Source organism: Beta vulgaris, chromosome 6 (genome assembly GCF_026745355.1).
Source record: "Beta vulgaris subsp. vulgaris cultivar EL10 chromosome 6, EL10.2, whole genome shotgun sequence".
In the NCBI taxonomy this organism is placed as follows: domain Eukaryota; kingdom Viridiplantae; phylum Streptophyta; class Magnoliopsida; order Caryophyllales; family Amaranthaceae; genus Beta; species Beta vulgaris.
In genome coordinates this window covers 64,784,196-64,854,933 of record NC_079207.1, presented here as the reverse complement: position 1 = coordinate 64,854,933, position 70,738 = coordinate 64,784,196, and the positions used below count along the sequence as shown (strand labels likewise).

The 70,738-nt window shown below is 38.3% G+C and overlaps 7 protein-coding genes across 10 annotated transcripts in view; 4 read left to right on the top strand and 3 right to left on the bottom strand.

Annotated features, from left to right (window-relative positions):
- LOC104897467 (inactive leucine-rich repeat receptor-like protein kinase CORYNE) overlaps positions 1–580 on the bottom strand; it is a 2,452-nt gene extending 1,872 nt beyond the window's left edge. Inside the window, exon 1 of the mRNA XM_010684347.4 lies at positions 1–580. This exon is cut by the window's left edge and continues 595 nt beyond it. Coding sequence (XP_010682649.2) covers positions 1–250 — 250 coding nt within the window. The 5' untranslated portion in view covers positions 251–580.
- An 8,227-nt stretch (positions 581–8,807) lies between these two features.
- Positions 8,808–11,194, top strand: LOC104897463 (glutamate receptor 2.6). Its single transcript, XM_010684346.4, has 4 exons — positions 8,808–9,450; positions 9,677–9,980; positions 10,088–10,491; positions 10,585–11,194. Exons 1-4 carry the CDS (start codon positions 9,037–9,039, stop codon positions 10,903–10,905), a joined length of 1,443 nt encoding a protein of 480 aa, XP_010682648.2. The 5' UTR covers positions 8,808–9,036; the 3' UTR covers positions 10,906–11,194.
- Positions 11,195–20,274: 9,080 nt separating this feature from the next.
- On the top strand, positions 20,275–24,266 carry LOC104897462 (cysteine-rich receptor-like protein kinase 7). 2 transcript variants are annotated; one of them, XM_010684345.3, is made up of 8 exons: positions 20,275–21,142; positions 21,244–21,336; positions 21,492–21,554; positions 21,644–21,867; positions 21,974–22,100; positions 22,207–22,266; positions 22,366–22,555; positions 22,647–24,266. In XM_010684345.3, the coding sequence occupies exons 1-8, from the start codon at positions 20,353–20,355 to the stop codon at positions 23,047–23,049; spliced, it is 1,950 nt and encodes a 649-aa protein (XP_010682647.2). In that variant the 5' UTR covers positions 20,275–20,352; the 3' UTR covers positions 23,050–24,266. The 2 variants fall into 2 exon arrangements, with proteins under 2 accessions (XP_010682647.2, XP_057251421.1); XM_057395438.1 differs by lacking the exon at positions 22,647–24,266 and having other exon boundaries at positions 22,366–22,559.
- A 13,910-nt stretch (positions 24,267–38,176) lies between these two features.
- LOC104897461 (glutamate receptor 2.6) lies at positions 38,177–40,624 on the top strand. Of its 2 annotated transcripts, XM_048646456.2 has the most exons (5): positions 38,177–38,611; positions 38,651–38,946; positions 39,176–39,479; positions 39,589–39,992; positions 40,077–40,624. In XM_048646456.2, exons 1-5 carry the CDS (start codon positions 38,491–38,493, stop codon positions 40,398–40,400), a joined length of 1,449 nt encoding a protein of 482 aa, XP_048502413.1. In that variant the 5' UTR covers positions 38,177–38,490; the 3' UTR covers positions 40,401–40,624. The 2 variants fall into 2 exon arrangements, with proteins under 2 accessions (XP_048502413.1, XP_010682646.2); XM_010684344.4 differs by having other exon boundaries at positions 38,177–38,946.
- A 2,591-nt stretch (positions 40,625–43,215) lies between these two features.
- Positions 43,216–46,006, top strand: LOC104897682 (probable leucine-rich repeat receptor-like protein kinase At2g28990). The gene is made up of 8 exons (XM_010684618.2): positions 43,216–44,005; positions 44,105–44,197; positions 44,398–44,460; positions 44,550–44,773; positions 44,874–45,000; positions 45,107–45,166; positions 45,259–45,448; positions 45,541–46,006. Exons 1-8 carry the CDS (start codon positions 43,216–43,218, stop codon positions 45,938–45,940), a joined length of 1,947 nt encoding a protein of 648 aa, XP_010682920.1. The 3' UTR covers positions 45,941–46,006.
- A 269-nt stretch (positions 46,007–46,275) lies between these two features.
- Positions 46,276–67,552, bottom strand: LOC104897460 (ADP-ribosylation factor GTPase-activating protein AGD3). Its single transcript, XM_010684343.4, has 19 exons — positions 66,873–67,552; positions 65,415–65,491; positions 63,182–63,282; positions 62,810–62,880; positions 60,320–60,382; positions 58,032–58,076; positions 57,230–57,295; positions 57,075–57,122; positions 56,895–56,990; positions 56,280–56,321; positions 52,763–52,978; positions 52,507–52,638; positions 52,182–52,406; positions 51,985–52,071; positions 51,561–51,896; positions 49,030–49,175; positions 48,851–48,944; positions 48,144–48,634; positions 46,276–46,760 (listed from the first exon to the last, which is right to left on the bottom strand). The coding sequence occupies exons 1-19, from the start codon at positions 66,915–66,917 to the stop codon at positions 46,646–46,648; spliced, it is 2,496 nt and encodes an 831-aa protein (XP_010682645.1). The 5' UTR covers positions 66,918–67,552; the 3' UTR covers positions 46,276–46,645.
- Positions 67,553–70,478: 2,926 nt separating this feature from the next.
- The window catches only part of LOC104897459 (hypothetical protein), a 3,622-nt gene continuing 3,362 nt past the window's right edge, over positions 70,479–70,738 (bottom strand). For both annotated transcript variants that reach the window (XM_010684342.4, XM_010684341.4), the window contains one exon: positions 70,479–70,738. This exon is cut by the window's right edge and continues 370 nt beyond it. The gene's annotated coding sequence lies outside the window, so the exon portion shown is untranslated.

Below are 70,738 nucleotides of genomic sequence, written 5' to 3'. Positions count from 1 at the left end.
TGAGGATAGGAGGTCTATTAATGTAATGGACAAAACATCTTATAATAGCAGCAACAAGAATAGCAGCAATAAAGCCAGTAATTATACCAGAAAAAATACTAAGTGCAACCCTTTTCACCTCAATCTTTAATTCAGGAGAAGTAGCAGGAGGTGGTGATTCTGACTCCATTAAAATATGTTTAATCATGAATCCATTACAGGGTAGGAGTGAAATCAAGAGCAGTAAAGGAAGATAATTGAATTTTTCCATGACAAAATTGGAAAACCCTAGAACATAAAAATTGACTGAGGGAACAAAGAGAGATATGTAAAATGGAAAGAGCTCGAAAAACCTGACAGATGAAAGTGCAGAATCCGCAGAGAAGACGAGTGTAGAAACTTCAAATGAAATTGGAGAGAGAATACTCTTACAGTTATTTTCGAGCGTGTTAGAGAGCGACTAAGTGTAGTAATATAGACGATTAAGCGTAGTAATATAGACGACTAAGTGCAGTAATGTAGATGAAATCTGGAAAGGCCTCACAGGCTTACATAGAGTAAAAGTTGTGACTATACAACTTGGAGAAGAAGAGAGAATGAGAATCTGAAAAAGGAGCACATGTATTTGGTAATCCAAATGACAATTATGACATGGCAAGCATGGTAATTTCAATTTTCAAATCCATCATAGTAATACTTTTTGTTTTTTTTTTAAATTTCAGAAAGTATCTAAAAGATATTTTTTTTCATCTTTTATATATGTTATATTTTGACATTTTATATTATTTATAATTTTAATTTAATTATCGTTTGTGATTTATACATGAAGTACATGTTTTTTTTTTTTTTTTTAGAATTTTCATGATAATACTCTTTTGTATTTATTTGTTGTATACGGTTGTTTATTGGAGTCTTAACACTATTGACAATTAGAGACAATTTTCTAAATATATAATAAAAATGTAATCACGTGGGGTCTTAGACCTCGTTACTTTGGAATGAGAGAAACGAAACTGATCTGAAGTGACCTGAAATTGAATTATTGAGAGTAACTGAACTGAACCGAAAATAAGTCCAAAAGTGTTTCGTCTCAATAAATTACTTTATTAATATTCAATAATTATAATTTTTACTAATATATAATGAATATGTTTAAGGCCAAAAAAAATTGATCGACAAACGTTCATAATCAAAACATGCATAATTGAAAAGTATTTAACACGTTTGGCTTTGTTTTCTTAAAAACCAACTTGTAACAATATAACAAAAATAGTGTTTCGTCTTAGGGAAACTATAGTAGCAACATATTGTAAAATTAAAAAGTACTTAATATAAATAGAGAAAATACAAATATTTTTACAAGCTAAAATTTCGGGGTATAATGCACGCTTTCGAAATTTCCCAAGGTCCAAGTTTCAAATGCCACAGGATGCCTCATAGGGGCATGAGAGGTTGTTGAAAAGGAGTCATGTGACTTGGAACGAATATGTGGATGCCTTTATGTACATTTCGAGACAATTTTGGGTTTCACAAGAAATGAACAAATGGGGGTGTTCTGAGGCTTTTCAAGGCAACACAAATGGTGCCAAGCACCCGCGAAACGTTACAACTCACGTCGACTTTCCTAGGAACGTTTCGGGAGAAAATACGACTAGGCTTAGAAAAGTCCAAACATGTCCCAAAAACAGCAAAAATTGAAGGTTATAATACACGCTTTCGGACTTTCCCGACGCCCGAGCTACGGACGCCATGTGATGCCTCCTAGGGACATGGGAGAGCATTGGAAAGGAATCATGTGGCTCAGAACGAATATATGGATGCCTTTACGTTCATTTTGAGGCAATTTTGGGTTTCACAAGAAATGAACAAATTGAGTGCCGGATGCATTTACCTTCATTTCGAGACAATTTTGGGTTTCACAATAAATGAACAAAAGGGGTGTTCAAAGGCTTTTCGAGGTAATGCAAATTGTCCAAACCACGAGCGCAACGTTTCAAGTCACGTTGGCACTCCTAGGAATGTTTTGGGAGAATATATGACCAGGCCCGAAGAAGTCTAAAAATGACCCAAAAATAGCCAAAATTAAAAGTTATAATACACGCTTTGGGACTTCCCTGAGGCCCGAGCATCGAACGCCACAAGATGACTCTTAGGGTCATGGGAGGTCATTGGAAATGAGTTAGTGGCTTGGAATGAATATTTGGATACCTTTACGTTCATTACGAGGCGGTTTTAGGTTTCACGAGAAATGAACAAATGGACTGTTTGAATGCTTTTCGAGTCAACACTAATGGTCCCAAGTGCCCGCGCAACCTTACAAGTCGCGTCGGCTTTTCTATGAACGTTTTGGGAGGAAACATGGCCAGACTCGGAGAAGTCTGAAAATGTCCCAAAAACAACAAAAAATGAAGGTTATAATACACTCGTTCGAACTTTCCATGGGTCCGACCTCCGAACGCTACAGGATGTCTCCTAAAGACATGAGAGGTTATTGGAAATGATTTCTCTGCCTTGGAGCGAATATGTGGATCTCTTTACGTTCATTTCAGTTTTGGGTTTCACGAGAAATTAACAAACGGGGTATTCAGAAGCTTTTCAAAGCAGCACAAATGGTTTCAAGCACCCGTGCAACGTTACTAGTCACATTGGATTTCTTACGAATGTTTCAGGAGAAAATATGACCAGGCTAGGAGAAGTGCAAAATTGTCGCAAAAAGATCCAAAATTAAAGGTTATAATACAAACTTTCAGACTTTTCCACAGACCGAGCTCCGAACGCCACGTGATGCCTTCTAGGGACATGGAAGGTCATTTGAAAAGAGTCATGTGCTTGGATAACGAATATGTGGATGCCTTTACGTTCATTTCGATGCAATTTTGGGTTTCACGAGAAATGAACAAGTAGGGTGTTCAGAGGCTTTTCGAGGCAATGCAAATTGTGCAAGCACCCGCGCAACGTTACAAGTCACGTCGGCACTCGTAGGATTATTTCGGAGTAAAATATGACCAGGCCCGGAGCGAGAAGTTAAAAAATGTCTCAAAAACAGCCAAAATGGAAGATTATACACGCTGTTGGACTTTTTTGGGGGCCGAACTTCGAATACCACGGGATGTCTCCAAGGGGAATGGGAGGTCATTGGAAAGGAGTCACTGGCTTGGAACGAATATGTGGATGCCTTTACGTTCATTTCGAGGCAATTTTGGATTTCACGAGAAATCAACAAATGAGGTGTTCAAAGGATTTTCGAGGCAATGCAAATTGTGCCAAGCACCCGCGCAATGTTACTAGTCACTTCGACAATCCTAGGAATGTTTCGGAGAAAATATGACCAGGCCCGGAGAAGTCAATAATTGTCCCAAAAACAGCCAAAATTGAAGGCTATAACACACGCTTTCGGACTTTCCCGGGGTCCGAGCTCCGAACGCCATGGGATGCCTTCTATGGGCATGGCAGGTCATTGGAAAGGAGTCATGTGGTTTGGAACGAATATGTGGATGCCTTTACGTTCATTTCACTGCAATTTTGGGTTTCACAAGAAATGAACAAATGGTGTGTTAAGAGGCTTTTCGAGGTAATGCAAATTGTGCCAAGCACCAACGCAACGTTTAAGTCACGTCGGCGCTCCTAGGAATATTTCGGGGAAAAATATGACCAGACCCGATAAGTTCAAAAATGTCGCAAAAACAACCAAAATTGAAGGTTATAATACACGTTTTAGAATATTCCAGGCCCCGGCTCTAAACGCCACAGGACGCCTCCTCCGGACATGGAAGTTCATTCAACAGGAGTCATGTGGCTTGAAACGAATATGTGGAGGCCTTAATGTTCATTTCTAGCCAATTTAGAGTTTTACGAGAACTAAACAAATGGGGTGTTTAGAGGCTTTTCGAGATAACTGAAATGGTGCCAAGCATCTGCGCAATGTTATAAGTCACGTCGGCTTTCCTAGGAACGTTTCGGGAGAAAATATGACAAGGCCCGGGGATGTCCAAAAATGTTTCAAAAACAGCCAAAATTGAAGGTTATAATATCGGCCTTTCTCGAGGTCCGAGCTCTAAACGCCACAGGACGCCTCCTACGGACATGGAAGGTCATTCCACAGGAGTCATGTGGCTTGGAACGAATATGTGGAGGCCTTAATGTTCATTTCTAGCCAATTTAGAGTTTCACGAGAACTAAACAAATGGGGGTGTCTAGAGGCTTTACGAGACAACACAAATGGCGCCAAGAACCCGCGTAAGGTTACAAGTCACGCCGGCTTTCCTAGGAACGTTTTAAGAAAAAATATGGCCAGATTCGAAATAGTCCAAAAATGTCCCAAAAACAGCTCAAATTGAAGTTATAAATACACGCTTTTGGACTTTCCCGAGGTACGAGCTCCGAACGCCACGACATGACTCTTACGAGAATGGGATGTCATTGGAAAGGACTCATGGGGTTTGGAAAGAATATGTGGATGCGTTTACGTTGATTTTGAGGCAATTTTGGGGTTCACGAGAAATTAACAAATGGGGTGGTAAAAATCTTTTGGAGGCAACACTAATGGTGCCAAGCACCTGCGCAATATTACAAGTCACGTCGGGTTTCCTAAGAACGTTTCAGGAGAAAATATTACCATTCGCGGAGAAGTCCAAAAATGTCCCAAAAAGAGGAAAAATTGAAGGTTATTATACACACTTTCGGATTTTCCCGGGGTTCGTGATTCGAAAGCCACGGGATGCCTCCTAGGGCCATGGGAGTTCGTTGGAAATGAGTCATCTAGCTTGGAACAAATATGTGGATGCCTTTACGTTCATTTCGATGTAATTTTGGGTTTCACGAGAAATGAACAAATGGGGTGTTCAGAGGCTTTTCGATGCAACACAAATGGTTCCAAGCACCTGCGCAACGTTACATGGCACGTCGACTTTCCTAAGAATGTTTGGGTAAAAAATATGACCAGGCCTGGACAAGTCCAAACATGTCCCAAAAACAGCCAAAATTAAAGGTTATAATATACGCTTTCGGCCTTTCCTTGGGTTCGAGCTCCCAACTCCACATGATGCCTCCTAGGGCCATGGGAGGTCATTGGAAAGAACTCATGTGACTTGGAACGAATATGTGAATGTCTTTACGTTCATTTCGAGGCAATTTTGGGTTTTACGAGAAACAAGCAAATGGGGTGTTAGAGACTTTTCGAGGCAATGCAAATTGTGCGAAGCACCCGTGCAATGTTACAAGTCAAGTCGGCACTCCTAGGAATGTTTCGGAAGAAAATATAGCCAGGCCCATAGAAATCAAAAAATGGCCCAAAAACAGTCAAAATTGAAGGTACACGCTTTCAGACTTTCCCGGGGCCCAACTTTGAACAACACGGGATGCCTCCTAAGGGAATAAGAGGTCATTGGAAAGGAGTCATGTCGCTTATGTGGATGCCTTTATGTTCATTTCGAGGCAATTTTAGGTTTCACGAGAAATGAACAAATACGTTGTTCAGAGGCTTTTTGAGGCAATGCAAATGGTTCTAAGAACTCGCGCCACGTTACAAGTCACATCGGTTTTCCTAAGAACGTTGGGGTGGAAATATGACCAAGCCTGAGAAGTCCAAAAATGTTCTAAAAACATACAAATTAAAGGTCATAATACACGCTTTCGGACTTTTCTTGGGCTCGAGCTCCGAATGCCACGGGATGCCTCCTAGGGACATTGGAGGTCATTGGAAAGGAGTCATGTGGCTTGGAACGTATATATGGATGCCTTTACGTTCATTTCGAGGCAATTTTGGGTTTCACTAGACATGAACAAATTGGGTGTTTAGAGGCTTTTCGGTGCAACACAAATGGTTCCAAGCACCTGCGCAACGTTACATGGCACGTCGACTTTCCTAGGAATGTTTTGGTAGAAAATATGACCAGTCCCGGAGAATTCCAAAAATGTCCCAAAAAAAGCCAAAATTGAAGGTTATAATACACACTTTCGTAATTTCCCCGGGACCGAGATCGGGACGACACAGGGTGCCTTATAGGTACATCGCATGTCATTGGATCGAAGTCCAATGGTTTGGAAATAATATATGGATGCATTTTACGTTCCTTTTGAGGCTATTTTGGATTTCACGAGAAATGAAAAAATACAGTGGTCAGAGGCTTTTCGAGACAATGCAAATGGTGCAAAGTATCCGCGACAAGTCACGTCGGCTTTCTTAGGAACATTTCAGTAGAAAATATGACCAGCCCAGATAAGTCCAAAAATGTCCCAAAAACAGCCAAAATTGAAGGTCGGACTTTCCCGAGGACCGAGCTCTGAAATCCACAAGATGCCTCCTAGGGACATGCGAGATCATTGGAAAGGAGTCATGTGGTTTGGAACGAATTTATGGATGCCTTTACGTTCATTTTGAGGCAATTTTGGGTTTCAGGAGACATGAACAAATGGGGTGTTCAGAGGCTTTTCGATGCAACACAAATTATTCCAAGCACCTGCGCAACATTACATGGCACGTCGGCTTTCCTAGGAATGTTTTGGGATATAATATGATTAGGCTTAGAGAAGTCCAAAAATGTCCCAAAAACAGCCAAAATTGTAGGTTATAATACAATACACGCTTTCGTAATTTCACGGGGACCGAGATCCGGACGGCACGGGGTGCCTTTTAGGGACATGGGATGTCATTGGATAGGAGTCCAATGGTTTGGAACGAATATATGGATGCATTTACGTTCATTTTGAGTCAATTTTGGGTTTCACGAAGAATGAAAAAATGCGGTATTCAGAGCCTTTTCGAGGCAATGCAAATTTTGCCAAGTACCCGCTCAACATTATTAGTCATGTCGGCTAACCTAGGAACATTTCGGGAGAAAATATGACCAAACCCGGATTAGACCAAAAATGTCACAAAAACAGCCAAAATTGAAGGTTATAATAGACGCTTTCGGACTTTCCCGGGGGCCCGAGCTCCGAAATCGACGAGATACCTCATAGGGATCTAGGAGTTCATTGAAAAGGAGTCATGTGACTTAGAACGAATATGTGGATGCCTTTACGTTCATTTCGAGCCAATTTTGGGTTTCACGAGTAATGAACAAATAGGGTGTTCATAGGATTTTCAAGGCAATGAAAATTGTTCCAAGCACCCGCGCAATGTTATAACTCACGTCGGCAATCCTAAGAACTTTTCGGGAGAAAATATGACCAGGCCTGGAGAAAGAAAAAAATGTCCCAAAAACAGCAAAAATTGAAGGTTATAAATACACGCTTCTGCACTTTCCCAGGGCTCGAGCTCCGAACGCCACGAGATCCCTCTTAGGGGCATAAGAGGTCATTGAAAATGATTCATGTGGCTTGGATGGAATATGTGAATGCATTTACGTTCATTTCGAGGTAGTTTTAGGTTTCGCGAGAAATGAACAAACAGGGTGTTTATTGGTTTTTCGAGGTAACACAAATGGTGCCAAGCACCAATGCAACTTTACAAGTCATGTCGTTTTTCGTTGGAACGTTTCGGGAGAAAATATGGCAAGGCTCGGAGGAGTCCAAAAATATCCTAAAAACAGCCAAAATTGAAGGTATACACGCTTTCGAAATTTCCCGGAGCCCGACCTCCGAAAGCCACAGGGTACCTCCTAGGGACATAGGAGGACATTGAAAAGGATTCATGTACCTTGAAATGAATATATGGATGCATTTACGTTCATTTCGAGGCAATTTTGGGTTTCACGAGAAATGGACAAATGGGGTGTCTAAAGGCTTTTCGAGGCAACACAAATGGTGTCAAGAACTCGCGTAAGGTTACAAGTAACGTCGACTTTCCTATGAACGTTTCAGGAAAAAAAAAAATGACCAGACCCGAAATACTCCAAAAATGTCCCAAAAAAAACCAAAATTGAAGTTATAAATACACGTTTTTGGACTTTCCCGGGGTCCGAGCTCAGAACGCCACAACATGCCTCTTACGGGAATGGAAGTCATTGGAAATGACTCATGAGGTTTGGAAAGAATATGTAGATGCATTTACGTTCATTTCGAGTCAATTTTGGATTTCACGAGAAATTAACAAATGGAGTGTTCAGAAACTTTTTGAAGCAATGTCAATTGTTCCAAGCACCCATGCAACGTTACAAGTCACTTCTGCACTTCTAAAAAATATTTCGGGAGAAAAAATGATCAGATTTGAAGAAGTCAATAATACCTCAAAAACAACCAAAATTAAAAGCGTTTTGAATTTAATGGAATGATCCACATCCATTAATAAATTCTTTTCCGCCCGAAAAAGCTAACTACTTCTATAATACTAGCTTCACTGCTAAGGCCATATATTTTTATTGTTTCTGACCACGAGTTGTTTATTGAGCAAAACCTAAGCTATAGTTGGATGATAACTATTTCTATGTTATTATATGTCATTCAATTCTCTATTCATTTTTAATACTTTTGTTGGGATATGACTTGATTTTATTTGTTTGTGAAGGGTTGACTAATTCTAACGTGTACGCAATTAGGAGTTTTAAGATAAACTTATCAAAATCAAGGGAATCAACTTTGTATCCATATATAATGTCTATGTAACCATGTAAACTATGAAAACTGAGTATAATTGTCTTTTTGGTCGTTGGATAACTGACTAGTACTATATTAATAAGGTGGTTAGATCAGTTCAAAGTCAATAATGAAATACAAGTCAGCTGTTTTTCCTCAGTTACTGCTCACTCCTTTCCTATATGTTTTTCCTACTTCGATATTTTTTCTATTACAAAAAGATCTTAAATAAGAAGAATAAATAGGGACGAAGGGAGTAACTATTTTCTAGGCTTGATTTTGACCATGTGTATTCGCGAGTAACTATTTCTCTTTTTCTTTTTATGAGGGAATAGCCTTCAATTGTATACTTTATTATCATAAGCAGGAATTATTTCGAAGAAATTACAATAGTATGACCAAGAATATAAGTAAACAATTTATGCATCTATAAATTCTGATCTGTATAGTAAAGCTGAAGTTATTCCTGGTTAGGATCATAGAACAGTTCAACTATCCTTCAAAAATTAGGCCAAAATAAAATTAAGGAAAAAAGGGAGAATCATGAGATCAGCTTCATCCAAAGGATTCTACCTGATACTAATCCTACTTGTTTTAAATGTGTTCATAGCAACTGGTCAGAATACGGGTGAGGCACCGCCACCCGGAAACCAAACAAGTACAGGTGCACCAGCACCAGCACCAGGAAACCAAACAACATCTTCACCAACAACACCAGTAACGCGAGACAGGCTAAGGATTGCAGTTCCAGTGAGTACCTATAAAGAGTTTGTGAGCATCACCATAGATCCCCTCACCAGGGAACGCCACATTGGTGGTTTTTCGATTGAAGTCTTCCGTGCTGTGATTAATACAGCAGTAAGCGACCCCCCTGAATACATTTTTATGCCTTTTGCTCAATCAAATGGATCCTTTAATGGAAGCTTTGATGCCATGCTTGAAGCAGTCTCTAATCAGGTTCGTTAATTAACTGTAATTATCTTCATGAAAACTCTTCTTTATGACATACTATAGTACTACTATGATGCACATGGCCATACCAAAACTAAATTAGTTACTCCTATATGTAAGAGTATTTCTGCATATGCTTATGTATATATGTATGTATGTATGTATTTGATTTGATACAGCTCTGATTTAGTATATGCATCCTGTTTGTATGCGTACAAATTGCAATAAGCAGGAATATGATGGGGCAGTGGGAGATACGACCATCAGATATGATAGGTCGCAATGGGTTGATTTTACACTACCTTACTCAGACACAGGAATAACAATGATGATTTCTACAAACCAGAAATCCAACAAAAGGACTGCAATCAAATTGATGCCTCTGATCAAGGGGTTAGTGTCCGGTGCACTTGCCTTCTGCTTCATTAGCGCCCTCATCTTTTGGTTTGTCGAATACAGAAATGACAAAAGTAGACAGTCATTAGGTACCAACAATCTACCAGGACAACGTGCAAATAATGATGACTATTGGCGGAGTAAGTACTCTGGCTCTCAACCATGATCTCATCTCCATTTTTACTGTCAGTTTAATTGAACGATCAGATTGTAACTTTTGTTTTTTTCTTCTTGTTGGGTGATGTAGGAGAAACACTGAAGGCAATAATACATACGAGGCTTGTGATTGTAATGTGTTTTCTAGTATTGCTGTTCTTAACATCCTGTTATGCAGCAAGCTTAACTTCATTGCTAACAGCGCAGCAGCAAAGAAGTCCAATCAGAACATTAGACGAGCTCATAAGGAAAAGGGTAAATATAGGGAATCAAAAAGGATCCTTTGTACCTCGTTTGCTAGTTCAGAGAGGATTTAGAGAAGATCAGATACATACTTATGATACAGAACAAGAAATGGTTGATATGCTCGCTAAAGGAAGCGTTGATGCTGTTATTGATGAAACACCATATCTTAAAGTTTTTCTCTCTAAGAATTGTAATAAGGGCTATACTCTTGTCCCTTCATTCGATCTTCACGCTGAGGGATTTGGCTTTGTAAGTACTCCTTTATATTTAGATTATTATTATTTACTTGTTGATCCATATATGATATGAACTAATTAATTATGCACATTCTCTGAAATATAGGCTTTCCAGAAAGGGTCTTCCTTGGTACGTGAAGTCTCAAATGGGATACTAAAGTTGATGGACAATGGTGAATTGGCAACTATTCAGCAGAGAACAATCGGCGATCTTGATGCATGTGACAATGATCTGAATATTGCTGATGCTAATTCCAATCTCTTGGACTTCGATACAATGTGGATCTTGTTTGCCGGGGCTATAGGTGTTGTAATACTGGTGATAATCTTGTATATGGTATACTTAGGAACCACATGTGATACTATTAGAAGGAGGGTTGCCTTTCCATGCTACCTATTGCCAAGTCAACAAGAAAGAAAGAACTAGCCTAAGTTTATCATTGAAGATGCCTCAACCTGGCTGGTAATCTCAATTATGTGCATTGACATCCTAAGTCTATAGGAGTGTGTGTAGTTTGTGATCATCTGCATGTGCACATGTGAGTGTTCCACATGTGTGTGCGCGTTTTGTGTGATATGGGTGAGTGATGATGATAAATGAATTGTAAAACTAAAATTTCATGGGATAGAATATGTATCAATAGCTACACTTGATTATATTTATCTGAACATATTGAATCTGAATATTTTGTCTTACTTTTTCTCTTTTGGTTCTACATTTGGTGCCAAAATTGTGCATGTCCATACCAGTGAGCATAAGTGTGTGATTTCTAGAATCTTTGTACCTTTTAGTCACTATAAATGCATGAGCAAAATCTAAATCAGAAGCTACAAGACTACTGGACAACAATGAAAGATTTAGTTTTGTACAACAATGAAATAATTGTTGGATAATTTAGAGTATTTGGTTGATTAAGTTCATGTAACGTATAACTTGAATAACTTGGTTATGGTGTCGTTGTTCGAGTTACGTTAGTTATACACGTGGATTGTTTACGGTATAGTAAACAATGAGCTTTGAAGTAACTAGAAACCGCAAATTGTGCTTGGTGGGTTGAGCCAAACATGCTGCAGCATAATCGCATGAGCATGAGCATTAGCGTGCATTAGCGTGGCATACTCGCACAAGCAGCAAGTAGTAGACTGCAATAGGCTGAAGGTATCGCATGATCGCACAAGCTGCAACCAGTAGGCTGCGAGGCATCGCACAACATCGCGCAGGGCTGGAGGCTGGAGGCTGGAGGAGTCGCACATCGCGACTCGCGACAGGCCCGCTCGCGACTCGCGAGCTCTGTCTCGACTCGCGACGAGAGCCTGTCTCTCCCAAAATTTGTGCGTGCTTCAGCGGTTTTTGACGGTTTATTTTTTGTGCGTGCATAAAGTGGTGTTCACCACAGATGAAAGGATGGAGATTCATATAATATTTCTCTCAAAAACAAGCACTCTCTCTCAAGTCTAAGAGTAGATTAATCATCAAACACAAAACACAAATCTTATTCTCATTTTGACAAGATTCATACGAGCGTGACTCTTGTTGTTCTTCTTTGTATCTCGAAATTGAATTCCGTAACCCGTGCTTCGTATAGGGTCGGAATATCACTTTTGGGAAAGTGTCTACACACGCCTAGAAGATTCGTAGTTCGTTGTATTCATCTTATTCACCCTAATTCTAGTAATAACAATCCAAAAGTGATATTTCTTGAAGATGGCTACGGTACGTGAAATGACTTCGAATTTTCAGAAACTTGAAAAGTTTGAGGGTGTGGGATTCCGTAGATGGCAAAAGAAGATGCATTTTCTTCTCACTTCTCTTTCGGTGGCATATGTTTTGAGTACTCCAAAACCCGAGTTTGTGGAAGAGGAAACTTTGGAGGCCTCAAGGAGAAGGAACAAGTGGGAGAATGACGATAATATATGTCGTGGTCACATTTTAAACGGTATGTCTGACACTTTATTTGATGTTTATCAATTTTATGAATCCGCTAAAATGCTTTGGGATGACCTTGAGTCAAAGTACATGGCCGAAGATGCATCTAGTAAGAAGTTCTTAGTTAGTAATTTAATAACTTTAAGATGAATGAAACAAGGCCTGTGATGGAACAATTCCATGAAATTCAAAGGATTTTAGGAAGTTTTAAACAACACAATATTAGTATGGATGAAACTTTTATTGTTCTTCATAATGACAAATTACCACCAAGTTGGAAGGATGTTAGAAATACTCTTAAACATAGGAAAGATGATATAAATGTGGAACAATTGGGTGCTCATCTTCGGATTGAAGAGGGCATTCGGGTTCAAGATGGACAAAAGGAGGTAAATCCTAATTCTTCTACCATTAACATGGTGGAGGATGGAAAGTTCAAAGACTCAAACCCTAAGAAGAGGGCTAATAATTTCACCAAAGGCAACATTAAGAAGCCTAAGAATGGTGGAGGTGTTCAACAACGTGGTTGTTGGGAGTGTGGCAAGCCCGGACACTTCAAAAAGGATTGCTTCCTATGGAAGAGGAAAATGAACAAAAAGAATGAGCAAGGTGGAGGGAAAGGCGAGTCTAGCCAATCCCAAGCCAAACAAGGTACTTGTACACAACTTTCATGTAATTCAAGTTTGAATTATATGTGTATGATTTCTGAAATCTTTTGTGTACAGGATGATTGTTCATGGTATATCGATTCAGGAGCTTCAAGCATGTGTGCAAGGAGCGGTCTTCATTCAAAACCTTCAAGGAGGTGGACAATGGAGAAGTTCTATACATGGGGAATGACTCTACAGCTCAAGTTCTCGGTGTAGGACAAGTAGAGTTGGTCTTTAGTTCCGGCAAATCTCTAGTGTTAAGAGATGTTGTATTTGCTCCGGAACTTAGGCGTAATCTAGTGTCAGGAGCTATCTTGAATCGAATAGGTTTTAAAATGGTTTTTGAGTCGGACAAATTTATATTATCTAAGGGTGGTTTGTTTGTTGGACTTGGTTTTGTATGATGTTTTTAAATGCATTTCAAATGCTTTAGTAACAATGTGTGTGTTATTAATGATAATTCTTCTCTTTGGCATTTAAGACTTGGTCATGTTAATTATAGAAAATTATATTCTATGGCTAAGGATGATTTAATTTGCTTTTGATCCAAGTATTGAGAAGTGTAAACATGCATGCTTACCAAAATAACTAGGTGTTCTTTCCCTAATAATGTGGAAAGAGATACTAAATTGCTTGATTTGGTACATAGTGATCTTTGTGATTTTCATAGTACACCTTCTTTAGGAAACAAAAAATATATAGTAACATTTATTGATGATCATTCACGATTTTGTTATGTATATCTATTGTCTACTAAAGATGAAGCCCTAGAAAAATTTGAGATCTATAAAAATGAAGTAGAATTGCAACTAAGTGACAAGGTTAAACGGTTTAGAACCGATAGAGGTGGTGAATTTCATAATCCTAGTTATTTCCAAGCTTTAGGAATAATACATGAAACAACCGCGGCTTATACACCACAACAAAATGGTGTAGCGGAAAGAAAAAATAGAACTTTACAAGAAATGGTAAATTCTATGTTATCCTACTCGGGTTTGAGTGATGGTTTTTGGGGTGAAGCGGTTTTAACCGCTTGTTACATCTTGAATCGTGTTCCTATGAAAAAGAACAAGTTACCCCTTATGAATTATGGTACAAAAGAAAACCAAATCTAAGTTACATTAGAGTTTGGGGATGTAGGGCAATAGTGAAAGTGCCGGAACCTAAACGTAAAAAGTTAGGTGAAAGAGGAGTTGAATGCATCTTTATAGGATATGCTGCTCATAGCAAATCCTATAGGTTCTATGTTATAGAACAAAACGACTTTTGGTCGGTTCACACTATTGTGGAGTCAAGGGATGCAATTTTTGATGAAAATAGATATTCATCGGTTCCTAGACCAAAGGATATAACTCCAAGTACCGAAATTCAAGAGATTGATCAAAATAGATGATCATGAGTTAGATGAACAAATTCTAGATGAAAATGTTGCATCTACATCAACTCAACCAAGGAGAAGTAAACGGGTTAGGAAAGAGAAATCTTTTGGCCCGGATTTTCATGTATATTTGGTTGAAGGATCAAGAGATAGTGTTTTGACTAAATTTCCATATGTCTATAATGTGGAAGGGGATCCTTTAACATTGATGAGGCCATGCAATCTCAAGATGCTTCATTTTGGAAAGAAGCTATTGATGATGAAATGGACTCATAATTGGGAATAACACATGGGTTTTAGCGGACCTACCTCCTAAATGTAAACCAATAGGGTGCAAATGGATTTTCAAGAAGAAAATGAAAATCGATGGAACTATTGACAAGTTCAAAGCCCGGTTAGTGGCACAAGGCTTTTCTCAAAAGCCGGGTATCGATTATTTCGATACATATGCACCTGTAGCTCGAATCTCCACTATAAGATTATTGATTGCCCTTGCAGCAATTCATAATCTTGTGATCCATCAAATGGATGTCAAGACTGCGTTCTTGTATGGAGAATTAGATGAGGAGGTTTACATGAGACAACCGGTTGGATTTGTTGTCAAAGGTCAAGAACAAAAAGTTTGCAAACTAATTAGATCTTTGTATGGGCTAAAACAAGCACCTAAGCAATGGCATCAAAAATTTGATGAGGTAGTGTTGTCTAATGGATTCAAATTGAACAATTCAGAAGTGTGTATATAGCAAATTTGATGACAATGGTCATGGTGTTATGATTTGCTTATATGTAGATGACATGCTAATTTTTGGAACTGATTTATCCCAAGTTGATGGACTAAATCTTTTCTATCGTCTAAGTTCTCAATGAAAGATTTGGGGGAGGCGGATGTCATTCTAGGAATTAGAATTAAAAGAAGCAAAGGTAAATTGAGTTTGTCTCAATCTCACTACATCGAAAAGGTTCTTAAGAAATTCGATGTTAGTGGTTGTCTTTTGTGTCAACTCCAATGGACCCTAGTAGAAATTACTACCTAATGTAGGTGCTGTATCTCAACTTGAGTATTCAAGGGTATTGGATGTTTGATGTATGCAATGACGAGTACTAGGCCGGATATCGCATTTGCGGTAGGCAAACTCAGTAGGTATACTAGTATCCTAGTGTACAACATTGGCAAGCTATTCGTCGTTTTGTACAGGGTAAACAGAGAATTTAGGAAAACCAGGATATGGTTTATCCTATAGTGGTATCCTTCGGTTTTAGAAGGTATTCGATGCAAGTTGGATCTCTAATAAAGAGGATCACTCTTCTACAAGTGGATGGGTATTTCTACTTGGGGGAGGTGCTATATCTTGGGCTTCCAAGAAACAAACTTGCATAGCGGATTCCTCCATGACTTCGGAATTCATTGCTTTATCTTCCGCAAGCAAAGAGGCGGAGTGGTTGAAGAATCTCATGATTGAGATTCCTTTGTTGCCAAAACCGATATCGCCCATAGCGATTCATTGTGATAACGATGCTGCTTTGGCAAGAGCATATAGTCAAGTCTATAATGGTAAGTCAAGACACATTGGTGTGCGGCATAGCTACATCCAAGGACTTATCAAGATAGTGTAATCACTGTTGACTATGTACGTACAACGTATAATCTAGCGGATTGTTTTACAAAGGCCTTGGCTAGAGATAATGTAAAAAGGATGGCAATCGGTTTAGGATTGGAGCCCCTCGAGAATCACGAATGAGGGAATCTTAACTTAACGCCCAATATGACGTTGGGTCTTAAGTTCAATAAGATTAATTTCTTCATTTAGATGATTGTAGAATTTTTATTCATCCTAAGTTTATAGTTCTATAACTGTGTTGTATAAGGAGGTTGTATAACTTAATAGGTCTCTTGTTTATGCTTTTCACAGTAGCATGTATTTTAGAGATCTACCTATGTAAGTGTGAAGTTTAGCCGCTTCAAGGAGCTATTGGGGCATAGCTTTGATACACTTATGAAAAGATATGGACACAAGGCTTTATGTGTCGGTTTATAATGAGTTTAAGTAAATTTTATCTTGTGTGTATTGTATCTTCGGGTTTCCATTATGTATTGAAATTGGTTCAATCGTTATCGACACCAATTGGATACGGATACTTGGAATGTGTACTTTACTATATGAAAGTTCAAGTTTTATACACTTTCATTTATGCATAAGATGTTTGTTTTGATGATGTTTAGTGCTTATTATCTTATAGAATACTCTAAATGGGGGAGGATTGTTGGATAATTTAGAGTATTTGGTTGATTAAGTTCATGTAACGTATAACTTGAATAACTTGGTTATGGTGTCGTTGTTCGAGTTACGTTAGTTATACACGTGGATTGTTTACGGTATAGTAAACAATGAGCTTTGAAGTAACTAGAAACCGCAAATTGTGCTTGGTGGGTTGAGCCAAACATGCTGCAGCATAATCGCATGAGCATGAGCATTAGCGTGCATTAGCGTGGCATACTCGCACAAGCAGCAAGCAGTAGACTGCAATAGGCTGAAGGTATCGCATGATCGCACAAGCTGCAAGCAGTAGGCTGCGAGGCATCGCACAGCATCGCGCGGGCTGGAGGCTGGGAGGAGTCGCACATCGCGACTCGCGATGCTCGTCGCGACTCGCGACAGGCCCGCTCGCGACCCGCGAGCTCTGTCTCGACTCGCGACGAGAGCCTGTCTCTCGATTTTTTGTGCGTGTTTCGGCGGTTTTTGACGGTTAATGTTTTGTGCGTGCATAAAGTGGTGTTCACCACAGATGAAAGGATGGAGATTCATATAATATTTCTCTCAAAAACAAGCACTCTCTCTCAAGTCTAAGAGTAGATTAATCATCAAACACAAAACACAAATCTTATTCTCTTTTGACAAGATTCATACGAGCGTGACTCTTGTTGTTCTTCTTTGTATCTCGAAATTGAATTCCGTGCAACCCGTGCTTCGTATAGGGTCGGAATATCACTTTTGGGAAAGTGTCTACACACGCCTAGAAGATTTGTAGTTCGTTGTATTCATCTTATTCACCCTAATTCTAGTAATAACAATAATTAAGCAAAATCAGAATCTACAAAAGTATATAGTATTTGGCAGAACATTATTTGTTTGTGGTTTTGCTCATTTATATCTTTGGATGATGTTTTAACAGACATGTTATTCTTCATTAATCAACTTTATAAAACAAAGAACATATTTCATGTACAAAGATTGATGAAAATCATGTTGTCATGCTTCTTCCTCTTGCTTAAAAATCTTCCATTATATGTTTAGAGTTTGTGGCAAACCCATACAAACTACTGTACAACAATGAAAGATTTCGGAAAGAAACAAGAGATAGGCTAAGAAATTTTAGCCAATTTAATCATATTTGATTGAAGTTGTTATGTATTTTCTGGTTTTAATTTTGATTATACACAGAGTCGTCTTGTACAATTTAGGAGTCCTCTACTAAATTAAATTGAAAGAATTGAAATTTTTTGGGTGAATTGGATAAGACGAACGAGTCATTAATGGTTTTATTGGGGAGAATTAAATATAAAACACTAGACAAAAATGAACGTCTTTGAATCTGCATCCAACATCACACTCAATAAATTGGAAAGGAACAACCTATAGATGGTGCACACGCTTGTACATAGATCATGGTGTGCACATGTACATGACTATTGACTAACAAACCAAATGTACATAGACACGAAACCAAATGAACACATGTACATGGCTAACTAGCCAAATGAACATATGTACATCTTTGTTGATACACGTTCATTAATATTGATCTTTGTGTTCATAATCTAATTATTCATGTTCATCGTGCGTATGGTTCTCACCCTATAGACGTGTGTATGTAATAATTTGGACAACTCTACTCTTCTTTATGTTTCCAATTCTTTTTCTTTCCCTCCCATTATATTAATTGTTCCCAACCCTAAAGACATCTTTATCAACTTCATCTCTTTTGATAATTTGAGCAGGAAAGACAAAATTGCAGGGGGTTAGCTTCCAAACCTTGCCTTCAATGACTTTTACAGTGGTTTACTAGGGCTTTTTACTCTCTACCTTTGCTTCTTATACGGGTTATCATTTATCACGTAAGACAAAGAATTGACCACCAACAGAAAAACAGAAAAGTCTTTGCAAGATGACAAAGGAGAAAGAGAGGAAGATTCCAAGTTCTTCAACTGGTAGTTGGGGAATAGGGGAGTAATGTGCTGATGTGCATTAAATGGGTGACAAATAGGAAAGCGTTTGATAGGGTTAAGGGATTAATGAGAAGGAGAAAAGGTCCCGTCAAATAAGAAAGGGAGGAAAGAAAAAATCAATGTCGGAAAATTAGCTTTTGGGCCGGAAAACGTTGAAATTGACTTAAGTAAAATAAAGGAAGCATGGTTATTAAAATCCCGATTTGGTTCTTACGATCCTACGATTTTACGATTTTGGAGGACCTTACCGATTCTGATCCTACGTAAAATCTTAATTTTGTAGGATATTTCGATCTTACCTTATCACAAAAAATCACATGGTAGAATCTTAACACGATCATACGATTTTTCAATCCGATCCTACTGTATAAAAATCATAAAGTAATTTCATGTATTATATTTCTCCTATTACATTTTGGTCGCATGTTACTTCAATCTTATCGTATTGAAAAACTATCACCATTTGCTAATTAAAAAAATTATTATTAATATGTGTAAATTTTTAACATGAGGTTCTCACCATATTCTAGTATAATTATATTATCTCTATTTCATTGAATTGTAGGATCCTACGATCCTACTATCCGATCCTACCGATTCGATTCTACCAACTCTTACTATCCAAAGTAGAATCCCGATCCTGATAACATTGAAATGAAGTATTGTAATAGGTCTTATTCAACAAAAATGTTTTCATTAGATTTTTCCAATACGTCTTTTATATTCAATGAGAGAGATACCAATACGAATATAAATTAACAAGGCAGTCAAATCAGATCATAAGAATAGCTGTACTGATAACAACAATTCCAAGATATAATTATTGTTAATTCTTGTTATTACGAAAGGGGAGGGAAATTAGCAGACCTGAGTTGTTCTTCTCTGACTAAATGAACTGAAATGAAAGTGATTAGCACGAATAATTATAATAATATTTCATTGGTTATTGCCATCGCAAAATAATATGGAAAATACAGTTTGTTTTTCTTGGCATGTCAAATAATAATGGAATGAATTATGAAACTATGGTTCTCATATTTCTGAAAGAAAGATTGACCAAATCAATGACTACGTTATATTTCTTTGATTATTGTATTCGTCATACACCCGGGTCTAACAAAAGCAAAACATCCTCTCAAATCAAAGAAAGAAAGATTGATCAAACCGAATGACTATATTATATTCCTTCGATGACTGTACTCATCCACCAGGTTTCAATAATTATTTTGCTTATTTGGAGCTCTTCCGTTTGCGTAAATTTACTCTTTCCAAACGTGAATGAGCAAAGAAATAGCATTGTACGTACTTCGCTCACAGTGCAACCGGCTATATAATAAAAGTTGTATTCCTTTGATTATTCGCCTACTTAATGCAAAGAATTATGGGTGTTTTTTGTATTCTGTCAGAGTCATAATACCCAAAAAAAAAAAAAAATTCCATCTTCTCAAGTTTGTTATAATTGTCTCAAGTCAACTGTGTACTATCATTGGACAGTTGAACCTGCTAGAGTATTTTTTTGAACTTTTTTGGCATTGGCCTACTAGAGTATTAGTTTAAGACACTTAGAGGTATAAACTGATTCACACCCCTTAAAGAAATTTAATTAGCAGCAGTTTGTTGAATGTCATTTTTGTTTTTTGTTAGGAATCCAGAGCTTGTCCTTCATGATTTAGTAGAAGTAGAAACTAAGATTAATGGCTTATTGGTTGGTGAACCTGAGTCTAAGACTGCTATTTCTAGTACTGAATTTAGCCAGAGGGTATGCTGCATCAGCAGATGATCCAGTGCGTGTAGGCTACTACTGCCCCAGAGACGGCTACTCTTACACGGCAGGAAGCATGTTTCATGAAAATCTAAACGACACCCTTGTTACCCACCTGGTTGCCAACGCCTCGCGTGTGGCGTTCTCAAGGTTCACCACAGGAGAAGGCATTGACCAAGTTTATGCTATGTACTACTGCCGAGGGGATGTGAATCTAGAAGCCTGTCATGATTGTGTGCAGACTGCAACAGCAAGAATACTAGATGTTTGCAACAGGTTAAAACAAGGCATTGTTTGGTACCAAGAATGCACCTTACGATATGCCAACCACACCATCTTCTCCCTCACAAATCAGGATCTTACCATTAGTTTCCCAAATTTTAACAACACCCCTGTTCTAGGAAACTATCTTGATGACTATCGGTCCACATTTGACAGCACCATGAGAAACCTCATTGATCGAGCTGCTAATAATGCAAGCCTTAGACCGGTTGGATTTGCTACAGCACAAGTCAATCTCTCGTCATTTCAGAGCTTAAGGGGGATCGTTCAGTGCGCTCCCATCATTTCTGGAATTTTCTGTCAGAGATGCCTCACCGCGGCACTTACACTAATTGATCTTTGGACTAACTCTATGGAGTTTCTTCCAGCTTGTTTTGTTGGCTTTGAAATATACGGATTACCTCCTTCAACCCTTCCTTCCCCTTCATCACCCCTAGCAGGTATGTAAATTGGTAGCATACATCTGTGGACATAATTATTTGTAACTGAGTATGTCTGCAGTATTATCAAGTTTTTTTCTTCCCTGTATCTTTTGTGGCAGTGCGCTATAAGGTCCTTATTGCCGTGCTATCTGCTGTTGTAATTCTATCACTTCTGGTAGGCTTTTGGTTTTGGAAACGTCATTCTTCGAAAGGTATGTGCTTCAATGATATCATGTATTGTCCTCAAATTTGGCAAAGGAAGAAGTGTCAGTGCTGTTTACTAAATGTGCAATTGTAATCATAGCTTCAAAGGTTATCTAGTATGTGATACACTGATACTAATGTACTAGTTCCTATTTATGTTTAGGGAACCCACATCCACCACCTGGACAAGAGAAAAACGATCACATCCACGATTTAGATGAATATGGTCTGAGTTTCATTCTCAAATTATTTTGCAATGCATACTAAACTCTTCCCATTTATGGCCCATGTTATAACAGAAATCGATGTTTGCAGATGCATCAGCTGAAGACAATCTAGAACTTATCGAGAAAGGGAGGCAGCATGGATTGACACAGTACACCTACTATCAAGTGGAGGACATGACAAACGGATTCAATAAACAATTAGGCGAAGGTGGCTTTGCAGTCGTCTATCATGGTATTTTAGCAGAGAGCAGCAGGGAAGTTGCAGTCAAGGTGTTCTCAAAGAGTGAGGCCCCTAAACAATTTAGCACTGAGGTTTGTAACTTTGTAAACTGCAGAACCATATATATCATATACTACTATATCTTCACATATATATAGGCTATGACAATTGAAAAAATGAAGATGTTATTTAACACAGATAGAAGTGCTTGGACGAATTTCTCACAAGAACTTGGTTTCTCTAGTTGGATATTGTGAAGAAGAAACCAACTTGGCACTTATATATGAGTTCATGGATAGGGGAGACTTGAAAGCTCTTCTGTCAGGTGAGACATTAACTTGTATATTAGTATCTCTTAACTGTTGCACATAAATTGAACCCAAATCTTGCAACATCAATCAATTTTGTTTTCTGGGGGTCTTGGTGAACAGAACATTCAGATTCCCTAAGCTGGAAAAAGAGAATTGAGATAGCGATCGACACAGCTCAAGGTAAGGGATATTCTATACCATATGAAGTAGTATCTTTTGTTTTGAAGAAGATTGTTGATTGTTGATTGTTCGATGTAATAAGAAATGTCTATAATGTAGGACTGGATTACTTGCATAATGGTTGCAGCCCGCCTATAGTGCATAGAGATGTGAAACCCGCAAATATACTTCTAAACAAAGAATTCCGAGCAAAGGTAGCTGATTTTGGGTTTTCCAAAATATTTCCAGCAGAATACGTTTCAAATTTACAGACAAGGGTGGTGGGAACACTAGGTTATCTTGATCCTCAGTAAGTATGAATAACCAATAGTCATTTTTTCTTATTAGCGCTATCAAAAATCGGCTGAAATGTTTGCTCAATCCAATACAATATGTTACAGGTATAATTTAACAGGAAATGTGAATGAAAAAGGTGATGTTTACAGCTTCGGCGTAGTCCTGCTGGAGCTAATCACAGGCAAAACAGCAATAGTGAACAGAGTGATGAATTTGGGGATATGGGTTAGAAGCGTGCTCGAAACAGGGGATATTGGAAGCATACTGGATACAAGACTAAGACAAGATGTAGATGACAACTATATCACTGTTTGGAAAACAGTAGAGTTAGCTGTGAAATGTATTCAGTTAGAAAGTGCAGAAAGACCAACAATGACTCAAATTGTTGCAGATCTCAAAGAATGCTTGATTATGATCAACACTGGAAGTTCTAGTTCAGCTAAAGATTCACTAGAGATGATGAGTGCTGCTGTTTCAAGTAGTACAATGTCTCCCACACCACGTTAACTAGCACATTTTCTTGTTTATCCCATTCTTTATTATAGAAGTAACATTTACATTCATAAAGCTTCTCAAAGAGTGCCTATATTTAGCTTTGTGTATTATCTTAATGTTTTCTGGTTTGTATATTACCAAACATAAAGCTTCTCATATACTCACTGATCAACAAAAAATCCTACAATTTCTTTTCTGAAAAGAAAATCTTATACCAAAATATATAAGATGTTGCGTATCGTATAAAAAAAATATAATGGAAGTGCAACCACAAAAAAGGGTTTCTTACAGAAGAGAGCTTCAGAGTTGATGGGAAACATATGAATACCAGTAGAGGTGGATATGGGCCAGGCTGGCCTGGCACGAGCCCGCTCGAGGTTCGGCCCGGCCCATTGTCCGCTACGTGGGCCGCGGGCTTGTCACGGGCAAGAAATTTTATTTTAGACCCGCATTGGCACGAACCCGTGTTCAAAGATCTAGGACTAGCTCTACATATTTCTAGATGCCACTGCAACTGCTTTTGATATTCTTCCATCAAATAAAAAAAAAATTACAATTCTACACAACCTATTCATAACTACAGCAACAAACCAACAACAGCTTCAAAATATTATAGTACACTCCCCCCACCCCCCTTTACCCTTCTATTCTCTTCCCAAGTGACTTTTACCCTCTGGAATATGACAACAAGGAAAGTACCTCAGGAGTCAGGATCGTCGAAATTCGAAACCTTGGCCATATCAAAGGCGGTTCTACTTTCTGCATCCACAGCCTGAGGATCTGCACCCCTGATAAGTGATTCAACAAATTATACACACATTAGTTAGAATGCTAAAACATCGTGATTTAGTACAGGTTGCAAATGTTGTCCTTTTTCACAGCATTCACATAAACAGAAGCACACATTTACTAGATGTCCCCCAAGGATACCTGATATTGCGAGGCCATCATGTATAATAATCTTTGAACGTCGCCATCATGTATAATAATCTTTGAACCTCGCCAGTACGATGTGCCTGCAAGATGATACTCCAAGCACGGGGTGGGTCCCCGTGGCGGAGCCTCCGACGCTCAAGTCAATACCCAAAGATGAATCAATATCATAGAGAAAATAGGGTAATTTGTAGAGAGTGGAGAGATATCCCTTTACCTTGATCGTAAGTCCCCTATTTATAATAGTGACTTATTAGGTTAGATAGAGTAAATGAGCCTCTTAGGACCTACGGCCCATATAACGAGTTATTTCCAATAAAGGAACGAGTATACTCGTATTGGGTCTATCTGTTATTGTTAAGATAATCGGGAATATAGACCGCTTTAGATGGCGTCATTATTATTCCCATATAACTAGCCCCCAGGTCTAAGTTCGATTGAAGATGGAACTTGAGCTGGACGCTTTATAATTTAGCTATGGAATGTGCCTTGAAGATTTATAATATATTACCATCTTTGCGGTCAGTGTTACAAAGGTAATATCGAGTTTGTACCATACCGTTGCACTTGGTTCCTTTTCGAGCCACAAGTTGCTAATCGGTCAATTGACAGTACATGGTGTCGAGCTTGTACCGTTGCGCTTGCTACTTTTTGAATCACAAGTTGCTAATCAGTCAGCTGACAATACATGGATCCTTGTCGGAAGTTGCTAGGTTCCTTTTAGCTTGAATGAAAAGAATGTAGTTTAGCAATTAATAATAGAGTCATTTTTTTAACTTTACATTTCTATGACCATTTTGAGCAATTAATACTCAAACGTTTTTCTGATGATTTGTACTAGTTAGCCCCCACTCTTGAGTTGTGTCAGGTTAAGAGTGACATCAATATTATTATTTTTTTTTATTTTATTTTTTTTCATGAGGTAACATTTGTATGAGTTTATATGACTTTATCTAGCTATTATGATATACTTACTAGCCCCCCACTCTTAAGTTGAGTTGGAGTCGGCTTAAGAGTAGTATAGTCTAATAATTTTTACAACGTATGCTATGAATATGAGTATGTACGCTCCTTTATTTGCGCCATAAAGATATGCTATGGCGTAGTCATTATTCTTCACATAAGCATAATTGAAACAAAGCTAATAAACACTTGTTGTGAGGTGGACTTAGTCACACTCTTGTATTATGTTCTTGCAAGTGAGCATATCATGTTTATTGAGTAGTTTGTGTCAGTTCAGACCTCTACTTATACTCAATTTAAATTTGGCCACTTTAATGCATAGAACATTAGTTTATAGGACACATATTGAGAAATGTATGCAATTTCATAATGAGACATAATTTACGATCACAAAGATGATATAGGAAGAAATACTTAGCTCTGCTCCTCTAATGGGAGAAGTTGAGTCTGTGACCTGCCTTATTGAAATATATAAACCATACTCAAGCTCAAATAAAGAGCACAACTTCAAGAAATCATGAGCTTGATCATATCTCCTGTTGTCTGTATGTATAGAAGACAAGTGTGCTCGGCTAAGGTTTGCGTGCACCATCCTCTGTGAATGTCTGTTGAATTTTAGGAGCAACAATTGTATATTATGCTTCTCACTCAACGGCGGATTAATATATCACTGACCGCTAGGTTTTGCTTCTCCTTAACAGCATATCCACTAAGGTCGTAGACTGTTAACAAAGATAGTCAATTTGAGTTTTGCTTCTCTTTTAGCGGCAGATCCACTTAGGTCGTTGACCGCTAATAGAGATAGTCAATTTTGAAGTTTGCTTCTCTCTAACGGCAGATCCACTTAGGTCGTAGACCGATAAGAGAGATAGTCAATTTTGAAGTTTGCTTCTCTTTTAGCGGCAGATCCACTTAGGTCGTAGACCGCTAATTGAGATAGTCAATTTGAGGCATGCTTCTCTCTAACGGCAGATCCACTTAGGTCGTAGACCGATAAGAGAGATAGTCATGCATGTTGTGTTACTTCTCGCTTCTCCCGTATGTATGTCGTTACAGCACATATAGTTAGCTGAGATGACCGTGCTATTATAATAGAGCCCTCTGAAATATTTAGAATATGTTCATCTTAATAAAATAAGCGGCTCTTCTCTGTATTTTGTTTGAGCATTTAGAGTGTGCTGTCAGTAATGAAAAAATCAGGTTTGGTGCCTTGTGACCTTAATGGAAGAGATCTCCAGATTCATATAATATGCATATTTGCATCTATTGATAAAATTTCAAAATTTGCAGATTCAGAGTAGTTATTGTATGGAGGCCTCATTCTTCATCAGAGTAATGTGGAGACATGACTCGATTACTTGATGATACATCTGCTCAAATAAAGAGCTTCACGTGTTCGAAAATGGGAGCTTTAAGTCCAACCTCCTTATCCAGTGACTAACTCTTGATCTTGCAATGTTGACTCTCTTATTAGATGTCCCCAATATACTCAGTTCATGCCCAAATAAAGAGCATTACAGTATACGAGCCGGAGTATATGTACCAATAGTAAATCTTGCTCATATCTGATTAGAGTGCCGTCATTAGCAGTGGGGTGCTACGAGAAAAATAGTTTTTGCTAGATCGAAGTTCAGATTATATGAAACTAGCCATTGCTTGTTCTTGAATTCAAAAGAGAAGATATGGATGTGTAGGAGGTGCATCAACACATTGGCATAATAACTCAACTGTTCGGAGTTCGGGAGTCAACTCTCCAAATGAAATCTCCAATAAGGCATGAGAGCCAATATTTCCCTCCATTTGATTCTTGTCCACACATAAGGTCTCGTTTAGAGAGAAGTTGGGCATATAACCCAATTAGTTGGAGTTTCCGCCTCAGTAAGAGTAGTTAATAAGTGTGTATTTGCTTGTGAGAGTACACCAATCATGATCACATAATGATAGCATTGAAGAGCTGTAAATTCGATCAAGCACTCAGAGTACACAACATTAGCTCAATAAGGGGGAAAAAGGAGCATCTATTATTCTGACTTCAATTAGGCATTTTGTCACATACTTTGAGAGCATTACTAACATGTGCTTGTGTACATCACATTGGTAATTAACTTAAGCCCAAATTCAAATAATGATCACAATCAAAGCATGTAACCACAATGTTTATCATTTCAAGGCAGCATACAACAATCCCAGGCATATAAATAGAATGTGATAATTTGTTGACTTGTAAGGATAGAAATACTTAGCTTATTGCCGAAGATGAAGAGATGTTTGTAGAAATTGAGTTGGTTTCATCTTGTGATTGCAACCTCATCCTCACTTCTATTTTTTTCCGCTGCCATAACTAGCTTTCTCCTCTATTTTTATAACTTGGAGTAATAAGTTCGTGTGAGAGAGTGTGGGTTTGCATCCCTTTTGGCATGAGTCAAGCAGTCATGAGTTCCATTGGCTAAAAAGATCTTATTATATGGATCATCAGCTGTTGAAATGACTATGAAATGGATTAACAATATAAAGCCTGCAGATGCTTCTTAGGAGTCAGTTTGATGCTTCTTCCCATTTAAGTCTATTTTGTCTTGAAATTAGTCTTATGCTAGTGGAGGCTTTTAAACCAGGACATTCTAGCTTTGAATTGGCAGTAGCTTTTTACTTAGATGGCGAATTGGAGATGATCCACTTTTTTGCCGATCAAAGTGGTGGTTCTCCCTCTTGCCGTCTCACGATAATTGTTGGATGGAAGCAACATTGAACTGTCTCAAACCAACAAGAACATCAAATAAAGTTTATTATTCTATAGAATAGTAGGCAGAGTATAGAAAGACAATTGGAGATTCTGATTTTATTGACGCATATTGTCGAATCCTTTCCTATATCACATTGAATGATAAATTTCACCCGTATATTTATTTGATGTAGACATACAATGATCTCACCATAGAAGACCAATAAGTCATTGTACACAATTTCTGTTTCCTAGATATATATCAACAATAAGGGGAAAGATAGAAAAACTTATCTTTTCATTAAATATGTGTCCTCTGTTTGTGAAGGTTGTGCTTCTTGCCCTCGGGAGAACTGAGAAGCCATTGAAAATTTGGCAATAGTTGTACTGAAGCTCGTCCAAGTAACAACAGTCAACAGCATATACCGGAGCCTAGACTGCCTAGTTCTTCTCCTAGGCCAGTAGCTTCATCTTGAGAGGAGTCAAATTCATCTTATATGTTTGTGTAGTAAATGATCACGTGTCTAGTATCGCGAGCAGTAACATTAAATCACAAGCTTGGTTGTACTCTCTTGTTGACCATGATTTTCCTTCTATATATATTTGCCGCTTAGAACCACTCAATATTATTTTCAGCAACATATTGATGATGATAGATCATTTTCCGATGTTTTCAATTTTGCCCATGTTTGCCATAATTGTTTCTTTGTGCCGCAGCCAACAAGTCAAAGAGATCCACCTTTATCATTGGATTTCTATCCAAATTTAATCGCTAACCTTTCTACCTGATGCATGCTACTGGAACGATATCATGATTATTATCAATCAATTTTCCAATATTTTATAGTAGCTAATCATAAGTGGTAAAATCTATGATTGATTAGTAGCGTGAGAATTTGCCACGGATGAGCATTGAATTTACGTATCATCTTCCATCAGTCTACACCGTTCTTCCTTGTGCCTGCAAGATGAACTCCAAGCACGGGGTGGGACCCCGTGACGGAGCCTCCGACGCTCAAGTCAATAAGATGAATCAATATCATAGAGAAAGTAGGGTAATTTGTAGAGAGTGGAGAGATATCCACTTACCTTGATCGTAAGTCCCCTATTTATAACAGTGACATATTAGGTTAGATAGAGTAAATGAGCCTCTTAGGGCCTACGGCCATATAACGAGTTATTTCCAATAAAGGAACAAGTATACTCGTATTGGGCCTATTTGTTATTATTAAGGTAATTGGAAATATAGATCGCTTTAGATGACGTCATTATTATTCCCATACAACACATTTACTAGATGTCCCCCAAGGAACATTATCATATTTTTTAGTAGTGCATAATTTATCTTTTCAGCTTATGTGCTGCAAGAAGCAGAAGTGCTTAAAAATGCTATTATGAAACGCTGAAACCAATCTACACCAACAATGCCTTTAATCTTAAAATCAAGGAAATAGTAAGCTCTGCTGCTAAAACAAAGTAAAGAAGCTAGAAAGACCACAGAAGTTCAAACACATAATTGTACATGACGAGGAAAAGATTCATTAGAAAGTTAACATACCTAAGGCACATAGCTAAGGCTCATTAGATCAAACAAAAAGGATAAGTGTTCCTGCATTAAAGGATAAGTGTTCCTCCTCGTCTCAGGATGGTGGAGATTCTGAAATGGATTCCTTTGTAGCGGAATCGCTCGTCCCCAGTAACAAGCATATGGGCCGTTCGTATAGTCAGGCGACGCGAGGATTCCGCAGTAAGGAGAATCCTTTATTTGACCAGCCTCTTCTAGATGATGAAGAGGTATCGGATGATGATCTCCCCCTGGAATGTGATTCAGAGGATGATAGTTGTCCCACCATTTTGCTCTCGCGCGAGGACAAGGAGAGAATCAGGAGTCCCTGGAAGAATTCGTTGATTATCAAACTTTTTGACCGCAGGGTGAGCTATGACTTCCTCATATCTAAGCTCCGAATTAAATGGCAATTGAAAGGGGATATTGCTCTCACAGATGTTGGCCATGCATATTATGTGGTGCGTTTCACCATTATGGAAGATTATGATTTTGTTTTGTCCCAGGGTCCGTGGGTAATTGGGGATAGCTATTTAACAATTAGAAAATGGACGCCAAATTTCATTGCTGACCAGGAACCGATTAAGAAGATTACAGCGTGGGTGAGGATTCCTCATCTCTCAGTAGAATATTTTGACCGCCAGGTCCTGCTCAAAATCGGGTCCAAAATAGGGCGGGTGATCAAAATTGATCGTAATACTGAATCAATGGATCGCGGCCAATATGTCCGATTCTGTGTAGAGGTGGATCTCTCGAAACCTCTATTGTCTAAGTTCCGTCTTAATGGGCGTGTGTGGATTGTCCAATATGAAGGTCTAAGGATGATATGCTTTAAATGCGGCCACTTTGGTCATAAAGATAATGCTTGCCCGCTATTCCACGGTGCAAGTCCAGGGGTGGCTCAGGTGAATAGGAACTCAGGTGAGCCTAAACCTAGTCAAATTCCTCCCAGCGATATAGTCCAACATGAAAGTGCGGAAAAATTTGGGCAGTGGATGCTGGTTTCTAAAAAATCAAGAAAAGGACCTTCTAAGGGTAAAGGAGACGCAGCTGTTAAGAGCTCCCCGAAAAAGAGTTCTGGCCCTGAGATCCTTTTGAGTAAAAAGTCTACTTCTGAAACACCCAGTCCTGGTGTCCAAGTTTCAGGGTCCAGATTTGAGGTCATCGGGCCTTCTGTAGAGGGAGGTATGGAGATGGAACTGGGTGACCCGCCTCGAAACGTTACGGTGGCGCAGGTCCCCCCAGCTCACAGTAGTGTCTCGCGTGATTCGAGTGAAGCAGTTATCAGACTTGGCGATAATTCTGGGAGGATGGAAGTATCTAAGGAAACTCTTGAAATAAGTGCGGTATTAAAGGAGCCTATTATGGAGGAAATCCCAACTGTAGATCTTGCGGTGGATTCAAACATTGTGACGCGGGATTCTCAAAAAGATCACGTAATCTTAAATAAAAAGGACATAAGTCTGCCCAAGCCCAAAGCTTCTTATCGCCAGAAACTTTCAGCCCGATCTTCTCCCGCTGGGCCTCGAATTCCTTTAGCTAGTCACAATCGGGTTAAAACCCGAAAGGACTCGAAGTTTAAAAAAGGGATAGTGGATGTGGGACCCGCGTCCAAATTTGCTGGACCTAGTGGTAAAGAGAATGCCCTAATTTCATCCCTTCTTCCTCCAATAATCCCAGGACCTACAGCAATTCAAAACCCCTCAGTGTTCATTGCAAGTTCACCTCAAGACAACCATGCCTCCTCGCATAACTCCGACTACTCTAGTCTCCAAGATTCCGCCTTCCTGCGAGTTTTTCATCGAGACATCGATGGACGGGCCCTCGATGGTAGAAGTTCATCCCCTTGCGAACAAGGTTCTTCTGACAATCGATTCTTATCTACCCCCGGTTCATGTTCCCCCGATCATGATGGCGAATTTTCAACTTCCGTATGTGACGGACGGTCCTATGAGAGCTTTGAAGGATATGTTCATTCAACTTCTGAATAACATTCCTCGTAATGTGTATGACCGTTATCCTATATTTTCATCGTTTAATATGTCGATTAAAATAATGATTTGGAATGTCCAGGGTGTTGGGAGTAAGTTATCAATTATAAGGGAAGTAATTAGGATCAATGACCCTACGGTTTTGGCCTTGGTTGAGACTCACTTGAGTGGAGAACAGGCGCAGCGTGTTTGTACTCGAATTGGTTTCTCGGGGCAGACTCGGGTTGAGGCTCAAGGTTTTAGTGGTGGGATTTGGCTGTTTTGGAAGGACGATGTGGTGTCTGTAACCCCGTTTGCCAGTCATCATCAACATCTCACTGTGGAAATAAAGAAATTAGGTGAAGATCCATGGATGTTCTCAGCTGTGTATGCTAGCCCTGACTCGACTATTCGGAGGGAGTTATGGCGTGAATTAGAGGCTGTTAAATCAAACTATAATGGTCCTTGGCTGCTAGCTGGTGACTTTAATGAAACGGCAAGTATGCGGGAACGTAATGGCAATGAAAGCTCAGAAATGCAGAGACGATGCCGAGATTTTGCGAATTGGATTGAGAATAACAACCTGATTGATCTTGGTTGTTCGGGCCCTGACCACACTTGGTTTCGAGGCCTTTCCCCGAGTACTTTTAAATCCGCGAGACTTGATCGCGGCCTTGTGAATGATGAATGGCGACTGCGATTTCCGGAGGGTGCCGTTAGAAATCTCCCGAAGTCCCAATCTGACCATTGCCCTATTTTGGTGAGCAACAATGGTTTTGCCCCTGTCACTAGGATGATTAGGCCATTCAGATTTCAAGCCGCATGGTTGAATCACCAGGTCTTCCATGAGTTTGTGAACCAAAATTGGAAATGTGAGGAGCCAATTGTCCCCTTCCTGAGAACCTTTGCTTCTAAGCTCTCTCAATGGAATAAAGAAAAGTTCTACAATATTTTTAGAAGAAAGTCTGAATTGTGGGCGCGTCTTCGTGGCATCCAGTCACTGCTTTCGTCAGGTAGGCAGGGCCATCTCATTAAATTGGAGGCCAAGTTACGCCGTGAAATGGATGATGTGCTGCATGACGAAGAAACACTATGGTTCCAAAAATCTAGGATGGACGCCATCAAGGATGGGGACCGTAATACTAGGTACTTCCACTTGTCCACAGTGATGAGGAGGCATCGAAACCGTATTGACATGCTACAAGATGATTCAGGTAACTGGGTTTCGGACCCGAGTGCTGTGAAGAAGTTAGTTATGGACTACTGGCAAGGTCTGTTTCAGGAAGAGAATAGTGATGCACCACGCTTTATTCTTCCCCGGGATTTCTTCCCAAACATTCCTAGTGAGGAGCTTGAAAAAATGACTCGGCCCCTTAGCGAGTGTGAAATGTGGCTTGCAGTGAAAAGTATGAAGCCTTTTAAGGCTCCGGGCCCCGATGGGTTTCAACCTCTATTCTTCCAGAAATTCTGGGAGTTGGTTAAACCGAATGTGATGAGCTTGGTTTCGGATATTCTAGAAGCAAGGGAATATCCCGTCGGCTTTAATGATGCCTTTCTTGTTCTCATTCCTAAGATGGATCACCCTCAACTTGCGAAACATTTTCGCCCTATTGGACTTTGTAACATAGTCTACAAAGTGGTGACAAAAGTGATTGTAAATCGGCTAAAACACATTCTTCCTACTCTTATATCCCCTACACAATGTAGCTTTGTCCCGAAGAGACAGATTACCGACAATATCATCATTGTGCAGGAGGTGCTCCATTCATTGAGACAAAAGTCGGTAGGTGTGGTTATATGGCTGTCAAGATAGACTTCGAGAAGGCGTATGATCGACTTAGATGGTCTTTCATTAGAGAATCGCTTATGGAACTTCGTCTCCCTCAGAATATAGTGGATATAGTGATGAATAGTGTGACGTCGGCCAAGCTCCGAATCCTATGGAATGGGGAACCTCTGGAAGAGTTCAGTCCGTCGCGGGGAATTCGGCAAGGCGACCCTTTATCCCCGTACTTATATGTGATTTGCATGGAACGTCTAGCCCATCTTATTGAACAAGAATTGGAATATGGTAACTGGCGTCCGGTGAAGGCCAGTCGTAGTGGCCCTCGTATTTCTCACCTCGCTTTTGCGGATGACCTGCTTCTTTTCTCGGAAGCTACGGTGGACCAAGCAGAGTTAATGAAGACATGTTTGGATAAATTTTGTGAAGCTTCGGGCAGCCGGGTTAGTGTTGATAAATCAAAAATCTACTTTTCGCCAAACACAAACCTGGATATTAGGGATACTATTTGCGCGAGTATGGGAATGGAATCAACTCCAGATTTGGGTCAATACCTGGGGGTGCCAACTATTAATGGCCGATCGTCGAAGCGGGAATACCAATACTTGGTCGATCGTATTAACAGCAAACTAGCTGGTTGGAAAACAAAAACCTTGTCTATTGCAGGACGAGACACGTTAATTCAATCGGTTATCAGCTCAATTCCGTTTTATACAATGCAGTCCACAAAGTTACCTAGGTCAATTTGTGATGATATTGATAGGAAATCGAGACGGTTCTTGTGGGGAGGAACTGAAGAAAAAAGAAAGGCTCATTTGGTGGCTTGGGAAAATATTTCGAAAAATAAGGATGAAGGTGGATTGGGTATTCGCTCAATGCGCCAGGCGAACTCTGCGTTTCTCGCGAAGTTGGGGTGGCGCGTCTTAGCTGAGCCACATTCTTTATGGTCGAGGGTGCTCCGCGCAAAATATTGTGATAATCGCTGTGATATCGATATGTTTACCAAGCGTGCTAATATGTCTAATGCTTGGAGAGGGATTCTTGACAATATTGACATAGTTCGAAAAGGGATTAATTCCGCGGTAGGTAACGGAGCTAAAACCTTTTTCTGGCACCATAGGTGGGCTACTTCGGAGCCATTAATCAGCTTAGTGTCCTCGGATCCTCCCCTAGAAGTTCAGGATGCTACGGTTAAAGAGATGTGGGATAGGGCCCTGGGTTGGAAATTCGAATCTTTTGCGAATTTTTTGGATGCAGACACGCTTCAAATCATAGCATCCCATGAATTAGTAGAAGATGAAGAAGCTGTTGACGAGATTTTTTGGAGTGGATCACCATCAGGTGGCTTCACTATAGGCTCGGCTCTCAAAATTCTTAAGAATGCGGTGGAACCCCTGCCCAGGGAGCGTAAAAAATGGCAAAACATCTGGTCTCTCCCTGTGCCTCAAAGGTAGGGATGGCAGGTGGGTATAATTTGGCGGGTTTCGCACCGCATCCGCCCAGTTGGGGCGGGTATGGATATGACTTTGGTGGGTAGTGGGTGGGTATGGATACGAAAAGTCAAATCCGCCATGGGTGGTGGGTAGGTGGTGGATATGAGGTCACATCCGCCCCAAATCCACCCGCCCGCCCATATCCGCCCGCCCCGCCCCATATCCATCCGTCCCGTATAATATTTACTAATTTACCCTTTATAAAATAAAGAATTATGTTCATAAATCTAAAAAATTGTAAAAAATAATTAAGAAATATGAATACTAAGAATGTGTACTTTTTTTTCTTTGAAATGGGTGTTTCCAATAATTAATTTATATAATAGGTTATATATAGAAAATAAATCAGGTGGGCGGGTGGAAAATCCACGTAGGTGATGGGCGGGTATAGGTGGGTAATGGATATCCACTTGGGTGGTGGAGCGGATGTGGGTATAACTTTATACCCACGTGGGCGGAAGTGGATATGGAAACTTGTACCCGCCATGGTTGACGGGTAGGTGGTGGATATGAAAATTTTAGGTGGAGGTGGGTGTGGATTTAGGGGTATCCGCATCCGCCCCGCCCATTTGCCATCCCTACTCAAAGGGTTCGCTTCTTTATTTGGCTCGCAATTCAAGAGAAGCTCATGTCTAATTCTAATAGATTTCTTCGTCACTTATCTGATGACCCGAGGTGCTTTGTTTGTGGGTATGTTGAGGAAAATGCGCGCCACATTCTCATGGATTGCCCAGTTGCCCGAATTCTTTGGCACAAATTGGGATTACAGTTTCGAAGGGACGAGACTAACTTACCTTTTCCGGATTGGTTATTGAGAAATATTAATGAAGGAAGTGCTGGTATGGGGAGTGAATGGCCCCGAGTTTTTGCGGTCACTTGTTGGTGGTTGTGGCGCTGGCGGAATGACCGTAGTTTTAATCGCGCTCCTAGTATTCCGTTGGACCAGCTTAGCTTTATCTTCACTAGGGTAGGTGAAATAAAAAAGGCTATGGAAAGAGATGAACTTTGTTCGGCAACCCAAAAAGTAGGAAGGAAGGAAATCCTGGTTAGATGGAACACTCCTCGGGATGGCTGGGTTAAATTAAACACTTATGGGGCGGCTAAAGGTAATCCGGGAAATGCAGGGGGTGGGGGGCTGATTCGGGGCCCTCGTGGAGAAATCCATGAAGTATATGCTATTAACTGTGGAATTTGTACTTGTACTTGGGCTGAACTGATGGCGGTGCAACAGGGCTTAAAGATCGCCTGGGATAAACTGTATAAACAAGTGGTGGTTGCTGTAGACTCGGATGTGGTGGTGAAGCTCCTTGTGGGGATTACCCCCTCCTCCTCCCCGTTCATTCATATTATCCGTAGATGTCAAGCTCTCATTGCTAGGAGGGGGTGGGAAGTTAGGGTAGAACACTGCTATCGGGAGTCGAATTGCGCGGCGGATTGGCTTGCGAATAGAGGAGTGGGTTTGGAGCAGAAGTTGGTTGTTTTTGAGGCGATCCCGAAGGATCTTCATGCTATTTTATTGGAGGACTTGAGTGGCGTGGCTTGGTCGAGATTAGTCCCGGCTTAGTTGTCGGTGTTGGTGTTTTGTTTTGATTTTTGTTTTTGTTTTCTGTTTTTTAGTCTGTTGTATTTTTCTTTCGTTTCTTTAGCTTTCTTTTTCTTTGTTTCTGTTGTTGGGGTTCTTTCCCTCCCTCTTTCACCAAAAAATTAGAGCATGTACTACAGTGAGAACTGTAATGCCTCACAGCACAGCACGCGCGCGGCCGCGTGCGCACACACACTCTGTCTCTCTCTCAATAATAGGGGAACCCTTGCCATTATCCGAGAAGACTCACTTGAGAGGCAAGAGGGGGAAGGAGCACACTATTGTCCAGCAAAAGCCTCGGACCAACCTGAGCAGATATAACCATGTGACTTGGAATAAATATGTGGATGTCTTTACGTTCAATTCGAGGCAATTTAGGGTTTCACGAGAAATGAACAAATGGGTAGTTGAGAGGTTTTTCGATACAATTCAAATTATGTCAAGTACTCACGCAATGTTACAAGTCACGTCGGCTTTCCTAGGAACATTTCTGGAGAAAAATATGACCAGACCCAGAGAAGTCCAAAAATGTCCCAAAAAGAGCTAAAAATTGAAGGTTATATATACACGTTTTCGGATTTTTCTCGGGGCCCGAGCTTCGAACTCCACGGGATGCCTCCTAGGGATTTGGGCGGTCATTGGAATGGACTCATGTGACTTGACACTAATATGTAGATGCATTTACGTTCATTTCGAGGCAATTTTGGGTTTCACGATAAATAAACAAATAGGGTGTTCAGAGACTTTTCGAGACAATGCAAATTGTGCCAAGCACCCGCGCAATGTTACAAGTCATGTCGGCACTCATAGGAATGTTTCTGGAGAAAATATCACCAGGCCCGGAAAAATCAAAAAATGTCTCAAAAACAGCCAACATTGAAGGTTATAATACACGCTTTCGGATTTTCTCAGAGCCCAAGCTCCGAATGCCGCAGGATGCGTCATAGGGGCATGTGAGGTCATTGGAAAAGAGTCATGTGGCTTGGAAAAAATATGTGGATGTCTTTACGTTCATTTCGGGGCAGTTTTAGGTTTCACTAGAAATGGAGAAATAAGGTGTTTAAAGGCTTTTCGAGGCAACAAAAATGGTGCCAAGCACCTGCACAACTTTGTAAATCACGTCGGCTTTCGTAGGAACGTTTTGGGAGAAAATATGGCTAGATTTAGAGTCATGGGAGGTCATTGGAAAGGAGTCATGTGGCTTGGAACGAATATGTGGATGCCTTTGCGATCATTTCGTGGCAATTTTAGGTTTCACGAGAAATTAACAAAAAGGGTGTTAAGAGGTTTTTCGAGGAAATGCAAATTGTGTCAACCACTCGCGCAATGTTACAAGTCACGTCGATACTCCTACTAATGTTTCGAATAAAATAAAATATAACCAGAGCCGGAAAAGTCAAAAAATATCAAAAACAATCAAAATTAAGAATATTTTGAATTTAATGGAATAATCCACATCCATTAATAACTTCTTTTCCCCCTAAAGATAACTACTTCTATAATACTAGCTGTAAGCCTGTAATGATAAGGCCATATAATTTTATTCTTTCTGACCACGAGTTGTTTATTGAGCAAAACCCAAGCTATAGTCTGATGATAACTATTTTTATGTTATATTATGTCATTCAATTCTCGATTAATTTTTAATACTTCCTCCGTATTTTTTAGATGTTACACTTTTCAAATCAAGGACTCCTAAATAATTTTTAAAGAGGAGAGAGATAGAGAGAATGAAAAATAACAGGGTCCCATGTAAACATGTGATAGGAGAAAGATAAAGAGAAGTTATTATCCAAAATAAAAATGTAACTTCTAATTTAAAACTTCCTAAAATAGAAAGTGTAACATCTAAAAAAACGGAGGAAGTACTTTTATTGGGGTAAGACTTGATTTTATTTGTTTGTGAAGGGTTGGCTAATTCTGACGTGTACGCAATTAGGAGTTTTAAGATAAATTATCAAAATCAAGGGAATCAACTTTATATCCATGTATAATGTATATGTAGCCATGTAAATCAAGCTGGTTAGATCAGTTCAAAAGTCAATAATGAAATACAAGTCAGCTGTTTTTCTATGCTCACTCGATTCTTATATGTTCTTCCTATTTTGACTTTTTTTTCTATTATAAAAAGATTTTGAATAAAAATAATAAATAGAGACGAAGGGAGTAACTATTTTCTAGGCTTGATTTTGACCATGTGTATTCGCAAGTAACTCTTCCTCTTTTTCTTTTTATGAGGGAATAGCCTTCATTTGTATACTTTATTATCATAAGCAGGAATTATTTTGAAGAAATTACAATAATATGACCAAGGATATAAGTAAACAATCTATGCATCTATAAATTCTGATCTGTATAGTAAAGCTGAAGTTATTCCTGGTTAGGATCATAGAACACTTGAACTATCCTTCGAAAATTAGCCCAAAACAAAGAAAAAGGGAGAATCATGAGATCAGCTTCTTCCAAAGATTTCTCCCTGATACTAATCCTACTTGTTTTGAATGTGTTCATAGCAACTGGTCAGAATACTGGTGAGGCACCGCCACCCGGAAACCAAACAAGTACAGGTGCACCAGCACCAGCACCAGGAAACCAAACAAGTACAGGTGCACCAGCACCAGCACCAGCACCAGCAAACCAAACGACACCGCCCTCAACAACACCAAGGGGAGACAGGCTAAGGATTGCAGTGCCAGTGAGTACCTACAAAGAGTTTGTGAGCATTACAACAGATCCCCTCACTAGGGAACGCCGCATTGGTGGTTTTTCAATTGAAGTCTTCCAGGCTGTGATTAATACAGCGTTAAGCGACCCCCCTCAATATACTTTTATGCCTTTTGCTCAGTCAAATGGATCCTTTAATGGAAGCTTTGATGCCATGCTTCAAGCAGTCTCTAATCAGGTTTGTTAATTATTTGTAATGATTTTCATGAGTACTTCGCTTTAATGACATACTATAGAACTACTATAATGCACATGGCCATACCAAAACTAAATTAGTTACTCTTATATGTAAGAGTATTTCTGCGTATGTTTATGTATATATGTATGTATGTATGTATTTGATTTGATACAGCTCTGATGTATTATATGCATCCTATTTGAATGCACGCAAAAATTGCAATAAGCAGGAATATGATGGGGCAGTGGGAGATACGACCATCAGATTTGATAGAACTCAGTGGGTTGATTTTACACTACCTTACTCAGACACAGGAATAACAATGATGATTTCGGCAAACCAGAAATCCAACAAAAGGACTGCAATCAAATTGATGCCTCTGATCAAGGGTTTAGTGTCCGGTGCACTTGCTTTCTGCTTCATTAGTGCCCTCGTCTTTTGGTTTGTCGAATTCAGAAATGACAAAAATAGGCAGTCATTAGGTAACAACAACCCACCAGGACAACGTGCAAATACTGATGATTTTTGGCGGAGTAAGTACTCTGAATCTCAACCTTGATCTCGTCTCCATTTTTATTGTCAGTTTGATTGAACGATTCGATACTTACTTTTGGTTATTGTTCGTTTTGTTGGGTGATATAGGAGAAACACTGAGGGCAATAATACATACAAGGCTAGTGATTGTAATGTGTTTTCTAGTATTGCTGTTCTTAACATCCTGTTATACAGCAAGCTTAACTTCATTGCTAACAGCGCAGCAGCAAAGAAGTCCAATCAGAACAATAGACGAGCTCATCAGGAAAAGGGAAAATATAGGGAATCAAAAAGGATCCTTTGTACCTCGTTTGCTAGTTCAGAGAGGATTTACAGAAGATCAGATACATATTTATGATACAGAACAGGAAATGGTTGATATGCTCGCTAAAGGAAGCGTTGCTGCTGTTATTGATGAAACACCATATCTTAAAGTTTTCCTGTCCAAGAACTGCAATAAGGGCTATACTCTTGTCCCTTCATTCGATCTTCACGCTGAGGGATTTGGCTTTGTAAGTGCTCCTTTATATTTAGATTATTGTTTACTTCTTGATCCATAAGTGATTTGAACTAATTATGTACATCCTCTGATATAGGCTTTCCAGAAAGGGTCTCCCTTGGTGCGTGAAGTCTCAAATGGGATACTAAAGTTGATGGACAATGGTGAATTGGCAACGATTCAGCAGAGGACAATCGGCGATCTTGATGCATGTGACAATGATCTGAATATTGCTGATGCTAATTCCAATCTCTTGGACTTCGATACATTGTGGATCTTGTTTGCCGGGGCAATCGGTGCTGCAATATTGGTGATAATCTTGTATATGGTATACTTAGGAACCACATGTGATACTATTAGAAGGAGAGTTGCCTTTCCATGCTACCTAATGCCACAACAAGAAAGAAGAGAAGTAGCCTAAGTTTAGCATTTAAGATGCCTCAACCTCGCTGGTAATATCAATTATGTACATTGACATCCTAAGTCTATAGGAATGTCCTCTAATCTGTGTGTAATTTTTGATCATCTACATGTGTACATGTGAATGTCCCACATGTATGTGTGCGTTTTGTGTGATATGGGTGAGTGATGACGATAAATCAATAATTATACTTGACAATATTTTTTCGAACATATTGGATCTAAATCTTTTGTCTTACTTTTTTTTTCTTTTGGTTGTACATTTGGTGCCAAGTGTGGTTTCATGAATATTTTTGCCTTTTAGGATTAACTTATAGTCACTCTACATGCAAGTGCAAAAACTAAATCATAAGCTACAAAACTATTTGGCGGAAATGTTATTTGTTTGTGGTTTTACCCATTTACTTCGTTCTTTGGATAATGTTTATAGGGACATGTTATTCCTCATTAAACAACTTTTATAACACAAAGGATATATTCCATGTGTAAAGATTAATGAAAATCATATTCTCCTGCTTTTTCCTCTTGCTTAAAAATCTATAATTCTATGTTTAGAGTTTGTGGCAAACACATACAAACTACTATTAATTTAGCAGTTTAACCTAAATCAACTGGCTTCTCTTTGTATATATATATCAAACAAATGCATCTTTACAGTGTAAACACATACAACTACTACAAATAAAAGTCTTCCTAGTTCAGAAAAACAAGACTAATACAAGCAGTTAGAACCAATATTAATAAGTAAACATAAGAAAGGTGGTTAAAAACCTAATGTTTCTAGTTTAAAATAAGAAGTATGATTGCTCTTGTTCTCTATGTGTATGAAATATATCCAATATTAGGCTCATTTTATAGACAAAGAAAAATTGTAGTTATTGGAATAGTAATTATTACAATTTTTACAAAAAGATATTAGATGATTGCAAGAAGAAAATAAAATTTTAGTTTTTGCAATAGTATGTAAGCCTCGTACACTAGAGAGTCATCTCTCCTTTTAAGACTTTAACCCAAAAGGTATATCCCCCAAAGACACTTTGCAAAGTGCCGGGTAAGAGGTGGCTCTCCATTTTGTCTCTCATAGTCGGAGAACTCCATTCCACATGAAGGACCCTACTAGATTGGCACCTCGCACAGGTATAATTAACCAGTCAGATTTGCAGGTCAGACGTCTTGGGAGGACGGGGGATGGTAAGGAAAACCTCACGCCAAAAATCCGCCAGTGGAATTTGATCTTGATATTGGGAGGACGGGGGATGGTAAGGAAAACCTCACTCCAAAGATCCGCCAGTGGAATTTGATCTTGAAGTCATGAGGCCAAATCTTTACCATTAAATCAAGTCTTACTTGATCGTATACATGTCAATATGTCATATGTCTCTTTCGTAAATGAATTGATATTGCATTAGAAATAAAAAGTACTAAGTTTTAATGAGAGTGATAGCAATACGAATATACGATCTAAGATACAACACATGAATCTTTCCTGAAACAAAAAGAAAAGGATACAATACATAAATTAATAACGCGGTCATATCAGATCATACATCAATTTCTATATAGTACTAGAATAATAGCTGTATTGATAACAACAATTTCAATAATTTGGAAAAGGGAAGAAAATTCGCAGACCTGAGTTGTTCTCCTCTGACTAAATGAACTAAAATGGAAGTGATTAGCACGAATGATTTTAATAATTTCATTCTGACTGATAAGCACATTGCCATCAAAGCGTGGATTATGCACCAGGTGCACCATGATCATTGTGCATCAAGCATCAGTTACCAATTGTCGAGATAATGGAATAAAATTATGCAACTATGGTTATGGGAAAAAGGGCAACAAAAAACATCCTTTCAGATTTGTGAAAGAAACATTGACCAAACCAAATGACTACATAATATTTATTTATTTTTGGTGCAAATAGAACTAGATTAAAATAGTTTTGAGTCGATTACAATCCGTAACATAAGAGTTTAAACAATAACTAGGGGATGGGAAAAGGTCCTAGTTACATTACAGTCTATTTTTCTTTTCTTTTTTTTTTGATAATTTGTAAATTTATTGGACTACTGTTGTCGGCTTGTTGCACCTAATTTATTTCATAAAAAAATTAGAGTATTAAAAAATTGAATTTTCAAATCATATCCAATCTACAGTTTGAAAATTCGGAGTGGATCTGATTCACACTCTAATTGATTTGGATTCGGATTGGAAAATTAAAATCCATATTGTTCGCATCGGATTGGATTAGGCCCAAGTCCAAAGCGTACACCAAACTTTCACCCCTAGTCATCATACACTAGGGTGTACCATGTGCATGGTACCTCCAAGGTTATTCTTTTGCTTATTTGAAGCTCTCCCATTTGCGTGAATTTGCTCATTCCAAATGAGCAATGAGCAAAATAAATAGCTTTAGATGTATTGTGCTCACGTTGCAACGGACTATATGATAAAAGTTGTATTCCTTTGATTATTACGCCTACTTGAACCAAAGAATTATGAATAATCTTTGAATTCTGTCAAAGTCATAAGACTAAAAGAAAAATAAGATTCCATCTTCTCAAGTTTGTTGATATCCATAATTGTCTCAAGTCAACTGTGTAGCATCATTGGATGGTTGAACCTGCTAGAGTATTAGTTTAGAACAGTTATAGAAATCACGAAAATTTGCAATAGCTGGAAACAATCTTGACTCAATAGTATTAACTGATTCAAACCCCTTAAAGAAACTTAATTAGCAACAAGCTTCCTGAATGTAGTTAGGAATCCAAAGCTTGTCCTTAAAGATTTATTAGAAGTACAAACTAAGATTAATGGCTTATTGGTTGGTGAAACTGAGCCTAAGGCTGCTATTTCTAGTACTAAATTTACCTAGAGGGTCTGCTGCTTCCACAGATGATCCAGTGCCTATAGGCTACTACTGCCCGGTAAACGGCTATTCTTACAGTGCAGGAAGCATGTTTGAAGAAAATCTGAAAGACATCCTTGTTACACACATGGTTGCCAATGCCTCGCGTGTGGCGTTCTCAAGGTTCACCATGGGAGAAGGCATTGATCAAGTTTATGCTATGTACTACTGCCGGGGGGATGTGACTCTGGAAGCCTGTCATGATTGTTTGCAGAGTGCAACAGCAAGAATAATAAATGTTTGCAAACGGCTAAAACAAGGCATTGTTTGGTATAAACAATGCACCTTACGATATGCCAACCACACCATCTTCTCCCTCACAAATCAGGATCTTACCATTCGTTACCCAAATTTTAACAACACCCCTGTTCTAGGAAACTATCTTAATGAGTATCGGTCCACATTTGACAGCACCATGAGAAACCTCATTGATCGAGCTGCTAATAATGCAAGCCTTAGACCGGTTGGATTTGCTACAGCACAAGTCAATCTCTCGTCATTTCAGAGCTTAAGGGGGGTCGTTCAGTGCGCTCCCATCATTTCTGGGGTTTTCTGTGAGAGATGCCTCACCGCGGCACTTACACTAATGGATCTTTGGGCTAACTCTATGGAGTTTCTTCCAGCTTGTTTTGTTGGCTTTGAAATATACGGATTACCTTCTTCAACCCCTCCTTCCCCTCCATCACCCGTAGCAGGTAAGTTGGTAATATTCATTCTCTGTACATAATTCTTTGTAACTGAGTACGTCTGCAGCATTATCAAGATTTTTTTTCCTGTCTGTCAATTTGTGGCAGCGCGCTATAAGGTCCTTATTGGCGTGCTATCTGCTGTTGTAATTCTATCACTTCTAGCTGGCTTTTGGTTTTGGAAACGTTATTCTTCGAAAGGTATGTGCTTCAGTGATATCATGTGCTCTTTTTTTTCTATTTGACTATTTGTGCTTTACTCATGTATTCTCGTCAAATTTGGAAAAGGAAGAACGGTCAGCGCTGTGTACTAAATGTGCAACTGTAACCAAACTTCAAACTTAATTTACTATGTGATACACTGATACTTAAATACTAGTTCTTACGAATTTCATGATTAGGGAATCCGCATCCACCACCTGGAGAAGAGAAAAACGATCACATCCACGATTTAGATGAATATGGTCAGAGTTTCATTCTCAAATTATTTTACAATGCATACTAAACTCTTCCCATGTATCCCCCAAGTTATAACAGAGACCGATTTCTGCAGATGCATCAGCTGAAGACAATCTAGAACTAATCGAGAAAGGGAGGCAGCATGGATTGACACAGTACACCTACTATCAAGTGGAGGACATGACAAACGGATTCAATAAACAATTAGGCGAAGGTGGCTATGCAGTCGTCTATCATGGTATTTTAACAGAGAGCAGCAGGGAAGTTGCAGTTAAGGTGTTCTCAAAGAGCGAGGCCCCTAAACAATTTAGCACTGAGGTTTGTAACTTTCGTTACCTGCAGAACCATATATCATATATTTCTTCACGTATATATAGGCTATGACAATTGAAAAGAACGAAGATGTTATATGACACAGATTGAAGTGCTTGGACGAATTTCTCACAAGAACTTGGTTTCTCTAGTTGGATACTGTGAAGAAGAAACCAAATTGGCACTTATATATGAGTTCATGGAAATGGGAGACTTGAAAGCTCTTCTGTCAGGTAAGACGTTAGCTTGTATATTAGTATCTCTTAGCTGTTGCACATAAATTGAACCAAAATCTTGCAACATCAATCAATTTTGTTTTCTGGGGGTCTTGGTGAACAGAACGTTCAGATTCCCTAAGCTGGAAAAAGAGGATTGAGATAGCGATCGACACAGCTCAAGGTAAGGGATATATTATACCATATGAAGTAGTATCTTTTGTTTTAAAGAAGATTGTTGATTGTTCAATGTAATAAGAAATCTTTATATTGTAGGACTGGATTACTTGCATAATGGTTGCAGCCCGCCTATAGTGCATAGAGATGTGAAACCCGCAAATATACTCCTAAACAAAGAATTCCGAGCGAAGGTAGCTGATTTTGGGTTTTCCAAAATATTTCCAGCCGAATACGTTTCAAATTTACACACAAGGGTGGTGGGAACACTAGGTTATCTTGATCCTCAGTAAGTATGAATAACCAATAGTCATTTTTTCTTATTAGCGCTATCAAAAAATCGGCTGAAATTTTTACTCAATCCAATACAATATGTTACAGGTATAATTTAACAGGAACTGTGAATGAAAAAGGTGATGTTTACAGCTTCGGCGTAGTCCTGCTGGAGCTAGTCACAGGCAAGACAGCAATAATGAACAGAGTGATGAATTTGGGGATATGGGTTAGAAGCGTGCTCGAAACAGGGGATATTGGAAGCATACTGGACACAAGGCTAAGACAAGATGTAGATAACTATATCACTGTTTGGAAAACAGTAGAGTTAGCTGTGAGATGTATTCAGTTAGAAAGTGCAGAAAGACCACCGATGACTCAAATTGTTACAGAACTGAAAGAGTGCTTGATTATGATTAACACTGGAAGTTCCAGTTCAGCTAAAGATTCCCTAGAGTTGACGAGCGCTGCTGTTTCAAGTAGTACAATGTCTCCTACACCACGTTAACTACCACATTTTCTTGCTTATCCCATCCTTTATTATAAAACATTTACATTCGTAAAGCTTCTCAAAGAGTGCCTGGATTTAACTTTGTGTATTATCTTATTGTTTTCTGGTTTGTATATTACCAAACATATAGCTTCTCATATACTCCCTCATAAACAAAAAAAAAAAAAAAATCCTATAAAGTCTTTTCTGATAAGAAAATCTTATACCAGAATATATCAGATGTCGCGCATCGTATAAAAAAATATATAATGGAACTGCAACCACAAAAAAAAAAGGGTTTCTTACAGAATAAAGCTTCATAGTTGATGGGAAACATATGAATACCAGTATGCTACTGCAAAATGCTCACTTTTCATTTACTGGTTTTTTTTTTGTGTTTTTTGTTTCCTTTCAATCTCAAATTAGATACAAGGAAGCACAACGCTCAAGCTACACCTCAAGAAAAAATTAGAAATAAAAAGAAAGAAAGGAGAAAAATATAATGTACACACGACACAACACAACTGCCTATACTGAAATTGTTCAAAGATCTAGGACTAGCTCAACATATTTCTACTGCAACTGCTTTTGATATTCTTCCATCAAATATACAAAAAATTACAATTCTACACAACCTATTCATAACTACAGCAACAACAGCTTCAAAATATATAGTACACTCCCCCACCCCCCTTTACCTTCTATTCTCTTCCCAAGTGACTTTTACCCTCTGGAATATGACAACAAGGAAAGTACCTCAGGATCGTCGAAATTCGAAACCTTGGCAATATCAAAGGCGGTTCTACTTTCTGCATCCACAGCCTGAGGATCTGCACCCCTGATAAGTGATTCAACAGATTATACACACATCAGTCAGAATGGTAAAACATCGTGATTTAATACAGGTTGCAAATGTTGCCCTTTTTCACAGCATTCACATAAACAGAAGCGCAGACATTTACTAGATGTCCCCCAAGGAACATTATCATATTTTTCAGTATTGCATAATTTATCTTTCCAGCTTCTGTGCTGCAAGAAGCAGAAGTGCTTAAAAATGCTATTATGAAACGCTGGAACCAATCTAGACCAACAATGCCTTTAATCTTAAAATCAAGGGAATACTAAGCTCTGCTGCTAAAACAAAGTAAAGAAGTTCAGAAAGACCACAGAAGTTCAAACACATAATTGTGCATGACGAGGAAAAGATTCATTAAAAAGTTAACATAGCTAAGGCACATAGCCAAGGCTCATTAGATCATGTATTATAGTGAGAACTGTAATGCCTCACAGCACACACACACACACACTGTCTCTCTCTCTCTATAATAGGGGAACTCTTACCATTATCAGAGAAGACTCACTTGAGAGGCAAGAGGGGGAAGGAGCACACTACTGCTCCAGCAAAAGCCTCGGACCACCCGGGGAAGATACGGCAACCCACCCCCCCCCCCCTCCTCTTTCATCAATGACAAAGATGTAGAGAGTTGAGACTCATGTGAAGGGAAAATAATAGTCTCCTCAGCTTGTCTAAAGTGTTAGTGTAATCAATAGACTTCAACACGCGTAAAGCATCAACTCTCAATGCACGTTGTATCTACGGATGAGGGTTTCAACCTACTTGTAAATAAATACTAAAGAGGGATTCAACCCAGAAGGGGGAGGGGGGGGGGGGTAAAGATAATCATCAATGATTGAACTTTTTCCTCTAAGGCCTAACATTGCTAAATGCTACTCCCTCTATCTAAAGCTTGCCCAATATGATTTCTTGCTTTCCTCAAAAGCTCTGCATTGGTGGGAGATTTGTTCATTTGCACATAAATCAAAAAGACAAAGTGGTCACAATTTATCCAAGTAAGAGAAAGGGTAGCCTTTAAAGGACAGCCAAAATTAGGATATGGGGTAAACATTCAGGGACGGAGAGAATACTAATTGACGATTTAATTAATCTATATTTGTGTAGGAGAAAAAACTATGTAGTGGGGTATAACAAAAGAGTACGAGAGAGAGCATAGTGGGATAAATCACCACTGTGGGACAAAAAAAAACAGGACCAAGTGATGAAGCAAAGATAGTGAGGAGTGAGGACGTGCCACCATTGTACATGCTCTTAGGACATAGGTGGAGCTAAACTTGCTTAAGCTGACAGGTCACAAAAAATATTATCTAACAATGAATTATAAAGACATCATAACAGCTAATAAAGAAAGAAAATGGAAGTTACCTTGTGAGAAGCAACCTAGCTGCTGATGCCTTTCCTTTCAGAATACATCGATGAAGTGGTGTCTGACCTCTAGCGTCCGAAGCGTTTACATTTGCGCCATACTGCAGGAGGATCTCCAACATGCCGATGTCAGAATATTCACAAGCAAGATGGAGCAAGGAGCATCCATCCAGATCTTCCATGCTCAGTATTTCATTTTCAGCAGATACACTAGACGAGCTCTCAGAAGACTTGCATGCTAAGTCTCCAGTCCATTGACTAATGTTTGGTGCATGGCTTGTCTGCTCTGGTAGACGCATTACTTTTGCAAGGGTTAAAGAAGAGTTTGAGGATGTTAGCTCATATATAGCATTAACATCTGCATCAAAGTTCACAATGTATCGGTATACGGCTTTCTTGTCATTATTACGCACTCCTTCCCAGATTTGTTGTGCTAACAACCAAAGATGTTGCGAGTCCTTTGGCTTCCGAACAAATAGCTTCTCCGCGTACTGTTTGACCAATAAGACAGATAGTTCCTCTTTAAAATATACACAAATAGCAAACTCCCCGACTGAGAATGATTATTGACTAATTATTTTGACGCAAGTGACAAGAGATAATGCTCGTTTTGATGCATCACCAATCCACCACAAAACAATGCCTTAAAATACATGATATAGAGCGAAAATTTTCTGAAAATTAGATAATGAAAGAGAAATAGTGACCTTTGCATGAATGAACTTTTCCTTTATTGCTATTGAATCAGCAGCGCTAGGTTTGCTAACGAAAAGTTGCTGCGACTTATCAGCCTTCAATGAGCTTCAAAACAGAAACGAGATATACAGTTGAGGATAATATGAGTATGTGAAATGTATTATGTTGCAGAAAGCAAGGATTTATTTACCTTGAAGCCGGAAGATCGACATGAAAAGCACCTTTTGATCGCAAAAGTTCTTCCCATACTGAATTCGCAAAAGAATTCCCCAATGACTGAAATAATGAAATAACCGAGGGTTCCCACACTTTAACATCAAGTGTGAGTGATCTCACCTATAGATTAAGAGTCATGGAAACAGGTGAAGAATACCGGGAGATGAAATATGATGCACTATTCTTGAAAAAATTACAATACATTCTGAAAAAATATTTGCCAGTAAACAACTTCAAAGAAAACCCCACCCCTTTCCACAGTACGAAAGGGAACAGAAATAACAATACGTATTTAGTAACGATAGAGACAACAGCAAATGATATAAATCTGAAATCCCAAATGAAAGAATAGATCTCAAAACATGCAAATGTATAGGGTTCAAAGCACACAAGCAACGAGGAAAACGGTTTGTATTAGCAAAACAACCCTAGAATAACAAGCAAGCACAAAGCTCAATTATGATCAATATCGATTTACATGAATTATACGATCCTAGGTCTATATCTATAGCTAGACAGTCTCGCTCCGCAGTCCAACACGAAAGAAGAAACAAAAAGAAGTTAGGAAGATAAGAGCCAATGAACCGCAAATAAGTACATGCATTCTTTTCTAAACTACGTCGTTTATCATTTTTAGAGTCTATAATTTTAAAAAATTATTGTTATTTCCTTCCTTAAATTTTGCAACTAAAGATTCTTTTTCAAATTTAAAGTAAAAAGGTATAAAATCTTTTACCTTAAGTATAGATGTTCATTTATTTTCATTATAACCTTTGTTCTTTTATAAATATAAATTTACACGTTCTTTATTTTAGGTCGTGTGTTCTTTTTTAAAGTAGAAAAGTTGTTGAAAAAAGTTCGTGTTCTTTTATATAAATGGTATGTTCTTTTTGGGTGCACAATGAGCATTGTGCACCCTAGTGCATAATCCACGCTTAGCCAATGAACCGACCTATATGATAAATGAACTAACCCAATAATTAACTGTTACAACTGAAAAACTATTCAAAGGCCAAAACACCTACAATAAGTCAAATAACAATAGAGGCTCACTTGAAAATCCCTTACATAACACGTAAGGTAAAACCAAGAGAATTTCCAAATACAACATTGAAGATTGGTATAAGAATTGGTCTTGATCCGCATCATTAACACTCTTGTCAAATTATTCAGCATCCTGCAGTCACAGAGAACTAATAGGAATAGGACCCAACTTCCAATTCTTGTTTTCTAAAAAAGTATTTCATCAAAGCTTCTACCTAATTACCAAGAAAAAATACACCCATAAATCACAAGAGATAAACAGGACACAAGACTGATTATCTTTGATGTGTCAAAATTCTTTTGAGGTTGATGACTATGCATATCCTTCAATGCTTAGAAGATCAAAAACAGTTCAAAGGATGAGAACGATTGAATTGACGAAGTGCCTATTAGAGTTCAGGACAGGGAGAACCATAATACTTTCTAGGTACTTTGTGAGAAAGGTATTTGCGCAGCTTTGAGGGCTAGTAATTTATCGCCTTGCCTTTAAGGAGAAAAAAATGCAGATCAATACTTTTCTTATAACTATATTTACTGTTTTCTTTATGAACTCTCTTAGTTTTACCTTACTCTGAAGGAAAATTCTATGTGGTGACTTTGCGTTATGCAAAATATATATGGTAGGGAAAAAAAGTTGATTTTCTAATAGCAACCCCCTGTTATTGTATAGCTAGACGTGACTTTTAAATATCAAAGTATCGTGGAACATCTGATAAAACAACATCAGACATGACATTAGACATAACTATTCCAACGTCTAAAGTAAGAGAATTTTCAACATGCTAGAACAAAGTCACAAACCAAACTCTGGTGTCATATTTAAGGATCTTCCCAGACGGATGACTGCCTCTGGATAAATAAAGCAAAAGAAAATCAGCTCGAAGTAGTCTGATGGTTAAGATAGTTGGAGTTATCTACAAAGTAAAATTTTGGTTTGCATTGGTCATTTTCTCACATGTGACTGGACCCAACAACTCTCCCCAAAATTTCGGGTATCTGATTCTTCCAAGTAGGGTCATGGTTGACTTTCTTGCCAACCAAATATGTCAGTTACCTGGAAATGACCCCACCCCCCCACCCCCCCAATGTTAAATTATTTTCTGTCCATAGCTATCATTTAGAACATAGATGATGGACACCCAAAAATGGAGCCTAGTGCTAGTGATGGAGATAATTGAAAAAACACACAATTACCCATTAAGGAACCTGGCATTGGCAAAGTCAGAGGAGCTCCGGATGTAAAGTCTAGATTCTAAACAGCACAAATTCTTTAAGAGGTGGTTTTTAATGAATCACAGTGAAAAGAGAGGGAGAAAGTGTTCCATACTTCTAGACCAGTCAGTCCAGCTAATTATCATCATCGGAATATGTCAACAGGATTAGGAGAAAATGATCCACGGATAAGGACAAAAGAAGTGATCATAAACCAAAAAAAGCAAGTGATCAACTAGGAGAATTCACCTTTGATATGTGAACACCGAGGTTGCGATGAACACCAGAACATTCAATGCAAACAAGTAATCCTAGATTTAAGGAAGCCCAATCAGGTTCTGGGGCACCACAATCGGCACATTTGTCATTACCACCAACCTTCCTCAGCAGATCAATTGGCTTTTCAGACTTCATAAATGACCTTTGTTGCATGGAACTTCTCAGTGAGCGGTCATGATGCGCAGCCGTGAGGCATCTCTCAGATGTATTCTCTTCATTTGCGGCATGATCAAAATCAGAACTTTCAACAGAGCTACTCTCACTAGTAGACCGGTGAAGACTGCCCATTGGAGTAGCAGATAGACACTAGAAAAGAAATGGCTCAGAATCATAAGCAGGCAGAAAGTGGAAGAAGAAAACAAGCTGGCTCAGACATCCAAGGCTGAAGGCTTACCCTTTCAGGGGTTTGAGAGCTTAACAATGAAGCAATGACCCCTGTTATTTTCTCAATCCAATCCATTTGATCCAGAGCACTTTCTGCCTGCACTTGGAAGCAGTTGATGACAGGTTTTAGAATCAAATCCAGCACCAGTTTTTACTAACCATTATATAAAACACGAGCATAAGACAAAAAATTAAACATTTATGAACCTGTAATGTATAGTTCTTTGTTGGTGAGATAATTCTGAAGCAAAAACGCAAATCTGACTGGTCAGCATCAACTTTAATGGTCGCTGTTAACAGATTCACAGTATGATGGGCAACAGATTTTTCATCATGCACACCACCATGATAATGTGATGAAAGCCAGCGACTTAGCAAACCAGAGCCAAGTTCGGAACTATTCCTTTGACCAGAACTACGAGGTGCAGAGCTCTGTAACCAAGACCCAATAAAAGCAGTCAGTAAAAAGGGACAATTGCCGGACACTTTTTGTGTCGTGCTTCCTGAGACAAATTCCATCAAGCTTACTTACAGATGGTTTGCTGGACTCCTTCCGGTAGTAATATAGCATTCCTCGACTATCAAGGACAAAAAACCTCCTTTTCCAGTCACCTCTCAAGTTAGACGAGCGTTTTGAGAGATAACCCTGTCTTATGGTTTGAACCTATAAAAGTAAACAAAGTTTAATGCAGCTCTGACAAACATTACAATATTTAAAAAAGTTCAAAAGAAGAATCTAAAACCAAACAGTATACCAAGAAAGGTGAATCAGAATACATCCATTATACCTTTCCCTTCGCAGCAGATTGCATAACTGCATCAATGGTTTTATGTGAACTTCTACCAATTGCTTGTATTCCATCACCATTAGGGGACCCATTAGATCCATTGGAGCAAAACCTACTCTCTCGATCAATTTGTCTTTTGTACTCCTGCATTCTTTCACTAAGAGCTGCCTGCTCATAGTTGGACCTTTCTCTTGATTGCTGAGCATACGTCAAGACCTACAAACAAAGATAGAGAATGAATCAGATGAGAGATACAAATTGTTATATTTATCCTAGTCTGATGATAGACAAGCCTTTACATCATCCAGAAAACGAAATTTACAATCTGAAGAAGATCAGGGTTAAGAAGAAATGGAAGCAAAGATATTTGATCAAACATGCATGCTAAGTGCCTAAAAGTTTCGTGCAACCACACCTGACAAGAACTATGTACACTCAATAACGTTTTAGTAAAACATAACTGCATTGTAATGAACTTACATAATGGGGAGGGAAGCGTAGGAATGCAATTTAAATCAGTCAGCAGCAGCTTGTGGCGGAAGGAAGAGAGTTAATTAGAGGAAGGGGAGAAAAGAGAATCAGAATTGGTATAAATAGAGGAGAGTAAAGAGAGGGAAGATAAAGTGTCATTCTAACTTGTTTAGCTTAGTTTGGGAGAAATTCAAGCCTCTTGGATGCTTGAAAAATATCATCAGTTTTATGCAAATTTCAAGATTACCAATCGAAGTTCATCCCTTATTTCTTAATTTTCTTCACTAATCTGCCTGAGCCACTTTAACTCTTAACAGTTCCTAACACCTCCTGCATTATTCCAATCTTCGAAAGAACATCACGATGATTCAGGGATAAGCGATGTAAAAACTTAACTTAAGTTAGCTGCTGATTGGTTCTGGCCTGGGATGCCCAAAGATGTGGCCATCCAGTCCAAAATTGTGCCACATGCTAGCAACAAAAGGCTTCCACAAAAAAAAAAAAAAATTGTGGCTTACTATAACCAATTGCCTTGCCACCTAAGTGTGGGATGAAATTGCGACAGATTTCATCAAGGACTGCATCTCGCAATAGCCTGTAACACTACTCTGGTAGTGGTGGATAGATTCTTAAGTCTTAAATGTGCACACTTCAGTGGACCTTGGATATCCATTTTCAGCACTCTGGCCTCCTTTATGTTTATCAACGATATAGTGTGATAATTTGGTTTTCCCTTAGCAAGTGTCTCAACCAGGGATAGAATCTCCATAAGCACATTTTAGAAGTTATATTGCTTGGCTTGCAAGGGGCTTCCTTTAAAAGCAGTAAAAGATAACACCCATAAATTGCCGGGAAATACGAGATCCTCAACAGATGCATTGAAACTTATTTAAGGCCATGTCACTCGAATTTTGGTACGCATATCGTTCATGTATATGTAGTTAAGTCTCCAACTTAGCTATATAGCTCCTCCATCACATATCAATTCAAAGTTTAAACACTTATCGTGGCACATAGTTTTAGGAGACATGCTGTTGCGTGATTATCCATTGTTATTTTATAAGAAGTTAGATGTGATAAGGGAGAGTGGAGTATTATTTTATTAAAGGAGAGAGAACGATGTAATTTTTTAATAAAAGGGGCAAAGATAATGTTTGCTACACATCCACCCCTCAATAGACTTCCCCTTTCTACTTTTGACGCTATTCATAAGTAAAGAAAATCTTCCAAATTTAGTTCCAATATTTAAGAAAAAACAGTCATGTGGGGTCTTGTTTGATTCGTGTCATTGTGTACATTACGAAAATTAACCTTTTATAATTTTTACTAATATGTATCAAATTTAATAATGACATGAAATGTGCATTGGCAAATGTGAAAAGGAGAAATGGGAAGTCTATTGGGACACGCAGGGAGTTTTTTGGTAGGAGAAAGAAGGGTAGGATAAGAAACCGGTGTAACATAATTCTCGTATCTCCCCGCGAATTGCGATCCGAAAAAAGTGAATTATGGTCGATTTGGCCTATTTTTGGCCCATTTTGGGCGAACCACGAGCGGAAAAAAAGTAACTATATAGCGAATTATGTTACACTGGACAAAACCATTAAAATAGTAGTGGACAGTTTGGAAGCCATACTCTAAATAACAAAGCAGCACTTCTTGATGATTTACAAGACAATCTTATCAAGGCTCAACAAAAGATGAATCTCACTACTGACATCAAGAGGAGAGCACAGGCTTATGAAGTGCGAGATAGAGTCTTTCTTGAGCTTCAGCCGGACCAAAAAAGATCATTAGCCAAACATAACATCACGGACACGGTCCATTTTTGACTCGGGGAGCAGCCGAGCGGCATTGGTAAAATCCCTATCAATAATGTCCTTTCTTCCTCTCCCCATTTGAAGGTCTTGTTACCCTGATGGTCTACCTTTCTTAAGGCCTCAAACTACTTTTTAAAGAGCATATGAAAGCCGGGGACAACTATCGTATTATCCCTAAAAGGGGGACTCTCTTTCGAAAGCCGGGGTCAGATATCTCCTAAATGCTTGAGAAGTTTGCAGCTTGTTTTATGGGCCTTGGCCGAAAAGGTATCTTTGTCTTTCACGTTTCAAGTTCAACAAGGCGATTGGGGAGCCATATGTGTTCTCTTGTATTCCAGCACATATCTGCCCAGATCTCGAAATTTCTCTTAAAGCCAAAGGCTATATAGGATGTGCGGACTATTGATTAAAAAGACTTTTCTATAAAACTGGTGTCAACTTCCAGCCTTTGAGGCTACTTGGGAACATTTTTTGGTTATAGGTTTCCTCCCTACCACCATGAAGACAAGGTGAAACTTTGGGCAGTGTGTAATGCAATGCTCCCACCCAAGGCAAGCTATTAACCTGAGGTATGCAAGATGAAAGATCCAAGTCCAAGGATAATGTAAGAACTGAAATTGAACCTGTCAGAAAATCATGCGGTTGCAAAGGCTTATTACAAGGGAGAAGGACGGATTAGAATTGTAATAAAAAGAAAAGTGTAGAGAAAAGGTCATTATGAGGATTGCAATTTCTCTTCTTTTGGGAGTGTTTTAGATTCTTGTGGCCCTGTTCTTATAACAAAATGAGGCCCTATTATAAGTAGAAGCGTGACTTGGGAAACTTTGGGAAAGAGGTATCAGTAATAGAAGAGAGAGAAAGGAGTATTCATTGTAATTGAGAAAAATATCAGATATTTTTCCACCTAGGCTTAACCTCAATATTGGTCCCCTAGAAAATGTGGCCCTGTGTTGTATACCTTTATGCACATGCCAAAATCCGGCCTTGCTTAAAGCTTAGATATTCTATAAACAGCTATCTTTAGCAATAATCAAAATATATCTTTCTTTGCAAATTTTCTTCTTCGGTTTTCTTTGATTTACTCAGGTCGTTACAATCCTATAGAAAGCACTATGCAAACCATTTTTCCATAACAGACAGCAAAATGAAGGCATAGGAGAGCGATCGACAGGGATATATCTCTTAATTTGCTCATAATTTTCAGGAGGAGATAAAAGTAAGCAAACCTGATTTATATATGGCTCCATTTGATGCAACAGCTCATAACCCTGTAAAAGGTACAGTTGTAATTAGTCAAACAAACAGCTCATAGCCCTTTCATTTCATCTCTCACTTCTCTCACATCTCCTTTCTATCCCCATCAATTTATCCAAGATAATTAACAACCCTCTTCATCCTAAATCTTCATCAACTACAACATTTCCGACTAAAATTATGCAGAGCACTTAACAAACACAAAAATAAATACATCAACATTACCCAAATGCCTCTAAAGAAGCTTTTTCCATCAGCACACTAAGGAGTAAAAAGGAATTGGATGAACATAGCCTTTACCCTACAATAATAAAGAAGCTACTTCCCATATACCCTTCCTTTGATATACGGCTTTCTGCTACTTCATAACAGATTTGAAGTGGAGGCAATTTTACTTATCACTCTAGTTTAGTCCATTAAGATACAATGTGAAAGAATAGTGTACCTTTGACTGCATAAAATTGCAAACTCTTGAACCCCATCCACCACATATTTCTAGAAGTTGGCAAAGAAAATTCTCCTTCTATAAAGCAAGAAATACCAAACTAAAACAATTGAGACTGATAAGATGGTATCATATCAAAGACCTGCTTGAAGTAACGCAGATGTGCATCCATAGTCCCACTAACTGCTTCGAGGAATTCAAATCTCTTTTTCGCTTCAATGTTAGAAAGAGTGGTCACCTGAATTCAGAAAATTCCAGAATAGAGATAAGTTTGCGAACATAAAGACAGGCATAGAGAAATGGATAATAAGACATCGAATACCAGACTGAAGCGAGCTTGCTCAAATGTGGATCGTGCCTGATGCAGCTCCTAATTTCAAAAAAATAATCAAGTATACATTGTAAGATGATGACCAACACCAAATGAACACAGTGCATGTTTCTGGATATTGCCAGCATATCTAAATTTGATTATACCTCCTCCAAGACAGTAGCAACATCACTTCTAGTTCCCTTCCTAATTGACAGAAACTTCTCACGTGCCTGTGTCAATAACATTATTGTCAAGGATTATTGAGCTTAATTAACAAGTAGCAATTATAAGAACTATTTAAAAACCATTACATGGAAGGCTTGTGTTCTGCCTCAACTACAATTATTGATACAGAATATAGGCAAGACCTCAAGTGTTATATCTCATAATGTTATCTCCAACTAGATAAATTTATGAAATATGCTCCTAAGCTTATTGCATGAGAGTATTATCATCAATCAAAACGGCTGGTCATAAGCAACGACCAGACCACCTAGTTATATGGCCAGGCTCTTATAGAATCTACCAATTAGATTTTCGTCGTTTGTGGATCACTTGGATAAACGCAAGACCCCTTCACATGCTATACTGCTCATGACGGTGGCTGCATTACCATGCTTAACAATTAGAACAAACTATCATTTTAGAAGCCTGTCGTGGAAGTAAATCAAATGTAATGGCCAGACATATAGCAGCAAACAATGTTGTCCCCACAAACTATACCCCTATAATATTTTCGCAAGCAAAAATCAGGAAGGAGTGTTCCTTTCTCCAAAAAAAAAAAAGACATACAAAGGCCAGCCCAACTTAAATCCATGAGACATCTCACTTGTCCGGAGGAAACAAAGAAACATTTCCTTTTTTGGTGCCTGAGGACCAGGGTGATCTCCCAATAAAATTTACACAAACATATTAAGTTGCTTATAATAAATCACACAATGTCCACAGGGAGCTCTGAATACAAACCTGATCGTATACAAGACTGGCCTTGTCAAAACGTTTACGCGCCTCCTGCAAAAAATCAAATTCTTTAGAGTAGAAAAACAAGGAACCTGAACCTGAGTATTGCTTAGGCTTCCCAATTTAATTATATAGGCGAAGTGGCAGAACTAAAACCAAGATCCAATCTCAATTGGAGAAACAACATCAAATTTACTAGATCATATACCTACTTGGCTACTTCTATGACTAATTCTGCTCCTCATTTAAAAAAACATTAATTCTCTAGCTGAACTGCAGATTTGTGACATATTTAAAGAGAAGGCTAATCATTCCCACGCATCTCTCCAAAAATTAAACCTATAAATGGCCAAGAACCGCAGGATTTGATCTTGTGCCTTAAAATAGCAAATGCATGTACTCACCACTAGGCCACTCGGTATTAACATAACATGTAGTAACTCACTCCACCTTATAACTACTTGGTCAACATGCACCCACTTCACAAAGCATGGATTTACCAAATCTGATTACCTCTGATGGGATTTTCTAGTGTTGTCTACACTCTATCCTATTCAAACTTGGTGCGATCCCAAGAACCCAGGAGACTTCCTAAAAACCTTCTTGGAAGTAGTTTTTTCATCTTGTTCACCCTCAAAAAAATTCCCCAACCAAGAAGGGAACAGAATACAGGTGAACAATTTCCAGAAACTAGCAGATTGCTTTCACACCTCTTTTAGTTAGGTAAAATGAGACAGTGGACTGTTTTCACTCACTAAGGGCATCAATGGGACAGTGGACCTTAGGGGTAGTTCTCAATCAACAATGTCAGACCTCAAAGTCAATGAAAATCAAGTAAAATAATCAACATGCTTGCTGTCATGAGGAGCAGAAGAACCTACGTAAGAATGACCTTCTAATTCATCACAAAATAGGTGTTCCACAACCTGGATAATTAACCAGTTCATCCATAATCACTAGTGATTATCCTCTGTAAGCCATCATTGAAGTCCTTATCCTCGCACCTATCTTCCTATATATAAGACTTCAAGAAGTCCAGAGCCTTAGACAACTTGCCAATGTTCTCCCAAGACAGTTTTTCCTATACCACATTGCCAACTAGGTGTGCTAATCTCGTCTTATAGCTGGGAAAGAAATATGTAAGGCAGCCACTCAGAAAAAGGGCAGCTGAGGAGAATTTTATGGGAAGACACTGTCTCTGGGAAACTTAGGTTGCTCACCTAGTATCCACCAGAAATAGGGAGGTCCCAATTAACTCAGCCTAGAGAGAGAGAGATCTAACCAACAGAGGCATAAGGGAGGAACTAGGAAGAAGACAATTTTGACACAATTAACATCCCAAAGTGGTCTCTTAGGCAAGGCATATCACCTAGGTTCACTATGTGTGGTGCTTCTACAATGGGTAATTAGGTGAAACAGTAAGACTTCTCTATTATGTTCATCCAGAATTCAAATGAACCATGAATGTGTCTCACACTCACAAGCTAAGTCAACCTGCAAATGAGTTGTTTCATGACAATGTTAGATATTGTATCATCTATGGTCTTGGTGGTGCAAATGGGTCAGCCAAAGATAAGTGATGTAGGCTCCCCTCAACTATTTTCCTACAGTACCAAAAGGCAACATTACACGTATGACTTGTAACATTTGTGTGGGCAATCAATCTTGATTTGTCCATGTTGCTAAAAATAACTATTCAGTAACAAGACGAAACTTCCTCCCAAGTCCCAATCTGTGATATTCTTAAACCTATAGCCTTAAAAGATCACAAGCTTGAATTATAACCTTTGGCCCCACACTGGAGTTTATTTCTCAAGATATGCTCAAGATGAATAATTTGGCCCCAGAGGAGATTCTTACTGAGAATCCAATAAGTTCCTAAAAGCTTCCATTTCACTATGATCTGGTCTTCCCAACAAAACTCATAACCTTTGTTAAGGCCGTCAATTGTAGATGTGGTGTAATCTATGGTCTCACTACCTAGAAGGCAACTCTAGAACAGTTTTTGACTTTTTGTCAAGCCGATGCGACTCATGGGAATAACTCCTTAATTCATAATAAGTTTCATTAAAGAGAGTAGAGAAAACAAAAATATATATGTGATATCAGCCTTAACTCGAGGTCTATGGAGATTTACTACGGAAGAATATGTAAATTTTATCAAATATTTTAGTTAAAATAACACCCAAGTGCTTGACAATATACTTCCATCTAAGCATCAATCAGCCATAACACAATACTGAGTTTGACAGCTAACAATCTATATTATAGCTCAAAAAGTAATGAATACATACCTTCACATCATGCAAATCAATATTGACAAATTGTAATAACCGGTCATTAAGCATGTGCTCAACCTGGAAAAGCGAGGATTAAACCAATTAACATAATAACCCCAATCAGCATGAAGATCAGACATCTCCACCAACCTTAATAAGTCTATTTAAATGGTAAGCAAGTAAAATTCCAAGAATAAAAGCCATAAACACCTTAACTCAAGTAATTGGAAATTTAGATTAGTAAGAAAGTCTGGGCTCCTGACTTCGACTTTGCATACTAACTCGTGATTATGCCAAAATCTATACATGCTAACTACACCAACTTTTTAAGCCTTACAGCATCAAGTATTCTTTTTAACTTTATGTATACCAATTCTGCCAGCAAACATCCCGTTTGCATCTGAAACTTAGAAAGCGTACACAATCTGAAATGGAATACACAACAAAATAAGCAGGAATACACTGTGCGTAGTAAGCAAACCTAATTTAAGCTCTAGTCCGAGAAGGGAAAGATCAAGGCAAATGATAGTGACCTGGTTTAACTAGATTCCAGAAACCAAAATTTCGACAAAAACTTAGAAGGAGAGCTAAATCATTCAACAAAGAAGAATGGACCATGTTCACACAGAAAGAGGATCACTGTTACCTAATTCGAGGAACACTTTGGAACAGGGAGCGGGTACAAGATCGCAATACACTAGTTGGCCAAATTTGGTTTATCGGGGAGGAGGGGCTTTGTTTGGTACAGATTTCTAGAACATAAATCGCCATGGTTATCTATTCAATTTAATACTTGGAATTATTACAAATTTTAAGGAGAGATGACAATGAGTAAGAAGGCCAGTGCGGCATGCATACCTTTTGTATGAAATTATATAAAGTCCTTTATTAGAGATAATATAATTTCCTACTTTAGATTATCTTCATTATTTCCAGAAGGAAGTAGTAAAAAAGGAAAGTCAAAGCTCGGAAAAGACAAGACCGATCATTTCCATGTGACACGCTTAAAAACGAATTTTTCAAATTTCAATAAGGAAAAGCATATGGAAAGTCTAACAAAGCGTAAAAAGGGAAAGAGTTGAAACTATTCATTCAAGTGGGTTGCTTTCCACTTTCCAACATATCCTAACCCCTACTATTCCCAACCACAGACAAAATACTGTAGAACAACAAATTGCATGCTTGAACAAGGCAGCAATTGAAAAAAAAGAAAAAGATAAATGACCAAGCCTGATAGTAGCCGGAGAGAAGACCGTCTTTGAAACTTACATCACCATGTTCAATTTCACCTTATAAACAAAAGCACTAAGGGGAAGTTTGTTTTTGAAGTGGGGAAAGGGTTTAGGAAAGAGCAATAAGGAGCGAGGAAAAGAAAATCCTTTGATTAAAAATGTTGTTCGGCTAGGATACCCCTTTTCCTCTTCTCCACCATATTCTTACCCCCTCTCTCTAAGTACAGCTGGCCGCCACCCCCTCCCCTCATTGCCGCCCCCACATGGTCGTCCATCATCGCAGCCCCTCACCATTGCGACACCATCTCTTACCACCGCCCCCTTCTTTTTTTTCCTTCTCAACCACCATTAAATGTAAAATTTGAGGTTTGAAAGGCCAGATAAGAACTCTAGATCTAGAGTTTATTATGGTCAAATAATTTGACTGGCTAAAGCAATAAGAAAAGATATTCATCCATTTTCACTCTTGATTTTTTCTTTTTGAGTTTAGGTCATGTGTTTGAAGAACTGTTAGGTGGTTTTTTGAGTGGGTGGTGGTACCTTATGTGACGGTTTATGTTGCTCAGGTGGTGCCATGGTAATCTTCGTTCATGGTGATGGCGATTTCGGCGGCCGAATGGTGGTTTCGTAGGGTGGGTGGTGGTTTCTGTGGACAGGGTGGTAGTTAGGGTGGCGGGAGAGGTGGTGTGGGTAGCTAGGGGTAGTGGGACAACGATGGGTGTGGTGGTTTAGTAGTTTGGGTGGTTGTTCTAGTGGTTGGGGAGATGGTCAATCATTGGTCAAACTGACCACAAAGTAGACAAAGGAAAAGCAGTAAGTGAAACCTTCGGGGGCGTGGGTAATGAAAGTAGAGGAGTTTGGGGGAAAGGGGAAGGTGAAGGGAATGATTAAAATGTACTAACAAACAACAAGGGAATCAACCTATTTGATTCTCTTAGGTCTTACCCTTTCCTAAACCCCAACCAAACACCCCCCCCCCCCTAACATTTGAACAAAAAAACCGCTGGTCTAGGATTATTTCTCTACATCAAAGACAGAAAGGCAACCATCTACTTATCTGGTGGGCCAATATGGTCATCCAGTCCATGCCACCATAGAAAATTGGGTTGCAAAAAGACCACGAATCAGAAATGGCAAACCAAATGAGACTAACGAGGATAGGAAGTGAATTAGGTAGCACTAGTCAGGGCCAATGTAAAGTTTACTTCACACTGCAAACAAGTTCACTGACTTGCAACAAGAAGATGAAGAGTTTGACAGTTGAAACAATTACCTGAGAACGAAGAACTTCCTTGTAAGTTCCAATCTCTCTTAATGCTATAGTAAATTTTGTCATGACAGGACCTGGTATCAATTCATGTTCCCAGTCAATTATCTATAAACAAACATTTCGTCGAAGCAAAGACATGAAAAAATAATGAAACAATGGCAAAAATACAGCAAAATAATCTTTTTTCCAAGTCAGGGAGATATGTAGACAAACAGGCAATTTAGATCCAATAAACTATACAATTTATAATATTATTCAAAGTGCAAATAGCTACCATTAACAAAAGCATGCACCAATTGACAAATACGTGAAAAATACAAATTGTAATAACTATCTGAAATAACAAAAACTACACTGGAAGTAGTTTTAACATACCACCAAAAGCAACACTTATTGGGTCATTGTGCCCTCCTCCAAATGTTTCTAAAGCACTAGCAAAAGCAATGTCTCCATCATACGCCTCACCAAGCCCTTCACTACAAAAGTAGATAACAAACATATATTATACTTGAGTAACCTCATAAATCCCTAAGAAACATGGAAACAGCACATGCACACACACACACACACACACACACACACACACACAAATATAGATACTCTTAAAAGAAAAAGTAAATATAGAGCCCCTCTATTCCACAAAATTCTTTCGTCTTTCCATCTTAGTTTGTTACCTAAAGATCTTCCCTCTTTTGTTTCAATCTTTATCTGGTAAATGTCTTTTCCCTTTTCTACCCTACCTAGCCCCACTTGTTCGACCCACTTAATTCCACACTCGCCACGATCAAATTTTTACTCCTAATAAAAAATAAAAAATAAGACTCACTTTCACAATCTCTCTCCACTTTGCCTTAGTTTGTGAATCTACAGTGAACAGGAAGAACATTATGGAATGGAGGGGGCATATACAACAACAAGGAAGCCTTACTCCAAAAATGATTTAGGGTTGCGAACATGAACCGTGATAAGAAATCGTATCCAAGACAAATAAAACAATAAAAATAAAGGATTAAATTAGAGAGAGTAAACATTGAAAATTGAGAAAGTGAAAGTGAAGAAAGTAAGAGAGAAGACATAAAGACACAAGAAACCCAATGAAGTGTAAAGAGAAAGCCAAAATATGAGGATATAATAAAAAAATGAATAAGTTTTTATAAAATAGGGAAAAGAGAAAATAAAATAAAAAATGTGAAGAAAAACAGACAAAGGGGGCATATATAATAATAATAATAATAATAATAATAATAATAATAATAATAATAATAATAATAATAATAATAATAATAATAATTACAACAACAACAACAACAACAATAATAATATTAAATATATAAGTCAAGGGAGGAGGTGTGGTGTCCCCTTTTGAAATGACTAGAATACCCTCTAATAACTTCAATCAACATTTTCTTTTTATAAAAAAAATAAAGAATGAGAATTAATGTAACTTGTCATATGAGTAAGTCAAAAACGGAATATGCAATCACCATTAATAACCTGACAAAATAGATTGACACAATCAATTCACGAAATTAATTAGAATCTTCAATAAAAAAAAGTTAGCGATATATCGTGACAACATAATACTTCGTATTTACAAATTTCAAACAATATGGTTTATTAAAATCTATAATCGTTAAAAAATTATACTAAAGTCGCTGATAAAGAATTATTAAATCATCGACCAAATTTTCCAATGACAGAATTAAATAATTAAAAATCTGTCACTTTCAATTTAAAAAGATAATAACATCTGCAAAAAAAACCTCAAATTTACATCACTTCCAAAATAATTTTAGATAAAAAAAATGTTCATTCGTACATATAGCTATTTAAGGTTGTTGGTATGCTTCTAGTAATAATAATAAAATAAGAGTGTAGAAAGAACGAGGACAAGATCATAAACCAATAGCAAAAATTACAAATAAACCAATATCAACATGGCCATATACAGCTTTCGGACTCAAGTAACCCCTAAACGCCACAGCTTTATCCCCCAAAGAAGCTAATAGAGAAACTTTATCTTAAAGCAAAACATATGAATAAAAACAGAGAAAACTAAGAGAGATTTCCTTGGACTAGACCCATGAGCAAAGTAAAAACTCATAATAAAGATCCCAGTAATGGTAAACTAGTTGTTCCAAAGGTGGTTATTAAACTTCAGAAGCATTCAATCAAAGGTTCTCTTCATCTACATAAATGTCCAAAAGGTCACTTGACATTAATTCGTAAGTGAAATTGAACTAACTGATAAACTAACAATGCTAGAGGATACATATCAATCTATTACTGGCTAATGTCTCCTCTTAAGGCACAAAAGAGAGTATTTACTGCCACGCATCACTAGAATTGACAATACAATACTAAGATCAACTACTTAGGCTGTACTCATGTTGTTTAACTTAATACCAATAAGATGTGATTTTACCAAATAGGATTGGCTAAGAAAGAAGTATAATCTGGAAAATTGCAGCTTCGTCAAAGAAATATCTACAGAGATAAATGAAGTGTAATGCCAAAAAAGGAAAAGGAAAAATGACAACGAGACTCATGCTTGATGCTAAGGAAGCATCCAGCATTGAAATCAATGAAATATTCAGAATAGACATACGTGTATTTACGGCTTCCTTTGTAGAATTTCTGGCACCTCTCCCTTAAAGATTCAGAACTGTCCTCCAAACATTGCAGCTGCATCTCAAACACAAGGAATCATGAGTTACACGTACAAAACTCTCCAATGTGCTACCATGTGCTAGTCTGAATGTATTACCAAGTCTCCGATGTGCTAACATATGCTAGTACAAATGTATTACCTAGTGTAAATTGGACACATAACTCAACTACAATAAATTAAATAGACAACAGGAAAGAGAAAAAGGAAATGGTGTTGATTTCATAAGATAATGATTACATATCCAAATTCATCTTGTCAGTGTGTAATCACAAAAAATCGCATGTTAAGAGTGTACAAATCTATATTAAGAATTGAGATATCCAACTCTATGGAGTACAATAGAGCAACAAAATCTTATATACAAATCCACAAATCACCAATCCATCCGAAAGTCTTGAACAGAGGTATTGCCATCTAATACCACGAGCTTATGAGCCTTTGTAAGGTAAATTCCAATCTATCAACAACTTTGGGAGTACTAAAATAACTCAATTGATAAGTTGGGTTACAATCTTGAGTTCCTAACTTTTGTATTCTTCTTTCTCGCAAAAAAAAAAAAAAGGAGAAAAACTAGAAGCATCTCAATAAGCAATCATTCTAAGCTGCCTATGCTTCTCATTTTTCTGAACTTGTGAAATAAGAGCTAGTTGTTGCACACCAGGAGTAAGAGCAAATTGGAAACAAAATCTCTCTTATGGTAGGTTCAAGGCTCTAGGTATCCAAAATTCCAACCACCCCCTCCCGGACTAGGGTCGGGGTCTCTTTAGAGGCATTCGTCAAAGTTGATATTGAGTAAAAGAAAGTAATACTTAGATACACATTGTATCGTCAACCATAAACAAAAAACAACCCTTGCGCATTTGCATGTCATCCAAACAAAAATGTCATAGACAAAACTCTAGTCCTCGACTCAAAATAATTCTCATCATAAATATCAATTCAAACACACAAATAGGTAATTGAATCTTTATATACCATTAAATCAACAAAACCATCACCAACAACATACTTCCCTAACCCCGTCAATGTACAATGTAGGTGCACTACTAGCCAGCCGAAATGATACAATAGCATCAACATATGGTTTCCCTAAGACATATTCTCCACCATATAATTCTCCATTTCTACTACTGTTGTGCTATAACAGCCAGTTACAACAATCTTCTTACCAAAAAAGCTTTTGCATTATAACAACCTTCACCAAAACAAGTTAAACAAGCTCCACTATCACTCAGCATCAACAAAAGCAAAAAATAATATAGTTTCGGCCGCATTCTCCATCTATCACTTAAATTTACAGCAAAGAGTTTCTACATACGTAAAACAGAGAAGTGTTTCATTTATTTCAGAACGGAGGAAGTATTTAAAGAGAGCGAAAAAGCGGCAAAGACAGACCTGTTGGCGGAACATAGGAGAGTCATCAAGCTTTCCGAAATGCATGTTTGTAACCCAGCAATTCACAATTTACCCAAGTCGAAGCTCGATCAAACCCAGCATTAAAGCTCAAACAACAATTAAATTCACAAAATCAAGCGAGATCTCGCATTCAATTACTCAAAACCCCCAAAAATCAACCTCCACAAAATTCAAATTACAATCATAAATTTCAACTTCATCCCAAATGTATCAACAAAACAAGAACCCTAGTTCCAAACTTCATACAACAAAAAAAAAAGCAGCAAAAAAGTAAAATCAAAAAGGGAAAAAATAAAAAAGAGCGAAACCCTAGAAAAACAGCGAATGTATGTATGTCTGATTAACAGCAGATTTAGTTTGAGTAGAGTGATGATAGTGATAGCATTTAGTACAGTTAATGGGGAATTTAGAGTGATTAAAGAAATGAAAAATGTTCAGCTTTTATGTAGTTTATGCAAGTGAGAAGAAATGATTATGCTTTTTGATAGAGTTTTAGTAGACTAGTAGTGAAGTAGTGTTGTTGCTTCCATTTAAACCTGTAAAAATTGGTAAGAAAGAAATTAAAAGAGAGAGCATGTGAAAGGACTAAGGAGGAAAAAGAAGAAGGCCAGGAGGGAAAAGTATGGTAGTGTCAAAAAGAAAAAGAGGGAGACAGATTGAAAGAGACCTTCATGAATTTTTTTTGTTTTATTTTAGGACCCAAAAATTACAAACATATGACACTTTTTCCATCCCTCCTTTGTTGTTTAGTTTATTTTATTGGTTGGTATATCAACGACTAAGGCTCCGTTCTTTTATATCGAGAAAAATTGGACTGAATTGCAAAGAGAAACTGAATTGAAAATAAGTTTAAAAGAACATGGCATAAGCGTAGTGATGTAGACGGGATTTGATCACGTGTTTTAGATACCAATCAAAAGATTTTACCAACTAAACTAGAATAGAAACTGAATTACAGAGAGAAACTGAACTGAAAATAAGTCTAAAAGAACAGGGCATAAGCGCAGTGATGTAGACGGGATTCCGACGCGTGTTTTAGATACCAATCAAAAGATTTACCAACTAAACTAGAATAGAAACTGAATTACAGAGAGAAATTGAACTGAAAATAAGTCTAAAAGAACAAGGCATAAAGACGGGATTCGACCGCGGGTTTTAGATACCAGTCAAAAGATTTTACCAGCTAAACTAGAAGGCAATGTTGTTTATGTTTTTCTTTATTTCTCTTTGATCATGTGGGTTCGCTAATTTTTTTTTTAATACTTCTCTTCATTTTCTTATTATTTGTACAAATTCAAATATATACCATTTTTTTCTGCAACTTTGAATAAATATGAATAAGTTTAAATAAATTATAGTAAGTTTATATAAGTCAAATACGGTTGACTAGAGCGTACTCTTAATTAAATCATTTTCTTACTTAAATGGATTAGGTTTTTGATTTGTACAATGCATGAGATTTATCATGTTGACTGATTAGGCTACGATAGATGGATGAGAATGTAATAGAAGATATATAGAGAATGAAGGTGGAGAATAGTTGTTATAGATGAAAGGTAAAGCAATGCGTTAGACCCTAACAGAGGTTAATAATTTTCTCTTTCATCTTTCACTCCTTGCAATATCTAAGCATGCCTTATAATTCAAACAACAACAAAAAGATAAATGTTTAATATCCTTTTAGATCATAATACCAAAGTTAGACTTGACAAAAAAAAAAAAAAACCAAATCTCATAATTTCATACTATAATGACTTATTCTAGGCAAAGAGAACATAGCCTTAGTTAGTGTTTCTTCCTTTACATAAGCATTTTTTTTCCCTTGGCTTCTAAGAAGAGTGTAACAAGAAAACTTTTAGGGGGTTTTTGGTTTGGGGTCTTGTGGAAAGGGTAAGGAAATCAAGTAACATGATTCCCTATTGTTGTTTGTTTGGTCAATTTAATGATACTCTTTACCCTATCCTTATCCCCGAAATCCTCTACTTTCATTCCACCATCCCCCTTTCACTTATCCTTTCTTTGACTTATTACCAACCATCTTCATGACCACCTAACCACCACCACCACATATCAACCAGACACCACAACTTGACCCGACCCCTCCATCCCAATGCACCTCAATCAAGCCACCAACCGCCGAGACATCGCAGCTGCAGCGACAGGAAAAGGGAAGGGGAGAAGGCGTCGACCCAAGGTAGGGGTGAAGGCGACAACGTAGAGAAGGGGAGAGGGAAAAGGTGTCGCGCAGGAAGGAGAGAGGGAGAATGCATCGCATAGGAAAGTGGAGGGGGAGAACGCATCGCACAAGGAAGAGGAGGGGAAGGGAAGAGGGAGACGGTGTTGCGCGGGGAAGGGGATGGGGGAGAAGGCGTCAGCAGTGAAGGGGAGGGGGAGAAGGTGTCGCGCGGGGAGGGGGTTGGGGAGAAGGCGACGTTAGGCTATGAAAGGGATGGGGTGGGGGACGAGGGCGAAAAACAAGAGGTGGAGGAATGATTAGAGCAGGAAGAAGGTAGACTGACATTACCAACCAAACAACACTTACAATATAAGGGTTTTGCTTTCCTTTCCTCTCTACCCATTTCTTGATTTCATTCCCTTTACCACATAGCAACCAAACACCCCCTTAATGTGTACACATTGTACTTTCGTTATTCAACTTTCATTAATCCTCGCATTATTGTACACAAACTCATAAGACTATATTGTTCAAAACAAGATCATCAATTTTTCACGGGCCTTAATATGAAAGAATGGTTGAGGAACCTCTTTTTCTCTTTATTTAACATTAATATAGTACTTCAGGTTTAAGGCAATTTGGTACATTAAAATATTGAATATTCTTAATTGTCAAAAGGTGAGACTATTTAAGAAACATAAAATGATATTGGTGCAAACTTTTGTATTAGACTGAATAGATTTTGCACTTCAACTTCATGTAAATATAAAGAGTCAAAGGTCATTTTCACAGATTAAAAGAAATGCGAAAATCAAAATCGGGTGAGAGAACTTATTAAGAGAGGTGTAATAGCAATTAGGAATTACTTTTCCCTATAGGTGATCATGGGTCGGGCATTAAAAAAATTGCCCATTTGTCGGGTCATGTCGGGCCAAAATTTTGTGCCCCAAGCGCACTATTTCAGGCCAAAAAATAGACAGAAAAGTCGTTTTTGACTTGCCCAAAGCTCGTACAGAGCAAAAAAAAATTGGGCCGGGCCCGACTGCGGGCAAAAAATTCTGCCCAAAATCCCGCCCAAAAATCAGTTCGGGCCAAAATGATCACCTCTACTTTACCCCATATTGCATATTTCAAAATTCATACACAATATGTATTATTACCAATTTTTAATTGGCTTATTTCCAACCTCAAAGTTGAGGGTTCAATCTTCACTCGACCTACATACAGAAGCTAAAGGATCCCTTTACACTTTCCCTCACTCCTAAAGTGTCTAGCTACCTCGCTAACCCTGATCAAGTTGACTTGAAAGAGGTTCCTACTCGGTTGGACCTTTATCTTCCTAATTTTAAAATAAAGAATTCAAAGTTCCAAAGCAAAAAAAAAAATTTACATGCTCACTTAAAACATAATTCAGCAAAACCGATCAAAATGTTTAACAGATAATGTAAATGTTGTTTAGCACTGTTGAATGTTCATGTGCTTCATTATCTTCGTATACACCTATACCCACAAGCTAAAGAAGGAAAAAGAAGTCCAGGAAAAATGAAAATAAAAGAGGGTGTATCAAATCAGAAGATGGAAAAAACTCTCCTTAGTCTAGATATAATATAATCCTATATATCACCTATCTCCATCTTCTACTGAAACTAGTTGACTATAACTTTATAAG

What these genes read in the sequence shown, in the direction of transcription:
- LOC104897463 (XM_010684346.4), top strand. Translation starts at nt 9,037, where the DNA reads ATGAGATCAGCTTCATCCAAAGGATTCTACCTGATACTAATCCTACTT. An exon ending in TTGAAGCAGTCTCTAATCAG is followed by an intron (nt 9,451 to 9,676) that starts GTTCGTTAATTA and finishes TGCAATAAGCAG; the next exon opens with GAATATGATGGGGCAGTGGG. An exon ending in ACGCTGAGGGATTTGGCTTT is followed by an intron (nt 10,492 to 10,584) that starts GTAAGTACTCCT and finishes TCTGAAATATAG; the next exon opens with GCTTTCCAGAAAGGGTCTTC.
- LOC104897462 (XM_010684345.3), top strand. Translation starts at nt 20,353, where the DNA reads ATGGCTTATTGGTTGGTGAACCTGAGTCTAAGACTGCTATTTCTAGTA. An exon ending in CCACGATTTAGATGAATATG is followed by an intron (nt 21,555 to 21,643) that starts GTCTGAGTTTCA and finishes CGATGTTTGCAG; the next exon opens with ATGCATCAGCTGAAGACAAT. An exon ending in CTAAACAATTTAGCACTGAG is followed by an intron (nt 21,868 to 21,973) that starts GTTTGTAACTTT and finishes TATTTAACACAG; the next exon opens with ATAGAAGTGCTTGGACGAAT.
- LOC104897461 (XM_010684344.4), top strand. Translation starts at nt 38,491, where the DNA reads ATGAGATCAGCTTCTTCCAAAGATTTCTCCCTGATACTAATCCTACTT. An exon ending in TTCAAGCAGTCTCTAATCAG is followed by an intron (nt 38,947 to 39,175) that starts GTTTGTTAATTA and finishes TGCAATAAGCAG; the next exon opens with GAATATGATGGGGCAGTGGG. An exon ending in ACGCTGAGGGATTTGGCTTT is followed by an intron (nt 39,993 to 40,076) that starts GTAAGTGCTCCT and finishes CCTCTGATATAG; the next exon opens with GCTTTCCAGAAAGGGTCTCC.
- LOC104897682 (XM_010684618.2), top strand. Translation starts at nt 43,216, where the DNA reads ATGGCTTATTGGTTGGTGAAACTGAGCCTAAGGCTGCTATTTCTAGTA. An exon ending in CTAAACAATTTAGCACTGAG is followed by an intron (nt 44,774 to 44,873) that starts GTTTGTAACTTT and finishes TATATGACACAG; the next exon opens with ATTGAAGTGCTTGGACGAAT. An exon ending in CTTGAAAGCTCTTCTGTCAG is followed by an intron (nt 45,001 to 45,106) that starts GTAAGACGTTAG and finishes CTTGGTGAACAG; the next exon opens with AACGTTCAGATTCCCTAAGC.
- LOC104897460 (XM_010684343.4), bottom strand. Translation starts at nt 66,917, where the DNA reads ATGCATTTCGGAAAGCTTGATGACTCTCCTATGTTCCGCCAACAG. An exon ending in GCTCTCAAACCCCTGAAAGG is followed by an intron (nt 51,897 to 51,984) that starts GTAAGCCTTCAG and finishes TTTCTTTTCTAG; the next exon opens with TGTCTATCTGCTACTCCAAT. An exon ending in GTCGATCTTCCGGCTTCAAG is followed by an intron (nt 48,945 to 49,029) that starts GTAAATAAATCC and finishes TCTGTTTTGAAG; the next exon opens with CTCATTGAAGGCTGATAAGT.